We start from the raw sequence: 72,089 nt of genomic DNA on the forward strand, positions 1-72,089 counted from the left end.
AATTTGGAAAACTCAGCAGTGGCCACAGGATTGGAAAAGGTCAGTTTTCATTTCAATCCCAAAGAAAGGCAATGTCAAAGAATGCTCAAACTACCGCATAATTGCATTCATCTCACATGCTAGTAAAGTAATGCTCAAAATTCTCCAAGCCAGACTTCAGCAATACGTGGACCATGAACTTCCAGACGCTCAAGCTGGTTTCAGAAAAGACAGAGGAACCAGAGATCAAACTGCCAACATCTGCTGGATCATTAAAAAAGCAAGAGAGTTCCAGAAAAACATCTATTTCTGCTTTATTGACTATGCCAAAGCCTTTGACTGTGTGGATCACAATAAACTGTGGAAAATTCTGAAAGAGATGGGAACCAGACCACCTGACCTGCCTCTGGAGAAACCTATATGCAGGTCAGGAAGCAATGGTTAGAACTGGACATGGAACAACAGACTGGTTCCAAATAGGAAAAGGAGTCTGTCAAGGCTGTATATTGTCACCCTGCTTATTTAACTTCTATGCAGAGTACATCATGAGAAACACTGGACTGGAAGAAGCACAAGCTGGAATCAAGATTGCCAGGGGAAATATCAATCACCTCAGATATGCAGATGAGACCACCCTTATAGCAGAAAGTGAAGAGGAAATAAAAAGCCTCTTAATGAAAGTGAAAGAGGAGAGTGAAAAAGTTGGCTTAAGCTCAGCATTCAGAAAACTAAGATCATGGCATCTGGTCCCATCACTTCATGGGAAATAGATGGGGAAACAGTGGAAACAATGTCAGATTTTATTTTTTTGGGCTCCAAAATCACTGCAGATAGTGATTGCAGCTGTTAAATTAAAAGACGCTTACTCCTTGGAAGAAAAGTTCTGACCAACCTAGACAGCATTTTAAAAGCAGAGACATTACTTTGCCAACAAAGGTCCGTCTAGTCAAGGCCTTGGTTTTTCCAGTGGTCATGTATGGATGTGAGAGTTGGACTGTGAAGACAGCTGAGAGCCGAAGAATTGATGCTTTTGAACTGTGGTGTTGGAGAAGACTCTTGAGAGTCCTTTGGACTGCAAGGAGATCCAACCAGTTCATTCTAAAGGAGATCAGCCCTGGGATTTCATTGGAAAAAATGATGCTAAAGCTGAGGCTCCAGTACTTTGGCCACCTCATGCGAAGAGTTGACTCATTGGAGAAGACTTTGATGCTGGGCGGGATTGGGGGCAGGAGGAGAAGGGGATGACCCAGGATGAGATGGCTGGATGGCATCACTGACTCGATGGACGTGAGTCTGAGTGCACTCTGGGAGTTGGTGATGGACGGGGAGGCCTGGCATGCTGCGATTCATGGGGTCGCAAAGAGTCGGATATGACTGAGCAACTGAAGTGAACTGAACTGATAAAAGAAAAATAAAACTAAAATGTCAGACAAAGAATATAAAACTAGATTTTTGCCGATGTTTAAAAATAGGACAAATACGTTAATATTTTTAAACTTTGTAATATATCCAGTAAAAATATCCAGTAAAATATTTCTAGAGTAAGCACTATGAAATTAGCTACAAATTTGAGAATGTTAAAAAATAAGAATAAAATCTCAATGTAAAGGGAGACAAAATGGGGAAATATGGAAAAAAGTAGAAAAATAAATAAAAATTAGGTGGTAGAAATCAGAATCTTATTAGTGATTGTGGTTTTATTTAAGAGGACTTAGCACACAATTTACAATACAAAAATTTTAATGTCTGCTATTCTTGATATCAAAATTAATGTTAGTAGAAGAAAAAAGAATTACATATTATTTCTACTTATATGTTAAAGCCCTAACAAATTATCAGCAAAAATAAATCAGCGTCTGAAACTATATAATACATCATGGATAGTTAAATTTTTTCAGACTGTTAGGTTTAATATAAAACAAATTAAGATAAAGTTATTATATTAGCATATGATTCAAAGGGAAACATGAATGTTCTTTTCAATGGATATCAAAGAAGCATTCACTAAATTTCAGTATTCATGAGTGACAAAAATGAGGATCAGAAGGAACATTTTATAGAGAAATATTGAAATATATATAAAACAAAAATGATTATTGTAACTATTTCCTCTTCATGATTTCCTGGAAGTCCAGGACAAGAGAAAGACATAAATGGATAAACACAGAGAAGGAAAACAGAGTTTTGCCATCATTTTTCATACATCCTCTCCTGCACTTCAACAGGGAATATTGCAATGGGAATTTCTCCAAACAAGAACCCTTGAGTGGATAGCCATTCTCTTCTCCAGGGAATTTCCCCGACCCAGGGACTGAACCTGGGTCTCCTGCATTTCAGGCATATTCTTTACCATCTGAGCCACCAGGGAAGCCCCAATCAGAAATAATATAATCTTAGAGAATTCCATTACATTTCTGTGAATTACCAACAAGAGTCAGAAAATTTAAAATTAAGATGCTGTCATTAAAAATCATTTATTTATTTATGACTGTGTTAGTTCTGTGTACCGGCCTTCTCCAGTTGCTATGAGTAGGGGTTACTCTCTAGTTACAACATGCGGGCTTCTCATTGTGGTGGTTTCTCTTTGCAGAGCATGGGCTCTAGGTACGTGGGCTCTAGGCACATGGGTTTCGTTGTCCTGCAGCATGTGGGATCTTCCAGGAGCAGGGATGGAACCTGTGTCCTCTGCATTGCAGGCAGATTCTTTACCACTGAGCCAGGGAAGCCCTAAAAGGATATCATTTATAATAACAATAAAATATTTACTCTCTATACACACACTCACATATATAGATAGATAAGATGAAATCTAAGATTTTCAAGATTTAGAGGAAAAATTATAAAACAATTTAAAAGAAGATCTAAACTAAAGGGAAGATATACCATGTTTATGTGTTTAAAAATCTCAAAAGTTTAAAATTATCAAGTTTACTCAAATTTATCTACTCCTGTGAAACTTTTACTAAGGCTTTTGTACAACTTGAAAAATTGATTCTAAAATTCTAAATTGATTATAAGTTTTTATGAAGGAGGAAAAGCTAAGAAAAGCCTATCCATATCTGAGGAGGGAGAAAAACAGAAAGTGAGGGACTTATTAGGACCTATTAGTTATCAAAATTCTTACATAAAGTGCTAATAATTAAAAGTGTAGTTTTCATCTTTTTGTTGTTGTTCAGTTGCTAAGTGGTGTCTGATTCTGTGATCCCATGTGTGGCAGCATGTCCTCCACTATCTCCTGGAGTTTCCTCAAATTCATGTCCACTAAGTCAGTGATGCTATCTAACCATCTCATCTGCTGATGCCCCCTTCTCCTCCAGCCCCCAATAGTTCCCAGCATCAGGGTCTTTGCTGATGAGTTGGCACTTCATATCAGGTGGCCCAAGTATTGGAGCTTCAGCATCAGTCCTTCCAATGAATATTCAGAGTTGATAACCTCTAGGATTGACTGGTTTAATCTTCTTGCAGTCCAAGAGACTCTCAAGTCTTCTCCAATACCATAGTTTGAAAGTTTTTGTTTGAAAACAGGCAAATAAATCAACGAAATTTGAAAAGAAATTACAGAACTTAACTTACAAACATATAAATACTTGATATATAACAAAATGTGCAGTGCAAATCATTGTGTAAAGAGATTACTTAAGTAGTGATACTGTATGAAATAGCATATATATTAGAAAAAATTAAATTGGATTTGTATCTTTCTATATGCAAAAATCAATTCCAGTTAGATTAAATACTTAAATTTTTGAAGAAGAGAATATAAAAGAATATCTATGTGACCTTGGGGCAAGGGATGCTTTTAAAAATGACACAAAAACACTGTCATAAAAACAAAATTATATAACATTTATAAAACCATTTAAACATTTTGTAAAATATACTATTTGTATTTGCTAAAAAAGGAAGATTTTCATCAGCTAATGTCAAGTTTTGATAAATAAAATGACTCATACCTCTGTTGGTAGGTATTTACACTATGCAAACTATTTGGAAATCAATTTGGAATTTAGAGTTCTCTCCTAAAATCAGACTTTACAAAGAAGCAATTCATCTCATTTAGAGAAATTCTTACACATATGCATGAAGAGTCAAGTCCAAACACATTCATTAGTATGTAATGGCCAAGAGAGGAAAAAAAAAAAAAACAAACAAATAAAACAAAGCAACAACAAAAACCACCAAAGGAGAAAAACAACTCCATTGACAAGAGGTGGATAAATAAATTATAGTTTATCAGTGCAATGAGTTAATACACAGCAGTAAAAAATTGAATCAACAAGAGGTACATACATATTGGATGACAGAACTCACATAATATGATTCCATTTACACAAAATACTAACAACACACTGTTTAAGAATATATAAATAATTTGTAAAAACTATCCAGGAAGGAACAGGAATATCATACAATTCAGGATAATGATCTTTATTAGGGAATAGAGTAGAGAATGAGATCAGAGAGAAGCAAAGGAATTGTCAAGTCATTGTGTAATTGCGTACCGCATTGTGGTAATGTGTGTGTGTTTTAAGTTAGATACTGGTTATGTGAATGTTTATTTTTTAACTTACACTTTTGTTATAAATATTCAGATTGGAGCAGTTGTGTTGAAATTTACCTGAAGCTTCTGTTTGTGTTTCTTTTTACCAAAAACCTGAGCAAGGTTTTGTCATGTTAAAAAGTCATGCTAAAAAGTATTTCTCATTTAGTGTTTATTCAGGATATCAGATGAATGATGATCTGCTTTAGATTCGGCAAATTTATCTTTTAGTCATAGTTATCCATCTTTGGTATCTTAAAAAGAATGAATTTCCTTTCCCAGAGAACTGAAAGTGATTTGCTATAACCACATTGGAAATGGAATCTGAAATTGTTGGGGCCTCCAGCATGGCCTATTTGGTGGAATTTCTTCTTATTCTCATTGGTTCATCCTCACTCAACTCTGAATCACATCAGATGGTGCTAGCAGCACCATCACCAACCCTGTCCTTTATCATAGTCAATGGTGAGTCATTGACTGCAAGACCCCCAAATGAATATATTTGCAACCAGATGATATGAATTTGTGGCTTTGCCTTTCCATTTACTACCTAGCGACTTGATCAAAATTTATGTAAGGTGGAGTGGAATAGTGACAAGATGTAAAGTCAGAGATCAGCAAGAGAAGAGAACCTAATACACATTTATTAGATTCTTATACTGGGCACTGTGGTAGACAGAATAATGACTCCCCAGAGAGGTCCATGTGTTGATCCATGAAGCCTGTGAAGAGTTATCTTTCATAGCAAAGGGACTTTGCAAATGTGACTAATGATCTTGAGATGGGAAGAGTATCATGTATTATCAAGTGGGTCTAATGTAATCACAAGCTGTCCTTATAAGAGGGAGGAAGGTGTTGGTGTTAGGGGGGAAAGTGTGATGGCGGAGGGAGAAATCAGAGTGAGGCCATTGTTGAAAGGTCTCCTTGAGCCAAGAAATGAACAGCCTTTAGAAGCTGGTGAAAGTAAGAGGTGAATTTCCTCCTAGAGCCACCAGAAGGAATGCCGCCATGTTGACTCCTTCGTTTTAGCCAAATTAGAGTCATTTTTAACTTCTAATCTCCAGCTCGGTAAGGTAACAAATTTGTGATGTTTTAAGCCACTGTTTGTGATAATGTATTGTAATAAATAGGAAACACCACCTCTAATGGTCTCTGAAAATCCCTGAGGTCTTCATCATTTGCCCAACTATTGCTGTTCAGTTCAGTTCAGTCGCTCAGTCGTGTCTGACTCTTTGTGACCCCATGAATAACAGCACACCAGGCCTCCCTGTCCATCACCAACTCCTGGAGTTCACTCAAACTCATGTCCATCGAGTCGGTGATGCCATCCAGCCATCTCATCCTCTGTTGTCCCCTTCTCCTCCTGCCCTCAATCCTTCCCAGCCTCAGAGTCTTTTCCAATGAGTCAACTCTTCGCATAAGTTGGCCAACGTATTGGAGTTTCAGCTTCAGCATCAGTCCTTCCAATGAACACCCAGGACTGATCTCTTTTAGGATAGACTGGTTGGATCTCCTTGCAGTCCAAGGGACTCTCAAGAGTCTTCTCCAACACCACAGTTCAAAAGCATCAATTCTTTGGTGCTCAGCCTTCTTCACAGTCCAACTCTCACATCCATACATGACCACTGGAAAAACCATAGCCTTGACTAGATGGACCTTTGTTGGTAAAGTAATATCTCTGCTTTTCAATATGCTATCTATATTGGTCATAACTTTCCTTTCCAGGAGTAAGCATCTTTTAATTTCATGACTGCAGTCACCATCTGCAGTGATTTTGGAGCCCCCCGAAATAAAGTCTGACATTGTTTCCACTGTTTCCCCATCTATTTCCCATGAAGAAATGGGACTGATGCCATGATCTTCGTTTTCTGAATGTTGAGCTTTAAGCCAACTTTTTCACTCTCCTCTTTCACTTTCATCAAGAGACTTTTTAGTTCCTCTTCACTTTCTGCCATAAGGGTGGTGTCATCTACATATCTGAGGTGATTGATATTTCTCCCGGCAATCTTGATTCCAGCTTGTGCTTCTTCCAGTCCAGCATTTCTCATGATATACTCTGCATAGAAGTTAAATAAGCAGGGTGACAATATACAGCCTTGACAGACTCCTTTTCCTATTTGGAACCAGTCTGTTGTTCTATGTCCAGTTCTAACCATTGCTTCCTGACCTGCATATAGGTTTCTCAAGAGGCAGGTCAGGTGGTCCGGGATTCCCATCTCTTTCAGAATTTTCCACAGTTTATTGTGATCCACACAGTCAAAGGCTTTGGCATAGTCAATAAAGCAGAAATAGGTGTTTTTCTAGAACTCTCTTGCTTTTTCGATGATCCAGTGGATGTTGGCAATTTGATCTCTGGTTCCTCTGCCTTTTCTAAAACCAACTGGAACATCTGGAAGTTCACGGTTCGCATATTGCTGAAGCCTGGCTTGGAGAATTTTGAGCATTACTTCACTAGCATGTGAGATGAGTGCAATTGTGTGGTAGTTTGAGCATTCTTTGGCATTGCCTTTCTTTGGGATTGGAATGAAAACTAACCTTTTCCAGTCCTGTGGCCACTGCTGAGTTTTCCAAATTTGCTGGCATATTGAGTGCAGCACTTTCACACCATCATCTTTCAGGATTTGAAAGAGCTTAACTGGAATTTCATCACCTCCACTAGCTTTGTTCATAGTGATGCTGTTTAAGGTCCACCTGACTTCACATTCTAGGATGTGTGGCTCTAGATGAGTGATCACACCATCGTGATTATCTGGGTCGTGAAGATCTTTTTTGTACAGTTCTTCTGTGTATTCTTGCCACCTCTTAATAGCTTCTGCTTCTGTTAAGTCCATACCATTTCTGTCCTTTATCGAGCCCATCTTTGCATGAAATGTTCCCTTGATATCTCTAATTTTCTTGAAGAGATCTCTAGTCTTTCCCATTCTGTTGTTTTCCTTTATTTCTTTGCATTGATAGTTGAGGAAGGCTTTCTTATCTCTCCTTGCTATTCTCTGGAACCCTGCATTCAGATGCTTTATCTTTCCTTTTCTTCTTTTCTTTTCACTTTTCTTCTTTTCACAGATATTTGTAAGGACTCCTCAGACAACCGTTTTGCTTTTTTGCATTTCTTTTCCATGGGGATGGTTTTGATCCCTGTCTCTGGTACGATGTCACGAACCTCCGTCCATAGTTTATCAGGCACTCTGTCTATCAGATCTAGTCCCTTAAATCTATTTCTCACTTCCACTGTATAATCATAAGGGATTTGATTTAGGTCATACATGAATGGTCCAGCGGTTTTCCCCACTTTCTTTAATTTAACTATTTCTGTAGTGACCAGCAATGACTCGCTTTGAGGAGCTGTAACCAAATAGGCTTCACCCCTCCTATATCTACTGAAGGTGTCTCTGATGCCTCCTCTCTGATGCCTCCCTGACAAACATATACAACCTGGAAATGAATGACTTAGAGTTGCTCTCACCTGTGGGGGAAGGGGAAGGTTGCTGATGAGTAAATACTTTCTTCTTTTTCCTTTTGGTAATAAGCGATATTAAAGAAAATGACAAAAGGTAACCTCTTAAAAATGGCAGCAATATCCATTCATCTGCTGATGGACATCTAGGTTGTTTCCATGTCCTGACTATTATAAACAGTGTTGCGATGAACATTGGGGTACATGTGTCTCTTTCAATTCTGGTTTCCTCAGTGTGTATGCCCAGCAGTGGGATTGCTGGGTCACAAGGCAGTTCTATTTACAATTTTTTAAGGAATCTCCACACTGTTCTCCATAGTGGCTGTACTAGTTTGCATTCCCACCAACAGTGTAAGAGGGTTCACAACCTAGATGTCCATCAGCAGATGAATGGATAAGAAAGCTGTGGTACATATACACAATGGAGTATTACTCAGCCATTAAAAAGAATACATCTGAATCAGTTCTAATGAGATGGATAAAACTGGAGCCGATTATACAGAGTGAAGTAAGCCAGAAAGAAAAACACCAGTACAGTATACTAACACATATATATGGAATTTAGAAAGATGGTAATGATGACCCTGTATGCGAGACAGAAAAAGAGACACAGATGTATAGAATGGACTTTTGGACTCTGAGGGAGAGGGAGAGGATGGGATGATTTGGGAGAATGGCACTGAAACATGTATACTATCATGTAAGAAACGAATCGCCAGTCTATGTTTGAATGCAGGATACAGGATGCTTGGGGCTGGTACATGGGGATGATTCAGAGAGATTATATGGGGTGGGAGGTGGGAGAGGGGTTCATATTTCGGAACTCATGTACACCCATGGCAGATTCATGTCAATGTATGGCAAAACCAATACAGTATTTTAAAGTAAGATAAAGTAAAAATAAAAATTAAAAAAAAAAATTCAAAGTACATAAATGGAAAAAAAATGGCAGCAGTATGTAAAATATTTGTAAAAAAATAAGATAGAGTCTCATATAAAGCATAGTAATTTAAACCACACAAAAATGAGAAAAAGAGAGAGAATGTCTCTACATTTAATTTTTGGTACTGTAATTGGGCACATTATTGTTTTCAAAAGGAGAAACACATTTTACTCAAATGCTAAGAAATATCCAGTGTTGTTTAGTTGCTAAGTAATGTATGACTCTTTCCTACCCCAGAGTTTGAAGTGCACCAAGCTTCCTTCCCTGTCCTTCACTATCTTGTGGAGTTTGCTCAAACTCAGGTCCATTGAATCAGTGATGCCATCCAACCGTTAAGCATAATAGTTTCAATAAAAATGTTCTTAAATTAAAAAAAAGTTCTAAGATTCATTTCATAAGACTCCAGGGAAAGAAGGTTAGGCACCAGTCATCTGCATTAGTGACCAACTCGATAATATTCTTGCACTGGTTTTCTCTTCTTCCCTGTATTCCTCCCTGAACATTTACCCATGCTCTAGTAGATCAATTCCAGAATAAACTATATGTATGCCTCAGATTTTGATCTCAGGGTTCCCAGATTAAGACAAAGCTATACACTATGTGGATTGCTCTGCCTGCATTTTCTCATTTAATTAAAATTATCCATCCAGTACAACATATACTGCTATCCCCATGGTTTTATTAACTCAGATTAATAATTCACAGAAGGCTATTCAATTAAAATAACAATGGATAGAACTTGGATTCATCTGGTAGCAAAACCTGCATGTTTTCTGTTCTATTACTCAAATTCTCAAATGTTATTGGGAGAGATCAAATGAGATCATAAGCATAAGAATCTTGATGTAGTTAGTTCTCAAAAAAGGGCTTCAATCTGCAGAATTCATTTCCTGTCTTCAGGAAAGAAAAATATTCCACACCCCGTTTCACCCTCAAAGAAACATGGAAAAATTCAGCTGACACTCCAAATGTTAAGTTTTGTGCTGCTTAGACTATTTAGTTCCTACAAAAAAGAAACTGAAGAATTTATATCAGTCTGTAGGGGGAGAATAGAAATCAGTCCATCACATTATGCCCCAAACGCAGAAAAGCAGCCAAATCTGATTGCCCTGCACATTTAAGTGCAGTGAAATTCTGGGAATTGGGATCATCTGTCACTTCAGACTTGTCATATTCTGCTGAAATAAAACATATAGTCTAATTTGCAAAGTTCTTTTGTGGAAAGAGTCTTAAAAATGTATGTAACCTCTGTCCCAGTAATTCCATTAGGAATTTATCCAACCTGAAATCTAAAATGTGGAAAAAGATCTACATTTTGGATTCTTATGGCTGCATTCTTTAAAACTATGAAAATTGGAAGCAACCAAAGTCTGCAAAACAGACTGATGGTTAAGCAGTATACTACATCCATGCTATGAGATGTAGTAATTCAATATTCAGAGTATATTTACATGGGAAATTATTCATGGTATAGTATTTGGATAAACAGGGAATGAATTATATTGTGTTTTTAAAATGACTATCTGCATATTTTTATGAGCCTGAAGGATAAGACAGTAAAATTTTAATCATTTTTCTTGAATTGTTGGGGCTATGGGTAATCTTAATTTTCTTAACACTTTTTGGTCTTCTCTCTTTTTATAAAGACCTCTAACTTGTAACAACAAAATCCCCAAGTTGTTAAAAGTATTGTTCTCTTTTATGAAGAACAAAATTATGATTCAGCAACATTACTTCGAGAACCCTAAAAAAAAGTTATTAAACTGTTTGATATAGATAGTCTGCCTATTTTAAAGAGAATGGAAGGGAAGAGAGGTAATATAATCAGATCTTTGTTGTTTAGTTACTAAGTTGTGCTGACTCTTTTGCAAGCCAATGGACCATAGCCTGTCAACCTCCTCTGTCCATGGGATTTCCTAGGCAAGAATATCAGAGTGGGTTGCCATTTCCTTCTCCAGTGGATTTTCCCCACCAGGAATTGGACCCATGTCTCCCACATTGGTAGGCAGATTCTTTACCACTGAGCTACCAGGGAAGCCCCATAATCATGTCTAGTGCTGGGCATAATCAAGAAGATATAGGACATGTCCTTTATCAGGTTTCTTTTTTTTTTTTTTTTTGCTTTTATTTTTTGTTCTTGAATTCCTTGAACCCCGTCCACCTTGTGGCTACAGGAAAATTTCCATTAGGCAAGTCTAACCATTATATTTTCCTGAAAAAGCCATTTGATGGCAATTGTCATCAGGATAAAGTCATTGATTGTTTTAGTTAATTCTCTCTCAGTTGAAAATATCAGACAATTTCAGTAAGTGTAGTAAAAAAAGAATAATTGACTGCCTTATATTCCTGAGAATAAAACTGGGAAGCTAATAGAACTGAAGAAAAATCTATAGGAGATAAGTTGTCAGGTAATGGAGTTGGGACTTCAATGCAACGTTACTTTATATAAATTTTGTATTCCTACTTAGAAAGCGTCACTACGAACAAAGCTAGTGGAGGTGATGGAATTCCAGTTGAGCTGTTTCAAATCCTGAAAGATGATGGCGTGAAAGTGCTGCACTCAATATGCCAGCAAATTTGGAAAACTCAGCAGTGGCCACAGGACTGGAAAAGGTCAGTTTTCATTCCAATCCCAAAGAAAGGCAATGCCAAAGAATGCTCAAACTACCACACAATTGCACTCATCTCACATGCTAGTAAAGTAATGCTCAAAATTCTCCAAGCCAGGCTTCAGCAATACGTGAACTGTGAACTCCCTGATGTTCAAGCTGGTTTTAGAAAAGGCAGAGGAACCAGAGATCAAATTGGCAACATCCACTGGATCATGGAAAAGGCAAGAGAGTTCCAGAAAAACATCTATTTCTGCTTTATTGACTATGCCAAAGCCTTTGACTGTGTGGATCACAATAAACTGTGGAAAATTCTGAAAGAGATGGGAATCCCAGACCACCTGACCTGCCTCTTGAGAAATCTGTATGCAGGTCAGGAAGCAACAGTTAGAACTGGACATGGAACAACATACTGGTTCCAAATAGGAAAAGGAGTACACCAAGGTTGTATATTGTCACCCTGCTTATTTAACTTATACGCAGAGTACAGCATGAGAAACGCTGGACTGGAAGAAACACAAGCTGGAATCAAGATTGCCAGGAGAAATATCAATAACCTCAGATATGCTGATGACACCACCCTTATGGCAGAAAGTGAAGAGAAGCTAAAAAGCCTCTTGATGAAAGTGAAAGAGGAGAGTGAAAAAGTTGGCTTAAAGCTCAACATTCAGAAAACTAAGATCATGGCATCTGGTCCCATCATTTCATGGGATATAGATGGGAAAACAGTGGAAACAGTGTCAGACTATTTATTTGGGCTCCAAAATCACTGCAGATGGTGACTGCAGCCATGAAATTCAAAGACACTTACTCCTTGGAAGGAAAGTTATGACCACCCTAGACAGTATATTCAAAAGCAGAGACATTAGTTTGGCGACTAAGGTCCGTCTAGTCAAGGCTATGGTTTTTCCAGTGGTCATGTATGGATGTGAGAGTTGGACTGTGAAGAAGACTGAGCACCGAAGAATTGATGCTTTTGAACTGTGGTGTTGGAGCAGACTCTTGAGAGTCCCTTGGACTGCAAGAAGATCCAACCAGTCCATTCTGAAGGAGATCAACCCTGGGATTTCTTTGGAAAAAATGATGCTAAAGCTGAAGCTCCAGTACTTTGGCCACCTCATGCGAAGAGTTGACTCATTGGAAAAGACTTTGATGCTGGGAGGGATTGGGGGCAGGAGGAGAAGGGGATGACCGAGGATGAGATGGCTGGATGGCATCACGGACTCAATGGACGTGAGTCTGAGTGCACTCCAGGAGTTGGTGATGGACAGGGAGGCCTGGCATGCTGCGAATCATGGGGTCGCAAAGAGTTGCACACAACTGGGTGACTGAACTGAACTGAACTGTCTCATATTTGTGTGTGTGTGTGTGTGTGTGTGTGTGTGTGTGTGTGTGTGTGTGTGTAGGCTTTATTTTCTTACTCAGGTATTCTCCATGTGGTAGGGAACATGATTGCTTTAGCCCCAGTTTAGCAACTTTAACAGAAATGGCTTCTTTATATTAACATCTATACCTTGTAGGAGGATTTCATTGTACCTATTCACATTGGATGTCCACACTTAGGACAATCCCTGTGTCCAAAGGACTAGAGTATTGTGGCCAAACTTGGGTCACATAGTTTCTTCCAACCAGTGGCAAGAGTGGAAGCCACATGCAAAGAGAAGTGAAAGTGCTGGGAGATGCAAGGTAGAAATTCAGTTCAGTTCAGTTTAGTCACTCAGTCGTGTCTGATTCTTTGCGACCCCGTGAATTGCAGCTCGCCAGGCCTCCCTGTCCATCACCAACTCCCAGAGTTCACTCAGATTCACGTCCATCGAGTCCGTGATGCCATCCAGCCATCTCATCCTCTGTCGTCCCCTTCTCCTCCTGCCCCCAATCCCTCCCAGGATCAGGGTCTTTTCCAGTGAGTCAACTCTTTGCATGAGGTGGGCTATAAAAAAGTCCTTAATGAATAAACCTTTTGTCTACTTTTCAGTTCTTATCCGCTGTCACACTTTTTGTGCCATTTAAAACTACAGGCATTCTAAAATATTTCATGCTTGTTTACAATCTGTGCTTTTGTAAAAGATGTCTTCAATCTGGAAACGCCATGAATTATCCATGTTTCTCAACTATAAAATATTTGTTCTTTTAGTTTCATTTCCTCTAAGAAAATTTTCTTGACTCCTAGTAGATATTAATTTATTTTGAATATACTTCTACTATAGGTGCATTCTGCTTTCCTACTTACACTGGAAGCCCCTTGATAGTGTGGGGAGAGGAGGTTTGTAATATCATTTTCTGTTTATAGCCCCAACACCAAGCAAGGCTCTTAGTATATTGATATAAAGAGCATTTAAAAATGTGTTGAGAAATCACTAGTTTTCTGAAAGGATCCATGATAGAGAAATGAATGAATTTAATAAACTAAATGTATTCATATGTACAATAAATTATTGGATCACATTACATATAAAAATCAACTTCAGGATGATTGAAAACTTAAATTTTAAAAGCAAAGTTAAAATTTACTGGAAATACAGACCATGATACCTTTCTGACCATGGGGAAAGTAAAGATTGAGATTTTTAAAAAGAAAATCCATAAAAGACTGATAAATTTGACTATGAGATTTAAGAAGTGTTCATCCGAAGATATCTCATAGTATTTAATATCCTAGAAGGAGGACCTAAGATTGAGACTTGTTTGAATAGCATATTGAGGACACACTGTCAGGAGTCACCTTTACAGAAATGAGAAAAATATAGGGAGAAGAAGGGGCTGAGAAACGATGTGATTTCAGTTAGAGTTTAGCTTCAGCCTAATTTCATAGGAAGCTCTGGAACATGAATTGTTCCACAGAGTATGTCTTGTCTTGAGGTAAGGGGACCAGCCTCTCATATCTGTATATTAGTCAGTTATTGGCTATAAGCTGACTTCCAGGATTTGTGTAAGAAAGACCCATTGGCCACGTATAATTCCTTTGAGAAAGATGCAGTTGTAAACTGCTAGCAGTTAACACTCATTCATGAGCAGCAAGTACTAGGAAAGTCAAAAGGCAACATACAAACTAGGTGAAGATACTTAACTTGGACCTGACATAGGATTTGGATGCATAGACCTGACAGGATTTTTATTGCAAATAAAGAAGTTCTATCAAAAAACTTCTTTGTGATACAAATTCTATGGACAGAATTCCATGGACAAAGGAGTCTGGCAGGCTCCAAAGGGTCACAGAGAGTTGGACACAATTGAAGCGACTTAGCATGCATGCACACACCAAAAGAAATACATATGGTCAATGTATAAAGACAGTCTCAGCCTCATTAGCAAGTGAGGAAATGCAAACTGACACCATGAGATATCATTTTACGGTTACCTGACAATTACTGCAGAAAAGGTAGATCATCAGGATTTCATACCTTGTTGGTGGGTTTGTAAATTTTTATTATTTTATAAAAGCAACTTGGCATTTTCCTGTAAAATTAAATATTTACATAACTTACAACCCAGGAATTCTCTCAGGTATATTCTCGAAAGAATGTTGAAAATTTCATGACAGCATTATTCATAGTAGAAAAAACAAAAAAACTGAACATGACCCAAATTTCTATGACTAGAATGATAGTTTAATTACAGTGTATTCATAAAATGAAATATTATTCAATACTCAAAATAAGGAATTGCAACTATGTGAAACAGTGGACAAATATAGTAATGTTAAATAAAGAAAACAAAATTTTTAAAAACTACATAAATGAGATAATTTTAATATAAAGTTCAAAAATAAAAAGTGAAAAAAGCTATAAAGACAATATTCAAATTACAAATGCTTTAGGGTTGGACAGTAAATCAAGAGTTGGTGAGGTAGGGAAGGAAAAGTCTGTAGATGTAGATAGTTAATGAGAATGTTTTAGTTGTAGGAATGAGTGATGAATTTATAAGTATTAGTCATATTAAAAAATGAACATATGCGTACAAGCAAAAAAATCAGGGACATGCATGAACTGGTGATAACTGTGATAAACCTAGGGATATGATTAATCTAATTTTGTACATCTTCAGTTCAGTTCAGTTGCTCAGTCATGTCTGACTCTTTGTGACCCCATGAATCACAGCAAGCCAGGCCTCCCTGTCCATCACCATCTCCCGGAGTTCACTCAAACTCACATCCATCGAGTCGGGTGATGCCATCCAGCCATCTCATCCTCGGTCGTCCCCTTCTCCTCCTGCCCCCAATCCCTCCCAGCATCAGAGTCTTTTCCAATGAGTCAACTCTTGCATGAGGTGGCCAAAGTACTGGAGTTTCAGCTTTAGCATCATTCCTTCCAAAGAACACCCAGGGCTGATATATTAGGTATATTTAAATAAAAGGAAAACTCCAAGGAATACATTATAAGCATGTGGCTCTAAAACAGGTCTTCCTAGGTTGTGCTTGTCGTAAAGAAATTGCCTGCCAATGCAGGAGATGCAAGAGATGTGGGTTTGATCCTTGGGTCCAGAAGATCCCCTGGAGTATGAAATGGTGACCCACTGCAGTATTCCTGCTTGGAAAAATTGCATAGACAGAGGAGCCTGGCAGGCTACAGTCCATCAGGTTGCAAAGATTCAGACGTGACTGAGAGAATGAGCAAGCACGCAGTGCTCTAAAAATTCTACTTAATTGAAGACAGCATATTAGAATTGAAATCACAAAAAAGGGAGTTGATTTTTTGTTTGTTTGTTTCAAGTTTATTTCGCACAGAGTACTGGATAAGACTTCTCTTGAGTCTGTCTTCTCTGCTTCCTTATCTGAAAAATGGGATTAAAGATAGCTGTCCTTACAGTCTTGTGTGGTTATCTTGAGATTCCGGAGAGACCTTTTATGTGATCTGTGTAAGTTATAGACAGACACAGACATATATAGATGTGTATATATATGTATGGTTGAAGTGTATGATTGAAAAAGCAATTATTACAAAACAAAAAGTATTTATGAAAGTGTGCTAGGCATGGAGCTAGGTATAGTCCAGCTATAGAGATGCACATGTAGCTGGTAACCATAATGAAAATTAATACATGTTTGAACAGGGATATGATCAAGGTGTTGTTGAGTCTTAGAAGCAGGAACAAAAGAGTAAATCAGAGATGACTTCACTGAAGATAAAATTGTGTTGCATCTTGAAGGATGAATAATTTATCAAAAAAGAAGACATTCCAGGTAACTTGAGTAGCACATGACTGATAAGTTTAGAATATGTAGGATTTTTAAAGTTACAGGAGGAGAAGAAGGCTGTAATCAAAGTGAAATTCATCTATTGAAAAAGTAGGGACCCAAGCTTAAATGAGAGTAAAGAAATTTATTATATATCACATGACTTTTTAAAAAAAGAACTCACTGCATCTAATTTATCCTAAGCCAAATATTTCCCCAAATATTCATGAAGTCCTTTCTTAGAGAATAAGTGAAGTACTGAAATATTGTGGCCACTTGATGCAAAGAGCTGACTCATTTGAAAAAACACTGATGCTGGGAAAGATTGAGGGTAGGAAAGAAGGGGACTACAGAGGATGAGATGATTGGATGGCATCACCGACTCAATGGACATGGGTTTGGGTGGACTGCAGGAGTTTGTGATGGATAGGGAGGCCTGGCATGCTGCAGTTCATGGGGTTGCAATGAGTCAGACACAACTGAGCAACTGAACTGAACTGAACTGAACTGAATGTGCTTTATGACTCTAAGGAGTTATGAAATCCATTCATAATTAACTTTTTTAAAGACAAAACTATTTTATGAATCATATGTTTACCATTTGCCTTCTCACTGTGGGATCATTTCCTTAATATAGAGGGGAATAAACTTTAGAGCTGTATCAGTTCAGTTCAGTCATGTTCAACTCTTTGTGACCCCATGAATCGCAGCATGCCAGGCCTCCCTGTCCTTCACCAACTCCTGGAGTTCACTCAAACTCACGTTCATCGAGTCGGTGATGCCATCCAGCCATCTCATCCTCTGTCATCCCCTTCTCCGCCTGCCCCCAATCCCTCCCAGCAACAGAGTCTTTTCCAATGAGTCAATTCTTTGCATGAGGTGGCCAAAGTACTGGAGTTTCAGCTTTAGCATCATTCCTTCCAAGAAACACCCATGACTGATCTTCAGAATGGACTGGTTGGATCTTCTTGCAGTCCAAGGGACTCTCAAGAGTCTTCTCCAACACCACAGTTCAAAAGCATCAATTCTTTGGCGCTCAGCTTTCTTCACAGTCCAACTCTCACATCCACACATGACCACTGGAAAAACCATAGCCTTGACTAGATGGACCTGTGTTGGCAAAGTAATGTCTCTGCTTTTGAATATGCTATCTAGGTTGGTCATAACTTTCCTTCCAAGGAGTAAGCGTCTTTTAATTTCATGGCAGCAATCATGATCTGCAGTGATTTTGGAGTCCAAAAAAATAAAGTCTGACACTGTTTCCACTGTTTCCTCATCTAATTCCCATGAAGTGATGGGACCAGATGCCATGATCTTCGTTTTCTGAATGTTGAACTTTATGCCAACCTTTTCACTCTCCTCTTTCACTTTCATCAAGAGGCTTCTTAGTTCTTCACTTTCTGCCATAGTAGTGGTGTCATCTGCATATCTGAAGTTATTGATATTTCTCCTGGCAATCTTGATTCCAGCTTGTGTTTCTTCCAGTCCAGCATTTCTCATGATGTACTCTGCATATAAGTTAAATAAGCAGGGTTATTATCAATTCCAGCTAATTCATTAAAACTTACCTTCAATTTTTAAGAAATATCCTAAGATTTTTTTCTTACTCCAAATTCCTGATCAAACTTAATCTTTAAGCTAGCCCTAGGTCTCATATTTATTACATTATTTGAGGGAAACCACGGAGGCCACATCATTTGGAGACCTTTCACTCATGCGCTTCAAATGTCCCCAAACCAACAGCAACCAAAAGGTTATCTTGCTTCTTACTATTGTATAAATAGAGCCTTTCAATGTCTCATTTTTTGTAATAGTGTTGCAATGGAGGACTATTTTCTTGTATAATAGAGTCCTACATTTTGGGTGCTTAATTACTTTAAAAGATGAAGTGTCTGTCCATTGTGTATTCATGTCAATGTATGGCAAAACCAATGCAGTATTGTAAGGTAAAATAAAGTAAAAAAAAAAAAAAAAGTTGAGCGACAGCATTCAAAGCGGTAGTCATCGACTTTTTATTTTTCCATTTTTCTCTATTTGCTAGAGATTGCTATTTCTTCTAGATTCAGATGGCTTCACCTTGGCAGAGAAAGTAAAGACTTCTGGAAAAGTGCAATACATCCTAAGACTATCAGGGTATTTTAGCAAATCTAGGGCTTCATTTGGTATACTGAAAGACCAATGAGACTTAGATGATAGATTGATAAATAGATTGATATTTTTCCTCCTAAATTTTGCCATTACCTGCGATTTCTTTCTTGTTCATAATTATCTTACTTTGAATGGATTTTGTGGGTTATATCATCTATTCTCGTAATTACCCACTGTAAGCTAATTACTTTCAAATTTTTACCTTGCCGCAATCTTTCCTCTTAGCTCCAAATCCACATATCCAAATTTTTATATCAATTTGAAAGTCCCCAAACCTTACCACTTTCCGAATAAAATTCATCTTTCCTGTCCTTCTCCCAGCTTGCTCTTAAACCTGTATTTTAATGTTTACTTAACCACCTCCAAACAAGGAAGCTGGTCCTCCTTGACCCTCTCCTGCCATGGACAAATTTTCAAGTCTTAGAGATGGTTGGCCACGAAGATTTAAAAATTACATTCTTTTGTATTTACTCCCCATTATGACTGCCTTAGTTCTAACCTTTATAATTCCATGTCCTCATTACTGTTGTGCCATATCAAATAATTTCCTGCTTCTATTCTTCCCCTCTTCAGGTTTATGTTTCACAGAGCTGCAGAGCTGCAGGAATGTACTATCTAAAGGGAAAGCATAAATATGTATCTCAGCTATTTAAAACTTTTCAGTAGTTCCATATTGCTTTCAGGAAAAATAAACCATACAGTTTAGGATAGCATACAGAGGGTATCATAGTCTATCTAGCTGATTATCTCCTCAGGCCTACATCTTGTTACATCTTCATTTTCTGAGATCTAGGCACACTAGATTATTGGCAATTCTCTGAACCTGCTGGACTCTATTATCTCAGTCACTGTGAGTATTCCTTTTGCTTGAAATATCTTTCCTCCTTGAGCCATTCATGATATCCCACCCCTTTCTTTAAGAGGTAGCTCAAGCTTCATCTCAGGCTTCCCTGGTGGCTCAGATGATAAAGAATCTGCCTGCAATGCAGGAGATGCAGATATGATTCCTGAGTTGGGAAGATCCCCTGGAGAAGGGAACGGCTACCCACTTCAGTATTCTTGCCTAGAGAATTCCATGGAGAGAGGAGCCTGGTGAGCCACAATCCATGGGGTCACACGAAGTCAGACATGACTGAGCAACTAACAAGCTTCATCTCATTTTAAATGCCTTCACTTACTCCTGGAATTAACCATTTCCTCCTTGTCTGTATCCAGTGTTTTTGTACTCTACTATAGATAGCATTCATCATACAAATGACTGGTCACTTATTTATGTGCCTCATTTAACTACGGGCATTTTAAGAACCTGTATAAGAAGCCTTGTCTTCTTATATCTCCCGTTCTTAGCACCCCCATTGATACCTGACCCAGAATAGGAATCTAGTGAATATCAGTTCCATAGTTATAATAATTTCTTGAAGAAACAAAAAGATAGCCATAAAAACTGTAATTTTCTCTCTTCCTGTCCTCATTTCAATTCAAAGGTTGAATTCTTCCAAGGATAATTGTGAAAACGCCCACATTCTTTATGAAAAACTCTACCTTTCACTGACAGAGGTACTGTCTGGCTGTATGACCACAAGACATTGATACAAGAGGGCAATAGTCCAACATCAATACTGGTTGAAAGGCTCAGGTATTTACCTCTGAATTCACCACTTGCCTAAGGTCACAACACTAGGAATAGATGGAGCTGAGATTCAAATCCAGTCCAGCCTGAGCTGGCCCAAGCACACACAGCTCTTTCATCCAATTCATCTTGACTTAAATGTTGGGCCTGCACTTCCCCCCACCCCCCGCACTTAACAATCATTGCATCTCTATTACTAATCTCCTTTGATCAAACACAAGCATATGCATCTTGGTCAAAACAAGTAATAATTTACAGCCTAAACTACTTAATAAAGAAATCTTTCAAAGAAGCAACAAAATATGCAGAAAAAAAATAACTTTGCTAAAACATACATTAAATTTGCATTGCCAAATAGCACATTTATCCATTTAGTCTAAAACATATGCATTCAGGTTATTTCACTATTTTTTCTAAGAAGGGGGATGGGGGTGGGGTTGGCAGACAGTACTTATGTTACATTTGCATAACTAAGTACAAATATCCAGATGATTCTTCCCACAACAAAAGAATGATATACTTCAAATTTAATTAAAATATCTACCACTTGTAAAATAGAAAAGCTCGATTACTTTTTTAAAAACATCCATTTGTTGAGGGTTATTTTAAAAAATTGGAGTGTGTGTGTTTAGTCGTTGAATCATGTCTGGCCCCTTGGACTGTAGCCCACCAAGGTCCTCTGTGCTTGGGATTTCCCAGGCATGAATACTGGAGTGGGTTGTCACTTCCTTCCCCAGGGGATCTTTGCAACCCAGGAATAGAACTTGCATCTACTGTGTCTCCTGCATTGCAGACAGATCCTTTGCCTAATGAACCATCAGGGAATAATTGCTTTAAACCACTATGTCAGTTTCAGCTGTTCAGCAAAGTGAATCAGCCATATCTGTACATATCAGTTCAGCCAGTTCAGTTGCTCAGTCATGTCTAAATCTTTGTGACCCCATGAATTGCATGCCAAGCTTCCCTCTCCATCACCACCTCCCAGAGCTTTCTCAAACTCATGTCCATTGAGTAGGTGGTGCCATCCAACCATCTTATCCTTTGTCATTCCCTTCTCCTCCTGCCTTCAATCTTTCGCAGCATTCGGGTCTTTTCCAATGAGTCAGTTCTCCACAACAGGTGGCCAAAGTATTGGAGCTTCAGCTTTATCAGCAGTCCTTCCAATGAATATTCAGGACGGATATCCTTTAGGATTGATTGGTTTGATCTCCTTGCAGTCCAAGGGACTTACAGGGGTTTTCTACAACACCACAGTTCAAGAGCATTAGTTCCTCTCCATGAATTGATTGTATGGATGTGAGAGTCGGACCATAAAGATAGCTGAGCACTAAAGTATTGGTCTACACATATAGCCCCTCTCTTTTGAATCTCTTTTCCATTTAGGTCACCACAGAGCACCAGGTAGAGTCCCCTGTGCTATATATAGTAGGTTCTCATTAGTTACCTATTTTATACATTAAGTGAAAGTTGCTCAGTCATGTCCGACTTTTTGTGACTCCATGGACTATATAGTCCTTGGAATTCTCCAGGCCAGAATGCTGGAGTGGGTGGCCTTTCCTTTCTCCAGGGGATCTTCCTAACCCAGAAATCAAACTGGAGTCTCCTGCATTGCAGGTGGATTCTTTACCAGCTGAATTACCAGGAAAACCATTTTACACATAGTAGTGTACATATGTCAATCTTAATTTCTCAATTCATCCCACCTTCCCTTTCTTGCTTGGTACCCATACATTTGTTCTCTATATCTGTGTCTCTATTTCTGCTTTAGAAATCAGTTCATCGTTAAGATTTTGCTGCTGCTCCTGCTGCTAAGTCTCTTCAGTCATGTCTGACTCTGTGCGACCCCATAGACGGAAGCCCACCAGGCTCTCCTGTCCCTGGGATTCTCCAGGCAAGAACACTGGAGTGGGTTGCCATTTCCTGCTCCAATGCATGAAAGTGAAAAGTGAAAGTAAAGCTGTTCAGTCATGTCCAACTCTTAGTGACCCCTTGGACTGCAGCCTACCAGGCTCCTCCGTCCATGGGATTTTCCAGGCAAGAGTACTGGAGTGGGTTGCCATTGCCTTCTCCCAGATTTCACATATTTATGTAAACGGATGATATCTTTCTCTTTCTGACTTCTTTCATTCTGTATGACAATCTCTGAGTTCAGTTCAGTCACTCAGTCATGTCTGACTCTTTGTGATCCCATGGACTGCAGCATACCAGGCCTCCCTGTCCATCACCAACTCCCAGAGTTTACTCAAACTTATGTCCACTGAGTCAGTGATGCCATCCAACCATCTCATCCTCTGTTGTTCCCTTCTCCTGCCTTCAATCTTTCCCAGCATCCAGGTCTTTTCAAATGAGTCAATTCTTCGCATCAGGTGGCAGTCTCTAGGTGCATGCATGTCTCTGGAAATGACACTATTTCATTCCTTTTTATGGCTGAGTAATATTCCATTGCATGTATGTGTGTGTGGTTTTGATGATGGCCATTCTGACTGAACTAGGGTGATATCTCCTTGTAGTTTTGATTTTCTCTTCTCTAATAATTAGCAATGTTGAGCACCTCTTCATGTGCTTTTTGACCATCTGTATGTCTTTGGAGAAATGTCTATTTAGATCTTCTGCTCATGTTTTGATTGGGTTTGTTTGTTTCTTTGATATTGAGTTGCGTAAGTTGTTTGTATATTTTGGAGATTAATCCTTTGTCAGTCACTTTGGAAATATTTTCTCCCATTCTGAGGGTGATTTTTTTCATCTTGTTTATGGTTTCCTTTGCAGTGCAAAAGCTTTTAATTTGAATTAGATACAATTTGTTTATTTTTGTTTTTATTTTCATTACTCTAGGAAGTCCCTGGAGAAGGAAATGGCAACCCACTCCAGTATCCTTGCCTGGAAAATCCCATGGGCAGAGGAACCTAGTGGGCTGCAATCCATGGGGTCACAAAGAGTCAGCCACAACTTAGTGGCTGAACAACAATTTTAGAAGTAGATCAAAAAAGATCTTGTTGCAATTTAGGTCAAAGAGTATTCTGTTTGTGTTTTCCTCTAAGAGTTTTATAGTGTCTGGCCTTATATTTAAGTCTTTGATCCATTTTGAGCTTATTCTTGTGTATGGTGTTAGGAAGTGTTCCAATTTCATTCATTTACATGTAGCTGTTCAGTTTTTCCAGCACCACTTATTGAAGAGATTGTCTTTTCTCTATTGTTTATTATTTCCTCCTTTGTCATAGTTTAGGTGACCATGGGTACATGGATTTTCCTCTGGGCTCTCTACCCTGTTCCATTGATCTACACTTCTATTTTTGTGCCAGTTCTATACTGTCTTGATTACTGTAGCTTTGTAGTATAGTCTGAAGTCAGGGAACCTGATTCCTCCAGCTGCATTTTTCTTTCTCAGTGTTGAAGTTTTCAACAACAACAAATAAAACTCAATCAAAGTAATTTAGAACAAACGAATTTATGAAAGATAACAATAATAGTCATAATAACAACAATAAAGTCTTAATAGCAATAGTAACAATATCAATAGAACTATTTGCCAAGTTTATTTTTAAGTACATTCATATATGTTAATTAATTTGCTCCTCACAATTATTCCTTGTGGTAGATACAATTATCTCCATCTTACAGATAACGTTTTAAATAAGACATTATTTAAGGTAATTCCTGAGATTCAGAGATTGTTACTTGAATTCTAGATGGAGCTAGAATTCAGTTTCTGGAGATCTGGTTTCATAATTTATGCTTTTAACCACTACAATATAATGCCTAAATGAATGATAAATACAGATGCCACATTATAAAACACATGTATATGTGTATGCATGTACTCAATTCTCAGATCATAATTAACATAAATATGTATATTACAGAGATGATGTATGCATCTATGTATATACATATATTTATATACATACACCATATATATGGACACACTCTCACATGTGTTATACAGATATACATAAAGAAATGGAGACATACATATTTATATATACACACAAACATGAAAATATACATTATGTGATACATATAAAATATAACTTCAGCAATAGTTTTAGTAACTTTTCCTACAAAAATATAATTGGACCTCCTAAATCTAACAATATGAAAAGGAGAAAAAAGTTTCCCTCGCAATTATATTTAGCAAATGTTTTCCAAGAAATATTGTTTAATCACTTCAGGGAAACAGAACTTTCTAAGGCTGCAGCCAAGTTAAACTTTTGAAAACTGTTTTTGTAATGTTTACTCAGTGAGATCATATTTTCATTGCCCTGATGAAATACAGGTGCAAAATCTAAATACACCAGCCCCCATAGTGCAGTTTCCTGCCGAGTTCCTTTCTTATGTGGCTGAAATCCTTCCACCTCTTTTCCTTCTACCTCTGTCCTTCATCCCAAAATTTACTGTACTCAAGTGATTCTAATAATATCCTCTGAAAGGAAAAACAGAAAGAAAATACTACTTACTGAATGCCTGATATGTGTCAGTAACTTTAACAAACATTATTTTATTTCACAGACTCAATGACCTTATGTGGTGTGCATGACTTTTACAGAAGGAGAAACAAGGGTCCAGAGAAGTTAAGCAACATACACAAGAAAACAAGGCTACTGATTGGTAGAACCAGAAACTTGTGGTGTTCCTTCGAAGTTATAGCAAAAAGAAAGAATTGTAGAATACCATTGTTAGAAGGTAATTTATTCCATTGTAATTGTCTGTTTACTGTATACTCCTGGAGGAAGATGAATAATTGTTTTATATTTGAATCTCCAGCCATGTGCACCATGCTGTCACAGATGTTAGCATGTGTGCTTAGTATGTACTAGATGCCTGCATGTGTGCTTAGTCGCTTAGCCCTGTCCAACTTTTTTCTACCACATGAAATGTAGTCTGCGAGGCTCCTCTGTCCATGGGATTCTTCAGGCAAGAATACTGGAGCAGGTTGCCATATAATCCTCCAGGGGCTCTTCCCAACCCAGGGATTGAACCAGCATCTCCTGCATTAGCAGGCAGATTCTTTACCACTGCATCACCTGGGAAGCCCATGTACTGTATAGCTGTTTATATTTTAAAACTGATTTTATTCTCAGTCATGTCTGACTCTTTGTGATATATATATCTCCAGGGGCTAACATGTGTCAAACATTTTGCTATCTTGGTCATGCATTTTCTCTCCTTTAATAGGCTCTAGCACAGCCTTCTAACATTGCATTTGAGGAAACTGAGTACAGAAGGTAAAGTAGTTTATCCAATCATTTGGGATTAGTTCTCTTTGCATGCCACAGGAAACAATTCTTAATGAATAATTTGTCAGATTGGTTTAGATGATTTGAACTTAGATTTGAACCAAGCAGAAGAAAAAACTATCGATTCTTTTCCCATCTAAATTGCCAGTGCCATTTCACAGACCAGATGGAAATAATGTTTACTCCTAATAGCTTTAGGAGGTTAAGGCATCATTTTTGTTTCTATAAGCAGGGTGGCAGCACCCTCAGCCTGGAACCCATGCCTCTATGCTAAGGGCCAGAGCTGCCAACCGTGAACCGAAAGGGTAACAGCCTCTGCTGGGGATTCAGACCCACATATCCCTCCGTGAAGAAAATCTTTTTTGCTCCTTAATTCAATCACATACCCAACTGGCAATCTTGCATATCAAAATGGGAATCCTGGGAGGCTGTTGGAATATGCAGATCAACAGAAGCTAATTAGCATTAACTTGCAGCCATCCTGAACTGATTGGCAGCACAGCTGTAGGGACCCAACAAAACATGCTGAGTGCATGTTTGTCAGGCCACCTGGCACTTGGTGGAATCCAAAGTAGTGCAAACCATCATGCCATAATAACTCGGTGACCTTAGTTTGGGAGAAGAACGGAATGGACATATTTGGATCATGCAGTGATTAGTACTGCCTTCACCTGACACGCATTCAACAATAGACTTCATGGTGGTACCTTCCTCCTTTGACACACTGATGTCTTAATTGAGATTGACAGCTTCTTCCTGAGGCTACTAGTTCTCCATGAAGTTTGCATTCTTACTCAGGATCACTACAGGCACTGAGACTAGTATGATTTCATTTCCAGCCTCCAGAAGCCTGGCTCTTATTTCTTAAATCAAGGGTAGATTTTAGGAATAAAAACAAAAAACATTAGGGGAGGTACGGGGAGTGTGGGAGCCAGAGATCTGGTTGGGTGACTTTATGCTTGTTACCTAACATCTTAAATCTCAGATTTCTCATCTGAGTTGGGGCACCTCCTGGAACTATTGTGAATGTTGAATGAGGTAAAGTGTGAAAAGCTCTAACACAAAGTAGGGGCTCAATATGTGGCAGCCACTGTTCTTTTTATAATATAGTAATTAACACACACACACACCAGAGAACAAAGGAGCTGACCATTTGGATTCAGTTTTTATGACATGCCGAAGGAAATCATAATAATATTTATGAATCAAAGCACTATCACTTCCATTTGAGAAATTTGCAAAGTAGATAATAAAATTTCATTTTATTTTTCCCAAGTCTCCACTTTATATGTATAAGGAAAATGAACTTTAATAATGAGGACAATCGCTAACATTTATTGAAAAATATCTATATTATATGCATCTTCTCTAATCCCCATAAACCCAGGAGATGAGAACTACTAACAGCTCAAATTTAAGATGAAAATACTGAGGTCTGGGGACTTGCCCAAGGTCAACTTTGAATCTGGTACATTTTGTCTTTCCGCAGATTTTAGATGATCCAGATAATAGTTTTATTTTGCACTTGGGTGGTGCTCAATCCTTATTAGGAAATTGAGCTCCCTATTCAGAACGTCTGCAAGGAGAAATTGAATACTCCCTTCGCTGTAGAGAAGATGTATGCAGCTAATGCAAGGTTAGGGGGATTGTTAGGTTTCAGCTTGGTAGTTTCTAAGTTCCATTCCAAATCTGAGAGACTCTAATCAGCATATTTATTTTTATCATAATTGAGTGAAAAGTTCTCTAAAGTTTCTTTCATTTCTAGTAGATAAGACAGGTGAAGTAATAACAGCTTCAGTTTTAACACAGTTTTAATAGTGGTGAACCTTAGAGATCAGGATTGAGGGGTCTGAACTCTGGAATAATTACTCTTTTGGGGATCTGAAGTTCCATTGATCTATGTCACACAGATGTTCTGAGATATTGCAGGCTTTGCTTCTGTTGGATTTCAGTTGTTTCGAAAGTTCCATTGATTCCTGCCAATGATCTATTAGTGAGTCTTTTGCAGTTGCCTGCTAGAGTAAGTTCACTGTGCCAGGAATCCCCTTAGTCACTTCCCCTGCATCCCTCACTACCACTGCTGGTAACCCCTGCTACCTTTACACACTGCTTCTGGAATATTTTAAAAGAATATTGCACTTGGCATGGATACGACACCAAGTCTGAGATGGCCAAATAGGTTTCAGATAGGATCTTGGCTCTGATCTATTAGTAATAGCAGTTAGAACACTGGATGATGATGGCTTTGAGCCCCATTCTTGCCCACCAGGAAAGGATGATGTGATGAGTGAAAATGAGGTCAGTGAGCAATGAACAAGTAAATGTCATTTCTCCTCTAAGTTCTTCTTAACTATTGACTGTTTTGTTTTTTGTTTTTTTTTTTTTACAGTAGATTTATACTGGAGAGCAGCAGGCAGGGAGAACATGAGAACAATCTACATCAGAAAGGAAAAAAAGAGAGTCATGAAGATAAATGGAATAAATTGAGCTGGGATGTCTCTTATAGGCATTAACAAATAAGGAAGCAAAAAACAAGCAACTAACACTCAAAAGCATCTGAGAACAATACTGATGATCTGCCTTTACTGGAGGGTAAACTGTAATCCTTGTCTGGGAGCTGAGGGAAAGGAGTTTCCATCACAGTAAGCATGTAGGGAAAAGGGGAGGGCTGTGGCTCAAATGCCACAGACTAGCTGATCTTACCAACGTTTAGTAGATGTTCTCCCATGGACTGCAGCCTACCAGGCTCCTCTGTCCATTGGATTCTCTAGGCAAGAATACTGGAGCGGGTTGCCATTCCCTTCTCCAGACTAAGTACTAGCTGATCTTACGAATATTTAGTATATGTTCTAGCACATACTATCACAGTCAATCATTTGACCTAACAAAGAAACTACAGACTCAGGATTTGACCAGACAAGAGAACTAGCACGCGATGGTGACAAGTAGAGCCCAGTCCTCATATAGATGTTTATGTTTATGCTCTTTTTCCTACACAATTCTATCTCTTCGCCTAGAATGCAAAGATGTTCAGTTAAAGAAGCATCATGGAAGACTTCAATGTGATACTGAGGGTTCTAATTCTCTCTGCTATCTGTGACACTGGGCAAGTCACTTGTCCTAACAAGATTAAAAGCTGCATTTTGTTGAGTCAGGGCATGCAGTAAGCATGTGGCATAATTGCTTATTTAATTCTTACACTGCTCTATGAGGAAGATGTGACTAACTATTTTTACAGGGGAGGTTAAATCACTTTTCCAGGTGAATATCTGGGGTACAAATCCACGTCTCCAGGCCCCAGCTCTTAACAAATCTATCATGGGAAGGTCAATTATAAAATTATTGTTTCCAGAGTAAATGAGTACTTTGGTGAAATTACTACTATGAGAAGTGAATTGAAAGGGGCGAAGTAAGGATTTGAGACTCTGATGAGAGGGTATTGTGTTGGAAAGAGAATGGACAGTAGTTGGTAAGCTGTGTAATGTATCTAAAGTGCCCATATATAATATACAATCACCATCTCTGGGTTCTATCCTCATCTTCCCCTCTACCCTATACCCACGGACTCTTTTAGTAAATATTCAAACTTTTTAATTGTACAATTGCTTTATAATATTGTATTTATTTCTGCCATATCCCCATCCCACCCCCTAGGTCCTCACAGAGGGCCAGGCTGGGCTCCTTGTGTTATATACCAACTTTGCACTAACTATGTATTTTTCACATTATAGTGTACATATGTCAGAGCTACTTTCTCAATTAGTCCCGCTCTCACCTCCCCCTGCTGTGTCCACAATTTCATTCTTTACTAGGTTCATCAGTATCATTTTCCATATATATGTGATAGATTCCATATATATGTGATAGATTCAATATATATGTGTTAATATATAATACTTTTTTTTTTTTCTTTCTGACTTACTTCACTCTGTATAAGAGGCTCTAGGTTTATCTACCTCACTACAACTGACTCAAATTCATTTATTTTTATGGCTGAATAATATTCCATTGCATATACGGACCACATCTTTTTTCATTCATCTGTTGATGAACATCTAGGTGGCTTCCAGGTCCTGACTATTGCAAATATTGCTACGATGAACACGGGGGTGCATGTGTCTTTTAAAATTGTGATTTTCTCAGTGTATACCCAGTGGTGGGATTGCTGGGTCATATGGTAGATTTATTTCTAGATTTTAAGAAATCTCCATACTGTTCTCTATGATGGCTATATCAGTTTACATTCCCACCAACAGTGTGTGAGGGTTCCCTTTTCTCCACATCCTCTTCGTCATTTATTGTTTGTAGATTTTTTTGATGATGGCTATTCTGACTGGGTTGAGGTGATATCTCTTTGTAGTCTTGACTTGCATTTCTCTAATAATGAGTGATGTACCCAAGGAATTTTGTTCAACACTGCAGGGAAATATCAACTTGTACACTCCGTCTTACTTCTTTGATGAAGCCTTCCTATCTTGTCAGCTAAGGCTGCTATAACAAAATACCAAACTAGGTAGTTTATCCACAGTTAACTTTCTGACCTTATAAGGATACTAATTCCATTCATGTGGACTATGACTCTCAGGATTTAATTTCATACTGAAAGCCCCATTTCCAAATACTATCCCATTCAGATTAGGGTTTTAGCATATGAAACATTAGGTCCATAGTCTCTGTAGGGCCTTTGGATCAACTAGATTCTGCCCATTGCCTAAGTGTGTGTATGGGGAAATACCAAGAGGAAGAATTTCAGATTAAAGTAACCAGGGTTACTGGTTTAACAGGAAGCCACCATGGGGTCCACTGAAAGGAGCCTGAGAAAATCTAAACATAAACTGAAAAAGCAAGAAATCCTGAAACATTTTATACAGAAAAAACAGCACTCAGGAGGGACATGGAGAAATCTCAAGTCTCATTAGGTGTCAATATGATTTTTGTAGGCCAAATCTTAAGTTTTTGGAATGGTTTACCAGTGGAGAAGAAAAGGAAAAAGCAAACAACAACAACAACAAAAAAAACAAACCAAAAACCCAAAACACAAATCCAGCCTGGTAATGGAGAGGTGAAGGATGAAAGATGGGAAGCTAACCACAGGGCCTTCACTGTGACACCGGCTCTGCACCCATTCTCTCTGGGGTTAACCAGACCTTCTCTGGAGCTATGAACTGAATTGTGTCCTCCCAATATTCAAAGTGATAGTTACTGGAGATACAATCTTTAGGAAATAATTAAGATTAAATGAAGGTGGGATCCTTCTCTGATAGGACTATGTCTTCGTAAGAAGCGGAAGAGATCTCTCTCCACCATATGAAGGTACAGAAGGAAGGCAGCCATTTGCAAGCCAAGAAGATAGGTTCCAACCATGTTGACAATGTGATCTCAAGCTTTTAGCTTCCAGAATTGTGAGAAAAGTTTCTGTTCTTTAAGCCACGTAGTCTGTGGAATTTTGTTATAACAACTTGAGGTAGAATACCTGGAATATTATGTAATCATTTCAGTTCACTTCAGTCGCTCAGTCGTGTCCGACTCTTTGCGATCCCATGAATCGCAGCACGCCAGGCCTCCCTGTTCATCACCAACTCCCAGAGTTCACTCAAACTCATGTCCATCGAGTCGGTGATGCCAACCAGCCATCTCATTCTCTATCGTCCCCTTCTCCTCCTGCCTCCAATCCCTCCCAGCATCAGAGTCTTTTCCAATGAGTCAACTCTTCGCATTAGGTGGCCAAAGTATTGGAGTTTCAGCCTCAGCATCAGTACTTTCAAGGAACACCCAGGACTGATTTCCTTTAGAATGGACTGGTTGGATCTCCTTGCAGTCCAAGGTACTCTCAAGAGTCTTCTCCAATATCACAGGTCAAAAGCATCAATTCTTCGGCGCTCAGCTTTCTTCACAGTCCAACTGTCACATCCATATATGACTACTGGAAAAACTATAGCCTTGACTAGGTGGACCTTTGTTGACAAAGTAATGTCTCTGCTTTTCAATATGCTATCTAGGTTGGTGATAACTTTCCTTCCAAGGAGTAAGTGTCTTTTAATCTCATGGCTGCAATCACCATCTGCGGTGATTTTGGAGTCCCCTCAAATAAGTCTGACACTGTTTCCACTCTTTCCTCATCTGTTTCCCATGAAGTGATGGGACCAGATGCCATGATCCTCGTTTTCTGAATGTTGAGCTTTAAGCCAACTTCTTCACTCTCCTCTTCCACTTTCATCAAGAGGCTTTTTAGTTCGTCTTCACTTTCTGCCATAAGGATGGTGTCATCTGCATATCTGAGGTTATTGATATTTCTCCCGGCAATCTTGATTCCAGCTTGTGCTTCTGCCAGTCCAGCGTTTCTCATGATATACTCTGCCTAAAAGTTAAATAAGCAGGGTGACAATATACAGACTTGACATACTCCCTTTCCTATTTGGAACCAGTCTGTTGTTCCATGTCCAGTTCTAACCGTTGCTTCCTGACCTGCATATAGGTTTCTCAAGAGGCAGGTCAGGTGGTCTGGGTTATTAATCTCTTTCAGAATTTTCCACAGTTTATTGTGATCCACACAGTCAAAGGCTTTGGCATAGTCAATAAAGCAGAAATAGGTGTTTTTCTGGAACTCTTGCTTTTTCGATGATCCAGTGGATGTTGGCAATTTGATCTCTGGTTCCTCTGCCTTTTCTAAAACCACCTTGAACATCAGGGAGTTCATGGTTCATGTACTGCTGAAGCCTGGCTTGGAGAATTTTGAGCATCACTCTACTAGCATGTGAGATGAGTGCAATTGTGCTGTAGTTTGAGTATTCTTTGGCATTGCCTTTCTTTGGGATTGGAATGAAAACTGACCTTTTCCAGTCCTGTGGCCACTGCTGAGTTTTCCAAATTTGCTGGCATATTGAGTGCAGCAGTTTCACTCCATCATCTTTCAGGATTTGAAATGGCTCAACTGGAATTCCATCACCTCCACTAGCTTTGTTCATAGTGATGCTTTCTAAGGCCCACTTGACTTCACATTCCAGGATGTCTGGCTCTAGGTGAGTGATCACACCATCGTGATTATCTGGGTCATGAAGATCTTTTTTGTACAGTTCTTCTGTGTATTCTTGCTACCTCTTCTTAATAGCTTCTGCTTCTGTTAAGTCCATACTGTTTCTGTCCTTTTTCGAGCCCATCTTTGCATGAAATATTCTCTTGGTATCTCTGACTTTCTTGAAGAGCTCTCTAGTCTTTCCCATTCTGTTGTTTTCCTCTATTTCTTTGCATTGATCGCTGAGGAAGGCTTTCTTTAGTATTCTGTGGGGCTGCTTATTAGGATGCAGCCCAGCCTACTGGGTCTGTGAGAATACTATGTAGCACAGGGCATGCTGGGAGAACAAAGCTCCAGGGTGATGGACTCAGAGAAACCATGGCTCAGTGCTAAATTTCAGAAAAATTAATAACCATCAGTTATTGAGCACCAAGTGCCAAGTGACTGACCTATTTAGATCTGCCATTTAGATCTCATCAGAACCCTGATATATAATTTAATTACCTACATGGCAGGGAAGATGTAACCAAAGTTCCAAGGAGAGGCATAACCCCTCGAGTTCCTGTATCTAGAAACTAAATTTCTGGCTGAAACATTGGATTCTATTACAAACAGTTCTCTTTGCTTACTGTCCTCAGGTTTAAGGGTAAAGATCATTGAGCCTGTGTCATAAACGAAAGTTAATAAGATGTGGTCCCTACTCGAGGAATTTTTAATCATGTGTTTGTATGTTGGGGGCAGTCTTGAGTTAAAAGTGCTAAGGATAAGTGGTCAACCATGCAGAGGATAAGAAGTATCTTTACTTCTTGTCGTGATGTCCATGACAGGACCCTGCACTTCTGCAGGTCACCTCTTAGAGACTACCCGAGTCACAGACAGGAAGACCTTCCCAGTTTGTCAGAAATTCAAGACTCCCAAGTCTGGTTTTGATTTTCTAAAGTTCTGATTTCCAGCTCTGATTTCTCCTAAAATATACCTCATTTTGATCCCCATTATCAACGCCTTCTTAATACTTGCCTATCATGCTTTCTCCCCAGCTTGTCTGTTATGAATAATTTTGCTACGAACTGCTCTTCATGTACAAGGTTGGGTGGACATATGTTTTCATTTCTCTCGCATAGATGCCAAGCAAAGGAATCACTGGGTCATATGTAAATCTATGTTTAACACTTAAAGAGACTGCCAAACCATTTTCTAAAGTGGCTGTATCTTTTAACATTCTAATTTCCAATTTTTCTGTATTCACATTAACATTTGTTTTTGCTTTCTGATTGTAGCCATTCTAGTGAGCATGGAACGATATCTCATTATAGTTTTAATTTGTATTTCCGTAATGCCAAATTATATTATGCATTTTTTTCATGATCTGGTTGCATAATCACATGTCTTCTTAGTCAAAATGCCTGTTTAACTTTCTTTGTGCATTTTTAAACTGGCTTACTCATTGTCTTCTTATTGAAGTATAAGAGCTCTTTTATTCTGGGTACCAGTCTCTCATTAGATGTATGATTTACAAATATTTTCTCCTAATTTGTGACTTGTCTTTTACTTTCTTGATGTTTCCTGAAGTGAAAATGTTTTAAATTTTGGTAAAGTCCAGTTTATTATTTTTACCTTGGATCCCTTGGGTTTTTGTTGTTATTGTTGTTGTTCCTAAAGAGGAAGGATTTGGGTCTCATACTTATTTCCAATAAAAATTTTAGAAAATTTAAAATAAAACATTTTGGAGACCTTGGGCTACTGAAAATTTTACTTTAGTAGGCTTCAGTGAGCACATTCAAATAAGTTCTAACATACAGAACCTCAAGCTTCATCTGCAGATTGTAATTATACTACATCCATGTCCTTCTTTATTGGCATATTTAAAAAATCATTTTTTGGGGGGATTATTTCAGAACTTCTAAACCATCACCCCACATGGTCCCTTCATTACCCTCTCTTTTGGTACTCTCATGGGCTCATAAGAATATTTCATATATCTCCTTGTCAATTGCCCTGCAATTGGACAGATATAACTGCTTTGATTACAGTTTGATCCCGTTGTCAAAACCCCAAAGCTGGACTTGTTTTGCTGACTGCCAAGGCTCTGTTTTGTGTTTTATGATTGAATGTAGAGGGTGAAACAGTTTTGTCTCTGATACTGCTGAGTTCTTATTTTTTTTATGAAGAGGAATTTAAGATTTTGGGAGTGAAACCATGATTATGACATTTTGTTTTATTGACTTGTTTATTCTATTGGTAAATCAAGAGTATGTTTTATGGGATTTAAAAGCTAAACACATACCCAAATTGAACATCAGGTTGCTGCAGCCGCAGTGATAAATTTTAAAGTTCTTTCCTCTGCTGAGAACATTTTGAGGTTGTCCCAGGAGATATTTTAGGATTCCACAGACCCAGATAGTATGTGAGCCAGGCCATGGGGGCACATCTTATTTGAACATTAAATCCTGAGCACCTAACATAATACCAAGCACATGTTGGTGCTTAAATAGAAAATCATTTTTTCCCCATATCTATCCTTTTATTTTCCTTCTGTTTGCTTTTTTACTTCTCAGCTCAGAACTCTAAGTATCTCTGAGCTTTTCAGGTTTACATGGGAAAATGACAACTATTGCTAGATTTTATTAATGATCAAATGGTCTCCTTCTCACAGGATGGTTTGAGAGTTCCTAGGATACTGAAAAGACTTAAAGTTCCTTTCTGGTAATGATGCTGCAACCACATGATCAGGAGCTAAATATTCTTTTGTTGACTCCTTATTTTAGAGGTGCCTCTAAGGTTGAATGACAGAGAGCTAAGCTGACTGGACATTTAAAATGTACTCAAATGTAAGTATTACAAGATGTCCTCTTGTTTAATCATTCAATAAATAAATAAGGAACAACTATCATGTGCCACTCCCTGTGATGGAAACTAGAGATAAAAAGATGAAGATAGCCTCTGTCCTCAAGAAGCTTCAATGCAATTGGGCAGGGGAAACACAACAGACTCTGACACATTGTGCTGAAGGCTATGTTACAGGAATGAATAATGTGCTCTGGGAAGTAGAGGAGGGAGTGAAAAACGTTGCCTGGTGGTTGGGGAAGTGTGCTTGTTTTGTTGGTGTGCATACTCTTTCATCACTGGAAGCCCTGAGGACAATTTTTACACATACCCATTTGGCAAGATAATATTTGTAAAATATTTTACTGTCCTCAGCCCATAAGTGAAATGATTCATATGGCATAGCAGGACATGAAGCATCGGTCTAACACTGGATTAATACTTTCAAAGTATTTATAGGCATCACTGTAAATAACCTAGATTCTAATTACTTTGTGACAATGGATGCAAAATGAAACTTGCTGGACAAACAACTGTTTCATCTGACCAAGGATATCTTCTGCCTAATTTGCTAGTAAGAAAAGCCTTTCTTTTCTTCCTTCCCTTATGTCTCCCCTCTCCCTCACTTCTAGTTTTTTTTTTTTTTTTTTTTTTGAGCACTTGCCATGTGTTTCTGAGCATACAAAGATGGCTAAAACAGTCTAGCAGGGGAGACAAAGAAATAAACAAATCAACTTTATGCGCTAGGACACATTCTGTAATAGAAGAGTGTACAATATGCTGGAGATGCTTCAAGACACAGTAATTCTATCTGCCTCAGGGGGATCCAGCAAGACTTCCCAGAGGAGGTGATATTTGAACAGGGGCATGACAAACACATTGTCTGTTTTGTATATAAGGTCTTAACTTATGACCCAATTAGTGTCTGGACAACTGTAGTGACCTTTGCAATTATGAACTCTGTCTTTGTAAAAATAATCCACAAGTTATGAACTAAAATTTGATTCTGGAAATAATATATTTAAATATAAGAACTATTTCATTAATGTTCTTTTGAAGCATTTGTTTAATGAAAGCTGAATTGGCTGAGCTTGTTGAAAATAAATTTGATGAATCAGGGATTAACATTCTTTGAGCTTGATGTTCTTTGAAGTATAGAGAGCACTAAATGTTTTTGAAATGTAATTCTAATACAAGGGTAGTTTCCACAGCAATAACATAAGGTCATGCAATCTGCTCAGGTCTGCCTCCAAGGGGTGCTGTTCCGAAAGAAAGGCTGCAATACAAATTTTCTCCTGTGAGTTGGGCAGTATGACAGTCTTGATAATTCCTAAGATGCTCTCATGTCTGTCTCTTGTATATGTGTGTATATACATATACACATGTACATCCGGATACATGCATTATGTATATCTACATACACTAACATATATGTGTGTATATACATTTAAAAATTTTTATAGATATTGTTGTTGCTAAGTTGTTAAGTCATGTCTGACTCTTTTTATGACCCCATGAACTATAGCCCTTGAGGCTCCTCTGTCCATGGGATTTCCCAGGTAAGAATACTGGAATGGGTTGCCACTTCCTTCTCCTGAGGATCTTTCTGACCCAGGGATCAAACCTGTGTGTCCTGCATTGGCAGGAGGATTTTTTTTACTACTGAGCCACCAGGAAAGCCTTTTTATAAATATATTTAAATATATAAATGTATACACAAATTATGGAGAAGGAAATGGCAACTCACTCCAGTATTCTCGCCTGGGAAATCCCATGGACAGAGGAGCCTGTTAGGCTGCAGTCCATGGGATTACAAAGAGTTGGACGTGGTAGAGAGACTGAACAAATACAACAACATACATGTAGTAAGTGTATATAACTTATTTGGTTATCAAAACTGCACACACTCATGTAATAAACCTGTAGATGATAAGTAGGATACCAAAACATTACCATAAAGTTCTTCTTATGCAATTTCTACTTTTTTCTCCTATGAAGTTAACAACTATCTTGATTTTGAATAGCATTAATTAATTTGCATGTGAGTGTGTGTATATATAAGCTTTAATTAGCTCAATATCTTTGTACTTTCAATGCTTTAAAGTTTGATATATGCATCTTTATTTTCCTTCAAGCTATGTTTTATCTTTATACCATTCCATTGCAGTATCAAAACTTTACAACAGTATACTTTCATTTTTTCCTTCCATGTTTTATTCTGCTATGGCTAGAATTTTCATGTGCACACGTGTTTTAGATTTCCAAATACATGACTATTACTTTTATTTAAATAATTATCTTTTATATTTATTCAATTATTTTATTACTAATTAACAATTATCTTTTGAACAAAACTAAAAAATGAGAAAACTATCTTTGGGATTTATCTTATATTTACCATTTGTAGCTGTCTTTATTTCTTTGTATAGATTCAAATTTTCATCTTACATGAGTTTTCTTCAGCTTGAAGACTATTTTAATATTTTTGTGTGTGTAGTTATGCTGGTGATGAATCCTTTCAGCTTTTGATTTTCTGAAATCACACAGGCCTACTTTGTTTTATTCTGCTTTGCTTTATTGTGCTTCCCAGATGTTGTTCTTTATTAATTGAAAGATTGTGACAACCCTGTGTTGAGGAAGTCTATCACTACTAGTTTTTCACAGTATATGCTTATGTTATTTCTCTGTGTCGCATTCTGTTAGTTCTCACAATATTTCAAGATTTTCATTACTGTTGTAGTGGTCTATGATTACTGATCTTTGAGGTTACTATACAACTTGCTAAAAGCTAAGATGATGGTTAGAAATTTTTACGAACAAAGTATTTTTAAATTACGATATGTACTTTGTTTTTCTAACTTTCAAAACATTTTATTGACATATAGTTGACTTACAATATTAATTCCAGATGTACAACATAATGATTAATATTTTTATGTTATACTCCATTTAAAGCTATAGTATATTCTTGTTGTATGTTCACTTTATACCTAGTAGTTTGTGTCTCTCGTTTTTTTCTTTTTTTTTTGAAAATTTATTTATTTTTATTGAAGTATAATTGCTTTACATAATTTTGCTATTCTCTGTCAAACCTCAACATGAATTAGCCATAGGTATACCTATATGCCCTTGCTTTTGAAATGCCCTCCCATCACCTTCCCTATCCAACCCCTCTTGGTTGATACAGAGTCCCTGATTGAGTTTCTTGAGCCATACAGCAAATTCCCTTTGGCTATCTATTTTAAATACGGTAATGTTGGAGAAGGTGATGGCATCCCACTCCAGCACTCTTGCCTGGAAAATCCCATGGATGGAGAAGCCTGGTGGGCTGCAGTCCATGGGGTTGCTAGGAGTTGGACACAACTGAGTGACTTCATTTTCACTTCTCACTTTCATGCACTGGATAAGGAAATGGCAACCCACTCCAGTGTTCTTGCCTGAAGAATCCCAGGGATGGGGGAGCCTCGTGGGCTGCCGTCTATGGGGTCGCACAGAGTCGGACATGACTGAAGTGACTTAGCAGCAGCAGCAGCATGTTTTCATGTTACTCTTTCTGTACATCTCACCCTCTCCACCCCTATCCCCATGTCCATAAGTGTATTCTCTATGTCTGTTTCTTCACTGCTGCCCTGTAAATAAATTCTTCAGTACCATTTTTCTAGATTCTATATATATGTGTTAGAAAACAATATTTATCTTTCTCTTTCTGACTCACTCCACACTGTAAAATAGGTTCTAGGTTCATCCACCTCATAGAACTGACTCAAATGCATTCCTTTTAATGGCTGACTAATATTCCATTGTGTATACATGCCACAACTTCTTTATCCATTCATCTGTCCACAGACATTTAGGTTGCTTCCATGATTTAGCTATTGTAAATAGTGCTGCAATGAGCAATGGGATACATGTCTCTTTCAGTTTTTGTTTCCTCAGGGTATATGCCTAGGATTGGGATTCCTGGGTCATATGGTGGTTTTATTCCTACTATTTTAAGGAATCTCCATACCATCTTCCATAGTGGCTGTATCAATTTATATTCCCGCCAGCAGTGCAAGAGTGTTCCCTTTTCACCACATCCTCTCCAGCATTTATTGTCTCTAGACTTTTTGATGAGGGCCATTCTGACCAGTGTGACATGATATCTCATTGTAGTTTTGATTTACATTTCTCTAATAATGAGAAATATTGAGCATCTTTTCATGCATTTGTTAGCCATCTGTATGTCTTCTTTAGAGAAATATCTGTTTGCATATTTTCCCCACTTTTGATTGGGTTGTTTGTTTTTCTGGTATTGAGTTATATGAGCTGCTTGTATATTTTGGAAATTAATCCTTTGCTAGTTGTTTCATTGAAGTATGACCTAAATCAAATCCCTTATGATTATACAGTGCAACTGAGAAATAAATTTAAGGGACTAGGTCTGATAGACAGAGTGCCTGATGAACTATGGACGGAGGTTCATGACATCATATAGGACACAGGGATCAAGACCATCTTCACAAAAAATAAATGCAAAAAAGAAAAATGGCTGTCTGAGGAGCCTTAAAAATAGATGTGAAAAGAAGAGAAGCCAAAAGCAAAGGAGAAAAGGAAAGATATCCCATTTGAATGCAGAATAGCCAAGAATTATCTCCCCTGCCAGGGGAGATAAGAAAGACTTGCTCAGTGATCAATGCAAAGAAATAGAGGAAAACAACAGAATGGGAAACACTAGAGATCTCAAGAAAATTAGAGATATCAAGGGAAAATTTCATGCAAAGATGGGCTCAATAAAGGACAGAAATGGTATGGACCTAACAGAAGCAGAAGACATTAAGAAGAGGTGGCGAGAATACACAGAACTGTACAAAAAAGATCTTCACAACCCAGATAATCACAATGGTGTGATCACTCACCTAGAGCCACACATCCTGGAATGTGAAGTCAGGTAGGCCTTAGGAAGCATCACTATAAACAAAGCTAGTGGAGGTGATGGAATTCCAGTTGAGCTATTTCAAATCCTGAAAGATGATGCTATGAAAGTGCTGCACTCAATATGCCAGCAAATTTGGAAAACTCAGCAGTGGCCACAGGACTGGAAAAGGTCCATTTTCATTCCAATCCCAAAGAAAGGCAATGGCAAAGAATGCTCAAACTACCACACAATTGCACTCATCTCACATTCTAATAAAGTAATGCTCAAAATTCTCCAAGCCAGGCTTCAGCAGTACGTGAACCGTGAACTTCCAGATGTTCAAGCTGGTTTCAGAAAAGGCAGCGGAAGCAGAGATCAAATTGCCAACATCTGCTGGACCATGGAAAAAGCCAGAGAGTTCCAGAAAAACATCAATATCTGCTTTATTGACTATGCCAAAGCCTTTGACTGTGTGGATCACAATCAACTGTGGAAAATTCTGAAAGAGATGGGAATCCCAGACCACCTAACCTGCCTCTTGAGAAATCTGTATTCAGGTCAGGAAGCAACATTTAGAACTGGACATGGAACAACAGACTGGTTCCAAATAGGAAAAAGAGTACGTCAAGGCTGTATATTGTCACCCTGCTTATTTAACTTCTAAGCAGAGTACATCATGAGAAATGCTGGGCTGAAAGAAGCAAAAGCTGGAGTCAAGATTGCTGGGAGAAATATCAATAACCTCAGATGTGCAGATGACACCACCCTTATGGCAGAAAGTAAAGAGGAACTAAAAAGCCTCCTGATGAAAGTGGAAGAGGAGAGTGAAAAAGTTAACTTAAAGCTCAACATTCAGAAAACGAAGATCATGGCATCTGTTCACGTCAGTTCATGGGAAATAGATGGGGAAACAGTGGAAACCATGTCAGAGTTCATTTTTCTGGGCTCCAAAATCACTGCAGATGGTGATTGCAGCCATGAAATTAAAAGATGCTTACTCCTTGGAAGAAAAGTTATCACCAACCTAGATAGCATATTCAAAAACAGAGACATTACTTTGCCAACAAAGGTCCATCTAGTCAAGGCTATGGTTTTTCCAATAGTCATGTATGGATGTGAGAATTGGACTGTGAAGAAAGCTGAGCACTGAAGTATTGATGCTTTTGAACTGTGGTGTTGGAGAAGACTCTTGAGCATCCCTTGGACTGCAAGGAGACCCAACCAGTCCATTCTGAAGGAGATCAGCCCTGGGTGTTCTTTAGAAGGAATGATGCTAAAGTGGAAACTCCAATACTTTGGCCACCTCATGTGAAGAGTTGACTCATTGGAAAAGACTCTGATGCTGGGAGGGATAGTGGGCAGGAGGAGAAGGGGATGACAGAGGATGAGATGGCTGGATGGCATCACCAACTCAATGGATGTGAGTTTGAGTGAACTCCAGGAGATGGTGATGGACAGGGAGGCCTGGCGTGCTGCGATTCATGGGGTCGCATGACTGAGTGACTGAACTGAACCAAACTGATGGTGTTAGGAAGTGTTTCTTATCTCATTCTTTCACATGTAGCTGTCCAGTTTTCCCAGCACCATTTATTGAAGAGGCTGTCTTTGCCCCATTGTATATTCTTGCCTCCCTTGTCAAAAATAAGTTTCCCATAGGTGCATGGGTTTATTTCTGGGCTTTCTATCTTGTTCCATTGGTCTATATGTCTGTTTTTGGGCCAGTACCATATGGTGGCGGGTGCTCTAAGCGCAGGTGGCGGTGGTGTGGCCGGCGCACTAAGCGTGGCCGAGAGCTACCCCACATCCGAGGTCAGGGGCAGTGGCCTAGAGTGCCAGGCTGCAATGGCGCAGAAATGGCCAAGAGGAGCTACTCCGCTTCTCAGGTCAGGGGAGGCATCCGAGGTCAGGGGCGGAGACTGGGAAGAGCAACCCCGTGCCCAAGGCTAGGGACAATGGCCTGGAGGAGCAACCCCACGTCCAAGGAGTGGTGGCTGTGTGGGCACAGGAAGGCCTAGAGGAGCCATCCCACATTGAAGGTCATGAAGGGTGGCGGGAGGAGATACCCCTCATCCAAGTTAAGGAGCAGTGGCCGTGCTTTGCTGGAGCAGCCGTGAAGAGATACCCACGCCCAAGGTAAGAGAAACCCAAGTAAGATGGTAAGTGTTGCAAGAGGGCATCATAGGGCAGACACACTGAAACCATACTCATGGAAAACTAGTCAATCTAATCACACTAGGACACAGCTTTGTCTAACTCAATGAAACTAAGCCATGCCGATGGGGCAACCCAAGACGTGCGGGTCATGGTGGAGAGGTCTGACAGAATGTGGCCCACTGGAGAAGGGAATGGCAAACCACTTCAGTATTCTTGCCTTGAGAACCCCATGAATAGTATGAAAAGGCAAAATGATAGGATACTGAAAGAGGAACTCCCCAGGTCAGTAGGTACCTGATATGCTACTGGAGATCAGTGGAGAAATAACTCAAGATAGAATGAAGGGAAGCAGCCAAAGTAAAAACAACACCCAGTTGTGGATGTGACTGGTGATAGAAGCAAGGTCCAATGCTGTAAAGAGCAATATAGCATAGGAACCTGGAATGTCAGGTCCATGAATCAAGGCAAATTGGAAGTGGTCAAACAAGAGATGGCAAGAGTGAATGTCGACATTCTAGGAATCAGCGAACTAAAATGGACTGGAATGGGTGAATTTAACTCAGATGACCATTACATCTACTACTGCGTGCAGGAATCCCAGAGAAGAAATGGAATAGCCATCATGGTCAACAAAAGAGTCTGAAATGCAGTACTTGGATGCAATCTCAAAAATGACAGAATGATTTCTGTTCGTCTCCAAGGCAAACCATTCAATATCACAGTAATCCAAGTCTATGCCCCAACCAGTAATGCTGAAGAAGCTGAAGTTGAATGGTTCTATGAAGACCTACAAGACCTTTTAGAATGAACACCCAAAAAAGATGTCCTTTTCATTATAGGAGACTGGAATGCAAAAGTAGGAAGTCAAGAAACACCTGGAGTAACAGGCATATTTGGCCTTGGAATGCAGAATGAAGCAGGGCAAAGACTAATAGAGTTTTGCCAAGAAAATGCACTGGTCATACCAAACACCCTCTTCCAACAACACAAGAGAAGACTCTAAACATGGACATCACCAGATGGTCAACACCAAAATCAGATTGATTATATTCTTTGCAGCCAAAGATGGAGAGGCTCTATACAGTCAACAAAAACAAGACCAGGAGCTGACTGTGGCTCAGATCATGAACTCCTTATTACCAAATTCAGACTCATATGGAACAAAGTAGGGAAAACCACTAGACCATTCAGATATGACCTAAATCAAATCCCTTATGATTATACAGTGGTTGTGAGAAATAGATTTAAGGGCCTAGATCTGATAGACAGAGTGCCTGATGAACTATGGAATGAGGTTCGTGACACTGTACATGAGACAGGGATCAAGACCGTCCCCATGAAAAAGAAATGCAAAAAAGCAAAATGGCTGTCTGGGGAGGCCTTACAAATAGCTGTGAAAAGAAGAGAAGTGAAAAGCAAAGGAGAAAAGGAAAGATATAAGCATCTGAATGCAGAGTTCCAAAGAATAGCAAGAAGAGATAAGAAAGCCTTCTTCAGCGATCAATGCAAGGAAATAGAGGAAAAGAACAGAATGTGAAAGACTAGAGATCTCTTCAAGAAAATTAGAGATACCAAGAGAATATTTCATGCAAAGATGGGCTCGAAAAAGGACAGAAATGGTATAGACCTAACAGAAGCAGAAGTTATTAAGAAGAGGTGGCAAGAATACACAAAAGAACTGTACAAAAAGGATCTTCACGACCTGGATAATCACAATGGTGTGATCACTCATCTAGAGCCACACATCCTGGAATGTGAAGTCAAGTGGGCCTTAGAAAGCATCACTATGAACAAAGCTAGTGGAGGTGATGGAATTCCAGTTGAGCTATTTCAAATCCTGAAAGATGATGCTATGAAAGTGCTGCACTCAAAATGCCAGCAAATTTGGAAAACTCAGCAGTGGCCACAGGACTGAAAAAATGTCCGTTTTCATTCCAATCCCAAAGAAAGGCAATGGCAAAGAATGCTCAGACTACCACACAATTGCACTTATCTCACATGCTAATAAAGTAATCTCAAAATTTTCCAAGCCAGGCTTCAGCAGTACATGAACAGTGAACTTTGTGATGTTCAAGCTGGTTTCAGAAAAGGCAGAGGAACCAGAGAGCAAATTGTCAACACCCGCTGGATCATGGAAAAAGCAAGAGAGTTCCAGAAAAACATCAATATCTGCTTTATTGACTATGCCAAAGCCTTTGACTATGTGGATCACAATCAACTGTGGAAAATTCTGAAAGAGATGGGAATCCCAGACCACCTAACCTGCCTCTTGAGAAATCTGTATTCAGGTCAGGAAGCAACATTTAGAACTGGACATGGAACAACAGACTGGTTCCAAATAGGAAAAAGAGTATGTCAAGGCTGTATATTTTCACCCTGCTTATTTAACTTATATGCAGAGTACATCATGGGAAACACTGGACTGGAAGAAGCAAAAGCTGGAGTCAAGATTGCTGGGAGAAATATCAATAACCTCAGATATGCAGATGACACCACCCTTATGGCAGAAAGTGAAGAGGAACTAAAAAGCCTCGATGAAAGTGAAAGAGCAGAGTGAAAAAGTTGGCTTAAAGCTCAACATTCAGAAAACGAAAATCATGGCATCCGGTCCCATCACTCCATGGGAAATAGATGGAGAAACAGTGGAAACAGTGTCAGACTTTATTTTTTTGGGCTCCAAAATCACTGCAGATGGTGATTACAGCCATGAAATCAAAAGACGCTTACTCCTTGGAAGAAAAGTTATGACCAACCTAGATAGCATATTCAAAAGCAGGGACATTACTTTGCCGACTAAGGTCCGTCTAGTCAAGGCTATGGTTTTTCCAGTAGTCGTGTATGGATCTGAGAGTTGGACTGTGAAGAAGGCTGAGCACCGAAGAATTGATGCTTTTGACCTGTGGTGTTGGAGAAGACTCTTGAGAGTCCCTTGGACTGCAAGGAGATCCAATCAGTCCATTCTGAAGGAGATCAACCCTGGGATTTCTTTGGAAGGAATGATGCTAAAGCTGAAGCTCCAGTACTTTGGCCACCTCATGCGAAGGGTTGACTCATTGGAAAAGACTCTGATGCTGGGAGGGATAGCGAGCAGGAGGAGAAGGGGACGACTGAGGATGAGATGGCTGGATGGCCTCAGTGACTCAATGGACGTGAGTCTGAGTGAACTCCTGGAGTTGGTGATGGACAGGGAGGCCTGGCGTGCTTTGATTAGTGGGGTCGCAAAGAGTCAGACACGACTGAGTGACTGAACTGAACTGACCATACTCTCTTGATGACTGTAGCTTGGTAGTATAACCTGAAGTTATGAAGGTTGATTCCTCCAGCTCCGTTCTTCTTTCTCAAGACTGCTTTGGCTATCTGGGGTCTTTTGTGTTTTCCATATGAATTGTGAAATTTTTTGTTTTAATTCTGTGAAAAATATTTGGTAATTTGATAGGGACTGCATTAAATCTGTACATTTCATTTGGTGGCATAGTCGTTTTCACAAAATTGATTCCTCCTACCAAGGAACATGGAATATCTCTCCATCCGTTTATGTAATCTTTGATTTCTTTCATTAATGTCTTATAATCTTCTGTGTACAGCTCATTTGTCTCCTTAGGTAAGTTTATTCCTAGATATTTAATTCTTTTCATTGCAGTGGTGAATGGAATTGATTTCTTAATTGCTCTGATTCTTCATTGGTAGTATAGAGAAATGCAAGTGACTTCTGTGTATTGATTTTTTTGTCCTTCAACTTTGCTAAATTCATTGATTAGCTCTAGTACTTTTCTGATACTATGTTTAGGGTTTTCTATGTACAGTATCATGTCATTTGTAAACACTGAGAGCTTTCCTTCTTTTTTGATCTGGATTCCTTTTATTTCTTTTTCTTCTCTGATTGTTGTAGCTAGGACTTCCAGAACTATGTTGAATAATAGTGGTGAAAGCAGACACCCTTGTCTCATTCCTGATCTTAGTGGGTATACTTTCAGTTTTTCACCATTACGGATAATGTTTGCTATAGGTTTATCATATATGGCCCTTACTATGTTGAGGTAGGTTCCTTCTATGCCCATTTTTCGAAGAGTTTTAATCATACCATACTGATTGATTTCTGTATACTGAAGAATCCTTGCATCCCTGGAATAAACCCAACTTGATCATGATGTATAAGCTTTTTGATGTGTTGCTGAATTCTGTTTGCTAAAATTTTGTTGAGAATTTTTGCATCTATGTTCATCAGTGATATTGGCCTGTAGTGTTCTTTTTGTGTGTTTTTCTTTGTCTGGTTTTGGTATCAGGGTGATGGGGGCCTCGTAGAATGCATTTGGAAGTGTTCCTTCATCTGCAATTTTTTGAAAGAGTTTTAGAAGGATATGCATTAGCTCTTCTCTAAATGTTTGATAGAATTCTCCCGTGAAGCCATCTGGTCCTGGGCTTTTGTTTATTGGGAGAATTTTGATCACAGCTTCAATTTCAGTGCTTGTAATTGGCTGTTCATAATTTCTGTTTCTTCCTGGCTCAGTCTTGGAAGATGGAACTTTTCTAAGAATCTGTCCATTTCTTCCAGGTTACCCATTTTATTGCCATACAGTTGTTCATAAGAGTCTTTTATAATCCTTTGTACTTCTGCATTGTCTGCCGTAACCTCTCCTTTTTCGTTTCTAATTTTGTTGATTTGATTCTTCACTCTTTTTTCTTGATAAGTCTGGCTAAATGTTTGTCAATTTTGTTTATCTTCTCAAAGAACCAGCTTTTAGTTTTATTAATCTTTACTATTATTTCTTTCATTTTTTTTTTCATTTCTTTTTGCTCAGATCTTTATGATTTATTTCCTTCTACTAATCTTGGGGCTTTTTTCTTCTTCTTTTTCCAGTTGCTTTAGGTGTAAAGTTAGGTTGTCTATTCAATGTTTTTCCTGTTTCTTGAGGTAGGATTGTATTGCTATAAACTTCCCTCTTAGAACCGCTTTTGCTGCATCCCATAGGTTTTGAGTTGTTGTGTTTTCATTGTCATTTGTTTCTAGAAATTTTTTGAATTTTCTTATGATATATTCAATAACCCATTGGTTATTTAGAAGCGTGTTGTTTAATCTCCATGTGTTTGTGTTTCTTACAGCTTTTTTCTTGTAATTGATATCTAGTCTCATAGCATTGTGGTTTGAGAAGATGCTTAATACAATTTCAATTTTCTTAAATTTATTGAGGTTTTATTTGTGATGCAAGATGTGATCTATCCTGGAGAATGTTCCATGTGCACTTGAGAAGAAGATGTATTCTGCATTTAAATGGAATGTCCTAAGATATCAATGAGATCCATCTCATCTAATGTATCATTTAATACTTGTGTTTCCTTCTTAATTTTCTGTTGTGATGATCTGTTCATTGGTGTGAGTGGGTTGTTAAAGTCTCCTACTATTATTTGGTTACTGTCAATTTCTCCTTTTATGTTAATTAATGTTTGTCTTACATATTGAGGTGCTCCTATGTTGGGTGCATCAGTCAGTTCAGTTCAGTCGCTCAGTCCTGTCTAACTCTTTGTGACCCCATGAATCGCAGCACGCCAGGCCTCTCTGTCCATCACCATTTCCCGGAGTTCACTCACACTCACGTCCATTGAGTCGGTGATGCCATCCAGCCAGCTCATCCTCTGTTGTCCCCTTTTCCTCCTGCCCCCAGTCCTTCCCAGCATCAGGGTCTTTTCCAATAGGTCAACTCTTCGCATGGGGGAGGGCAAAGTACTGGAGTTTCAGGTTTAGTATCATTCCTTCCAAAGAACACCAAGGGCTGATCTCCTCTAGAATGGCCTGGTTGGAGCTTCCTGCAGTCCAAGGGACTCTCAAGAGTCTTCTCCAACACCACAGTTCAAAAGCATCAATTCTTCAGTGCTCAGCCTTCTTCATAGCCCAACTCTCGCATCCATACATGACCACTGGAAAAACCATAGCCTTTAATTGTTATGTTTTCCTCTTGGATTGATCCCTTGATCATTATGTAGTGTCCTGCCTTATCTCTTGTAATCTCTATTTTAAGGTCTGTTTTGTCTGATATGAGGATTGCTACTCCAGCTTTCTTTTGCTTCCCATTCGCATGGAATATATTTTTCCATTTTCTCACTTTCAATCTGTATGAAGTCTGAAGTGGTCTTCTTGTAGATAGCATATATATGGGTCTTGTTTTTGTATCCATTCAGCCAGTCTGTGTCTTTTGGTTGGAGCATTTAATCCATTTCTATTTAAAATAATTATTGGTATATATGTTCCTATTGCCATTTTCTAATTGTTTGGGGTTGATGTAGATTTTTTTTTTTCTGTTGTATTTCTTGACTATTTAAGCCCATTTCACATTTGTTGTAAAGCTGGTTTGGTGGTACTGAATTCTCTTAACTTTTGCTTGTCTGAAAAGCTTTTTATTTCTCCATCAATTTTGAAAGTGATCCTTGCCAGGTACAGTAGTCTCAGTGGTAGATTTTTCCCTTTTAGTACTTTAAATATATCCTGCCATTTGTTCTGGCCTGCAGAGTTTCTGCTGAAAGAACAGCTGTTAAGCATATGGGGTTTCCCTTGTATGTTACTTGCTGCTTCTTCCTTGCTGCTTTTAATATTTTTCTTTGTGTTTAGTCTTTGTTAGTTTGATTAATATGTGTGTTGGCAATACCTAGTAGTTTGTGTCTCTTAATCCCATACCTGTATTTTGCACATTCCAACTTCACTCTTCTCACTTTTCCCTATCTGTATTTTTCTGTTATATATATTTGTTGCTTTAATTTTATAGATTCCATATATAAGTGGTAACATAATTGTTATTTTATGCCTGACATGTCACAGAACATAATACTTTCCAGGTCCAGAATTTCATTCATTTTTCAGGGCTGAGTAATTTTCCTGTGTGTGAGTGTGTGTATATCATACCTTCTTTATCTATTCATCTGTGGATAGACACTTAGGCTGCTTCCAATGAAATTAGGGTGTATGAATCTTTTCAAATTAGTATTTTTAGTTTTGTTTGTTTGCTTATTTGTTTTTGGATATATAACTAGTAGTGGAATTTCTGGCCCATACAGTTGTTCTGCTTTTTCTTTTTTCTCTCTTTGAGGAAACACTATACTGTTTTTCATAATGGCTGCACCAGTTTACGATTCCACAGTGCATGAGGGTGCCCTTTTCTCCACATCATCACCAGCATTTGTTATTCTTAGACTTTTTGATGACAGCCATTCTGTCAGGTGTGAAGTGATAGCTCATGGTTTTGATCTGCGTTTCTGATTAGTAATCTTGAGCATATTTTTTATGTGCTTGTTGGCCATCTGTATATCTCTGGAAAAATGTCTAAATCTTCCACATATATTTCAATTGGGTTGTTTGGTGTCTTGATATTGAGTTTTGTGAGATATTTATATATTTTGAATATTAACCCATTATTGGTCATATTGTTGGCAACTATTGTCTCTCATTCTGTAGACTGGAATTTCATTTTTGTCAGTGATTTCTGTTGCTGTGCTAAATTTTTTAAGTTTAATTAGGACCTATTTGTTTATGTTAGTTTATATTTTCCTTGCCTGAAAAGACAGATAAAAAAGATTGCTACAATTTATGTCAAAGAGTGTTCTGACTATGTTCTCTTCTAGGAACTTTGTGATTTCAGTTTACATTTAGGCATTTAATACACTTTGAGTTTGTTTGTATATGATGTGAAGAAAGGATGTGCTCTCATTCGCTTACATGTAGTTGTACAGTTTTCCAAGTCGGAATTATTGAAGAGACTGTTTTTTCTCCATTAAGTATTCTTGCCTCCTTTGTCATAGATAAATTGATTGTAAGTGCCTAGGTTTATTTCTGGGCTCTCTGTTCTCTTCCATTGATCAATATGTCTGTTTTTGTGTCAGTACTATAGCTTTGTAATATAGGCTGAGGGAGGGATTGTGATACCAACAGTTTTATTCTTTGTTTCTCAAGATTGCCCTGGCAATTCTGGGTCTTTTGTGGTTCCATGTAAATTTTAAAATTATTTGTTCTTTATCTTCTTCTTTATTATAAAGTTTTAGATTTCCACCATTGAGCATGATGTTTGCTATGGGTTTGTCATAAACGACCTTCATTATGTTGAGATTTGTTCCCTCTCTACACAATTTGAGAGGTTTTAATTATGAATGGATGTTTAATTTTGTCAAATGTTTTTATGGTATCTATTGCAATGATCATGTGCTTTTATCCTTTGTTTTGTTAATATAGTGTATCACACCATTTTGTGAATACTGAACCACTTTTGTTCCCTGGTGTAAACGTTTAATAATCCCTGGAATAAATCCTACTTGCTCATGGTGTATCATACCTTTTGGGTATATTGTTGGATTGGTTTGCTAATATTTTGGTAAGGATCTTTTTGCATCTATTTCCATCAGAAGTATTGGACTGAAATTTTCCATTTTTTGTAGTGTCTTTGTCTGGTATCAGGGTAATGGTTGCTTTGTAGATAACTTTGAGAGTGTTCCCTACTCTTCAATTTTCTGCACTAGTTTAAGAAAGATATTAGCTTTTCTGTATTGTTTGGAAGAATTCCCTTATGAAGCCATCTGTATCTGATTTTTTTTTTTTTTTTGGCTGGGAGTTTTTTATTTTTAATTGCAAATTCAATTTCACTAGTAATGGTATATTTTGTTCAGATTGTCTATTTCTTCCTGATTTTAGAAAGTTGAATGTTGCAAGAAATTTGTCCATTTCTTCTAGGTTGTCCAATTTGTTGACGTATTGCTTTTTGTAATGTTTTCCTGATTTTTTTGTATCTCTGTGGTATTGATGGTTATTTCCCCTCTTTCATTTCTATTTGGGCTTTCAGGGCCACTCTTTTCTTATTGATGAGACTAGCTACAGATTTTAAAATTTGTTTATCATTTCAAAATCCAGCTCTTTATTTCCTTGATCTTTTCTATTGTTTTTTCTTTGGTCTCTATTTTATTTCCTCCATTCTTTATTATTTCTTTCCTTAAGTTGACTTTGGGCATTGTCTTTCTTTTAATAATTCATTTATGTGAAAGGTTAGGTTGTTTAATTAGACAATTTCCTGTTTCTTGAGATAAATCTGTATCACTATAAATTTTCCTTTTAGAATTGCTTTTTTTGGGAAGTTGAGCTTCCATTTTCATTTGTCTCAAGTATTTTATCATAATCCTGTTTGAAATTTTCATTGACCAACTGTTTTTTTAGTACCATTTCATTTAGTCTTCAAATGTTTGTACTTTTCCCATTTTCTTCCTGTAACTGATTTCTAATTTCATACTATCGTTCAGGAGAATGCTTGACATTATTTCTATCCTCTTAAATTTGTTGAAACTTTTGTACCCTAGCATGTGATTTGTACTGGAGAATTTTCTGTAAGCACTTGAAAAGAATGCCTATTCTGCTGTTTTTGGATGGAATGTCCTATAGATATAAAGTCCAACTGGTGTATGGTGACATTTAAGACCACTGCTACCTTACTGATTTTCCATCTGGATGATCTGTCCACTGATGTAAATGATGGGTTAAAATTCTCTACAATTACTGTCTATTTCTCCCTATATGTCGGTTTATATTTCTTTTACATATTTAGGTGCTTCTGTATTGAGTACATATATACATATATATATATATATTAACAAGTGTAATATCCTTTTTTGTGTGGATTACTTTATATTTTGTCTTTTCACTTTTTTAAAGCTATTTATTGAGTATAATTGATAATGTTGTGTTTCAGGTAAACAGCAAAGTGAATCAATTATACGTATACAAATGAATACACTTTTTAAAGATTCTATCCCCATATAGGCTATTACACGTTATTGAGTAGAATTCCTTCTTATGCAGGTTCTTTTTACTTATCTTTTTAATATAAACTAGTGTTAATCCCAATCTCCTAATTTATCCATTCCCTCAACTTATCCCTGATAACCATAATTTTTCTACATCAGTATCTCTACTTCTGTTTTGTAAACAAGTTCATTTGTGCTCTTTTCTTTTTAGATTCTACATATAACTGATATCACATGATATTTCTCTTTCTGTTTCTGACTTACTTCACACAGTAAGAATTGTCCATTCATGTTTCTATAAATGATATCATTTTGTTCACTTTTTTAGGGCTGAATTATATATATATACATACATCATCTTCTTTGTCCAGTCCTCTGTTGATGGACATTTAGGTTGCTTCCATGTCCTGGCTATTGAGAGTCCCTTGGACTGCAAGGAGATCAAATCAGTCAATCCTAAAGGAAATCAGTCCTGAATATTCATTGGAAGGACTGATGCTGAGGCTGAAGCTCCAATACTTTGGCCACCTGATGTGAAGAACTGACTCATTGGAAAAGACCCTGATGCTGGGAAAGATTGAAGGCAGGAGGAGAAGAGGATAACAGAGGATGAGATGGTTGGATGGCATCACTGATTCAATGGACATGAGTTTGAGCAAGCTCTGGGATTTGGTGATGGATAGGGAGGCCTGGCGTGCTGCAGTCCATGGGATTGTAAAAAGTCAGACACAACTGAGTGACTGAACTGAACATTGGGGTGCATGTATCTTTTTGAATTTTTGTTTCCTCTGGGTATATGCCCAGGAGTGGGGTTGCTCGTTCATATGGTAGTTTTATATTTAGTTTTTTAAGGAACCTCCATGCTGTTCTTCATAGTAGCTGAAAATTTACATTCCTATCACCAGTGTAGGAAGGTTCCCTTTTCTCCACACACTCTCCAGAATTTATTATGTATAGATTTCTTCAATGATGGCCATTCTGACTGATGTGAGGTGATGCCTCATTGTAGAATGTCACTCTTGGCAATATTATTCAACATAGTTTTGGAAGTCCTAGCCATGGCAATCAGAGAAGAAAAAGAAACAAAAGGAATCCAAATTGGAAAACAAGAAATGAAACCATTACTGTTTGCACTTAATATGATACTATACACAGGAAATCTTAAAGATGTTACCAGAAAACTACTAGAGATCATCAATGAATTTGGTAAGGTTACAGGATAAAAAATTAATTCATAGAAATCTCTTGCATTCCTACACACTAACAATGAGAGATCAGACAGAGATGTTAATGAAACAATCCCATTTAGCATTGGAACAATAAGAATAAAATGCCTAGGAATAAATCTGCCTAAAGAGGCAAAAGATCTGTACACAGAAAATTATAAGATACTAATGAAAGAAATCAAAGTTGACCAAAAAGATGGAAAAATATACCATGTTTTTAGATTGGAAGAATCAATATTGTGGAAATGACTACCACCCAAAGTAATCTACAGATTCAATGCAATCCCGATCAAATTACCCATGGCATTTTTCACAGAATTAGAACAATTTAAAATAAAAATGTATGGAAACATAAAATACCCTGAAAAGCTAAAGCAAACTGGAGGAATCCTGCTCCATGACTTCAGACTATGCTTGTAGTTTGATTTTTCTTTTCCAGTATGCTTGTATTTCATTCTTTATAGTTTTTCAATCTCTATTCTTGGTTTTTGTTTTGTGGTTAGTTATGGGTTCATATAAATTGACCTATAAGTTGACTTACAACTATATTCATTCATTTTAAGCAGGTGGTTTTTAAACTTCAAACACATTCTATAGGATCTACTTGTTTTTACTCCTTACCCTCACATTTTGTCTTTTAAAAATTATTATTATTTTTAAATTTTTTACTTGGAGAATAATTACTTTACAATATTATGTTGGTTTCTGCCAAACATCAGTTTGAGTCAGCCATAGATATACATATGTCCCAAGCCTCTTGTACCTCACTTCCACCTCCCACCCCTCTAGGTTGTCACAGAGTACCTGATTTGAGTTCACTGCATCATACAACAAACTTCCACTGCTTATCTATTTTACATATGGTAATTTGTGTTTCCATGCTACTCTCTCAATTTGTCCCACCCTCTCCTTTCCCCACTGTGACCACAAGTCTGTTCTCTGCATCTCCATTGCTGCCCTGAAAATAGACTCATCAGTATCATATTTCTATTCCATATATATGTATTAACATATATTTGGTTTTCTCTTTCTGACTTTTTTCACTCTGTATAACAGGACTGACTCAAATGTGTTCCTTTTATGGCTGAGTAATATTCTATTGTATACATGTACCACAACTTTCTTATCCATTCATCTGTCAATGAATATTTAGGTTGCTTCCATGTCCTAGCTTCTGTGAATAGTGCTGCAACAAACATTGGAGTACATGCATCTCTTTCAATCATGGTTTTTCTACATGCCCAGTAGTGGGACTGTTTATATGGTAATTCTATTCCTAGATTATTAAGGAATCTCTATATTGTTCTCCATAGTGGCTTTATCAATTAACATTTCCACCAAGAGTACAAGTGGGTTCCTTTTCTCCCCACCTTCTCTGGCATTTATTGTTCGTATTTTTTATGACTGCCATTCTAACTGGTGTGAGGTGATACCTCATTGTAGTTTTGATTTGCATTTCTCATAATAATGGTGATGCTGAGCATCTTTACATGTGTTGGTTAGCCATCTGTATGTCTTCTTTGAAGAAGCATCTGTTTAGGTCTTCTGCGCAGTTTTGGATTGGGCTGTTTGCTTTCCTGATGCTGAGCTGTGTGAGCTGCTTATATATTCTGGAAATTAATACTTTGTCAGTTGTTTCACTTGCAATTTTCTCCCATTGTGAGGGTTGTCTTTTAATCTTGCTTATAGTTTCCTTTGCTGTGGAAAGGCTCTTAAGTTTAAGTCCCATTTGTTTATTTTTGTTTTTATTTCCATTACTCATGTGTGTGTGTTAGTCACTCAATTGTGTCTGTCTCTTTGCAAGCTCATTGATGGTAGCCTGCCAGGCTCCTCTGTCCGTGGAAGTCTCCAGGCAAGAACACTGGATTACTTCAGTGGTTGCCATTCTCTTCTCCAGGGGATCTTTCCTACCCAGGGATCAAACTCAGGTCTCCTGCATTGCAGGCAGATTCTTTACTGTTTGAGCTACCAGGAGGTGGGTCAAAGAGGATCTTGCTGTGATGCATGTCAAAAAGTGTATTGCCTATGTTTTCCTCTAAGAGACTTACTATAGTTTCTGGCCTTACATTTAAGTCTTTAATCTATTTAGAGTTTACTTTTGTGTATGGTATTAGAAAGTGTTCTAGTTTCATTCTTTTACATGTAGCTGTCCAGTTTTCCCATCACTACTTATTGAAAAGTTGTCTTTTCTCCATTGTATATTCTTTTGACCCATAGTAAGTTAACCTACAACTATATTCATTCATTTTAAGCAGATGATTTTTTAAGTTCAAATGCATTCTACAGGATCTATGTTTTTTACTCCTTCCACACTTTTGACTTTTAAAAATTATTATTTTCTAACTTTTAAAAAGTTTATTGATTTTTATTATTTTTGGCTGTGCTGGGTTTTTGTTACGGTGCTTGGGGTTTCTCTAGTTGTGGTGAGGAGGAGCTACTCTCTAATTGCAGTGCACAAACTTCTCATTGCAGTGGCTTCTCTTGCTGTGGAACACGGACTCAAGGGAACACAGGCTTCAGCTGTTGTGGCATGTGGGCTCAACAGTTGTGGTTTTTAGGCTCTTGAGCATGGACTCAGTTGTTGTGGCACATGGACTTAGTTGCCCCATGTCATGTGGAATCTTCCCTGACTAGGAATGAAACCTATGTCCCCTGTATTGGCAGGTTGATTCTTAACGCGTGGACCATCAGGGGAGTCCAGGACAGTTTGTCTTTTGATGTCATATATTACATCTTCATGCTTATCCTTTTAATGATTGTTAGTTATTGTTGACTTTATGATTTTGTCATTTAATTTCCATACTAGTTTATTTAAGTGGTTGATCCACAAGCTTAATTTATATTTGCTTTTACTAGTGGGAATTTTCTTTTCCAACAGTATATCCTTCTTGTTATAGCTTTTTGTTGTCTACTAGGGAAGACCCTTTAATATTTCTTCTAGGGTTTGTTTAGTATTGATGAGTTTTTTTTTTTTAAGGTTTTGCTTATATGAGAAGTCTTTATCTGTCTTTCAGTTCTAACTGACAGTCTTGCTGGTAAAGTATCCTAGGTTGCAGGTGTTTTTCTTTCAGCAGTTTAAGAATATTATGCTACTCTCTTCTGGCTTGTAAATTTTGTGCAGAAGAATCAGCTGATAGCCCTAAGTGAGTTCCCTTGTATCTGACTTTTTCTCTTGCTGCCTTTAGAATATTCTTTACCTTTCACATTTGACATTTTAATTAAATGTCTTATTGTGGGCCTGTTTTGGTTCATCTTATTTAGGATCCCCTGTGCTTCCTGTACCTGAATATCTGTTTTCTTCTTCAGGCTTGAGAACTTTTAAGCCATAATTTCATTAAATATATTTTTGACACACTCCTCTCTCTCTTTTCATTCTGAGACCCAATCATGTGAATGTTGATACATGTGATGTCATCCTAATGACCCACTAAATGTTTAATTTTTTCAATTGCTTTCCTTTTTGCTCTTCTGATTGGGTGTTTTCCATTGTTTAACTTCGAGAATACTTAAGCATTCTTCTGGATCACCTAGTCCAACACTCATTCCTTCTAGTGTGTTTCTCATTTTAGTTATTCTTCACTTTATACTGGTCCATTTTTATACTTTCTAGTTCCTTGTTAATATTCTCATTGTGCTCACCTATTTTTCTCCTTAATTCAGTTAGCATTCTTTTGCTAATGTGTTAAGTTCTTAATCTCATAAGTTGTTTATTTCTGTTTTATAAATTGTTTTTGGGAGACTTTATCTTGCTGTTTCAATTGAGATAAATGCCTCTGTCTTCCCATTTTGCTTATCTTTCTCTGTCTCTATGAAATTAGGTCAAACACCTATGGGAGTTCTGAAAAGGGAGGTGGAGGTTCTCATGCAGGAGCATCGCTATACATTCTATGTGTACCCAGTGGCTTTGGTGGACAGCAGAATTTGACATAAACACAAGTCACATCTTTCCTCAGGATGTGCAGAAATTGACACATTGGTAGGAGATGAGGCTGAAGATGGAGAGGCTTGGGCTGGAGCCAAATGTAAGACAGCGCTTCCCTATGCTCAATTGTCATCACTACCTTATCAGGGAAAATGCCAGTTTTCAAGTAGCTGGAGTAGAACTCCTAAGAGTTAAGTCTGAGCTAATTCACTTTCCTTTAAGTGTGTGCTATGGCTCCATCCAGAGCTGTTACCCTAACCCCAGAGGAAAGCAGCACTGGAGTAAGAAAGGCTGGCATGCTCACCCAGCAAGTGTTGGGGCATAGATGGGCCGCTGTCAGTGATCCAGACTACTGCTGATATACCACCTACCACCTGTTTAATTACCAGTAATGATGCTCCTACCCTTCTCAGACACCACTTCAGGTTTGAGCCATCTTAGCATCTCACAGCTGAGATCTTTTCCTCCTCCATGACAGCCCTCACTGTAGTGTGAATCTGTGACATGATGCACGACGGACTGGAATATTCATTTCTCTCAGGCTGAGGAAAGAGCCGGGGGTTCTGCAGGAAACTAGATAGCCACTTATGTATTCTCAATTGACTCTCTTTGCCCTATTTCAGGAGCCAGTAAGCATTTGTGTGTCCCTCATGAATGGAATCCTGGCTTACCATAGTCCTTCTGTTAGTCCCACTGGCCTTCTAACCAGCCAGGGAGGCTTCTTTTTCCATTGTTGAACCCCCCGGGCTGGGGCATCCAGTATGAGGCTTTAATTGTTGACTCCCCAGGGACAATCTCTCCACTCATGTAATCTCCCTTTTCCTCTCAAGTCCTCTCCCAGGGACATACGTCCCAACTTGATTACTTCTTTCCCTTCCTACCCAGTTCTCTGTGGCTCTTTGTATAGCCTTGGTTGTACAGGACTCTGTCAGTCTCCAGCTAGTTTTCAGTGAGAATTATAAATGTATTTTTGACATGTTCATGGTGGGGGGATTGAGCTTCATGTCATCCTACTCTGTGGTCTTGATCTGATTCTGTGCATTGTTTTTTAAACATAATTCTATTGCACACTTAATAGTGTAAAAATAACTTCTATATGTACAGGAAAACAAAAAAAGTTTCTATGACTCACTTTATTGAGATACTCACTTTATCAAGACGATCTGTAACTGAACCCACACATCTCCTAGGTATGTCTATATTTACTTTGAAGGATAATTTTCCTGGCTATAGAATGCTAAGTTAATAGTTTAAAAAATTTCATTATGGCAGTTTATTGTTCCATGGCCTGTGGCTTCCATTCTTTTTAATGCAAAGTCAGTATTAATTTTTATCTCTGTTCTTCTTTATGCAATGTTTTTTCCCTCAAGCTTATTTTAAGGTTTTCTTCTTACTGATATGGAACAATTTGATTATTATATGCCTGTTATGGTTTTCTTTGCATTTATTCCTCTTAGGGTTTGTTTAACTTCTTGGAGTTGTAGTTTTATGTGTCATTAAATTTGGAAATATTTTGGCCATTATCCCTTAATTTTTTTCTGCCTCCTCTACCCTAAACACCAAATATATGTGTGTTAAGCCAGTTTATCTTGTCCCAGAGGTTACAGCTGCTTTGGTAATTTCTTTTAACTTTGTGTGTCTGTGCCTGTGAATGTGTGCCTCATCTTGGATAGTTTCTATTTTCCTGGCTTCAAATTTTCTCTTTTTTTTTTTTTTTTCTGCAATGTCTGATTTGATGTCAAAACCATCCAATGTTTTCTTCATTTTCACTTCAGAATTTTCATTTACTCTTTGTTTTATAATGTTACTTTCTTCTTTATGTTAATGGCACCTTTTAAGCCTTTGAATCTGTTTGTAAAAACTGTTTTAGAGCCTAAAGAGATGCTATCATCTTTATCATTTCTCTGTCTCTTTCTATAAACTAACTTTTTTCTTACCTAAGAGTTTCATTTCTTTGTATCCTGGCATATCAAAAAATTTGGTTTGGATATCTGACACCATGATTTTTCTATTTTTGAGTGTTTGGATTTTGTTGTCTTCTTTGAAAGAATATCCCGATTTGTTCCCACATACAGGAATTTTCCTTGCAGATTATCTTTATCTCTTTGAAGCTTGTTTTTAAACTTGCTTAATGTAGGTTTTGAGATGCCTTTACTTATCTTTCCTCTTAACATGTGAACTTTAACAGTCCCTACTGAGTGCCCCATATGATCTTTTTGTGCATAGATTTCTATTATCATGTACTCTGCCTCATAAATATCAACTGCTTATGCCTTCTTGAAATCCAATCTCTGTGTCCTCAGTTTAGATATATTGCCTTGCTTTGCTTGGGTTCCTTGCCTCTAAACAAGAGTCTGAAAAGTACTTAGAGGTAAAAATACAAGATAAACAAAGGTCAACATTCTTTCAGCAAGCACAGTCTATGCTATTAATTGCCCAACATCCAAAAACAGTTGTTTCATCTTTTTTCCAGTTTTATTTCTTGTGGTTTTGATGGCAGAGTTGGCACAGTACCAGTTATACAATCAACTTTTTTCTTTTTTTGTAACTAAACCTTAAATGCTGATATAGATTGTCAGAAAATATATAGTCCATACTATAATATACCCTCTAAGGGTTGGCTACCTTTTCTTTTTTTGTTTCAAATATAACACTGTCACTTGAGTTTGGCATCACAGACTTGATTGAATCAGTAACTGCTGAAAAAGACACCCTGCAGGAGGCATTAAAGATGGTGGCAAAGTATAATCCTGAACTCACTTCCTCCCATAGTCATAGAAAGTATACATCTATATATGGAACGATTTGCTCTGGAAAGAACCTGAGAAGTAACTGAATAGCTACTCCATGGTGAAGGATCAGTTCAGTCTCTCAGTCGTGTCCAACTCTTTGCGACCCCATGAATCACAGCACCTAAAGAAACTAGAAAAAAACTGTAACAAAAGGAGCCCAAAGTTAGTATCAATAGAAGGAAAGAATGAATATCATAGCAGAAACAAATAAAATAGATATTAAAAATAAAATAGAAAAAAAATCAATGAAATAAGAGCTGGTCCTTTGAAAAGATAAACAAAATTGGCAAACTTTTATCTAGACTCACTAAGAGGGCTCAAAATCAGAAACATATGAAGTTACAGCTGATGCCAAAGAAATAAAAAGGATCAAAGAAACTATCATGAACAACATGTACCAACAAACTGGATAAACTAGAAGAAATGAATAAATTCCTAGAAACATAAAAATCTTCCGAGACTAAACCAGAAAGAAATAGAAAACCTGAGTGAACTGATTGCTAGTAAGGATACTGAAAAACAAAACAAAACAAAACAAAACAAAAACAAAAACAACAAAAGTCAAAGACTAGACAGCTTTACAGATGAATTGTACCAAATACTCAAAGAAGATTTAATACCAAACCTTCTCAGACTTTCAAAAAACTGAAGAGGTGTGATCACTCTCAAACTCATTTTATAAGGCCAGTATTACCCTGATACCAAAAACTAGATAAAGACATTGCAAATTAAGAACATTATAGGCCTAATGAAATTAGACGCACAAATTCTTAAGAAAATATTAACAACCGAATTCAACAATACATTAAAAGGGTCATACACCATGATCAAGTGGGGTTTATTCCAGGGTGCAAGGATAGTTCAATACCTATAAATTCGCCAGCATGATTGTCACATTAACAAAATAAAGGACATAGGTCATTCGATTATCTCAATAGATTCAGAAGCAAAATTCAACTTCCATTTATGATAAAAACTCTCAACAAAGAGGGTACAGAGTGAATGTACTCCAACATAATAAAGACATGTAGTTAGAGAGCAAAAAACCAAATACCCTAATTAAAAAATGGACATGTCAGAATGTCCATTATCGAAGGACAAGAAATTACAATAGTTGGTGAAAATGTGCAAAAAAAAACAACCTTCTGCAATCTTGGTGTAAATGTAAATTGGTATACAGCACACCACTATGAGAAACAGTATGCTGCTGCTGCTAAGTCGCTTTAGTTGTGTCCAACTCTGTGCGACCCTATAGACGGCAGCCCACCAGGCTCCCCCGTACCTGGGATTCTCCAGGCAAGAACACTGCAGTGGGTTGCCATTTCCTTCTCCAATGATAGAGGCTCCTCAAAAAATTAAAAATAGAACTACCTTATGATCCAGCAGTTTCATTGCTCGCTATTTATCTGGAGAAAATGAAACTGTTTATCTATAAAGATACATGCAACACCATGTTCACTGTAGCATTATTTATAATAGCCAAGATATACAGTATATATACATATAAATAAATAAATATATATATATACACACACACACATACACAAAGGAATACTACTCACCCATAAAAAGAATGAAATCTTACCATTTGGGACAACAGAACGGACCTTGAGGGTATAATGTCAAGTGAAATAAATCACTCGAAGAAAGACAAATATTGTATGATTTCACTTACAAGTGTAATATAAAACGCAAAACAAAAAAATGAACACACTAAAATTCATATAGAGAACAAGTTAATGGGTGCCAGGGGGATGGGGTTTGAGGAATGGACCAATGGGTGAAGAAGATCAAGAGGTAAAAAGTTTCAGTTAAAAAAAGGGGGGATGTAATGTACAGCATGGTGATAATAATCAGTAGCATTGTATTATAAGCTGGAAAGTTGCTAAGTAATTATTGAAAGTTCTCATCAAAAGAAAGGTGCTAGCAACTGTGTATGGTGAAAAATGGCAACTAAACTTATTGTGATCATTTCACAACGTATAAATTTGTCAAGTCATTATATCTTACATCAAAACAAATATAGCATTCTATGTCAATTATACTTCAATTGGGAAAAAAAATTTGTTTAAAACTTCATTTCTCTTACAGGTTTAAAGCTTCTTATTTTTGCTTAAAATACATATAGTTTAATTTATCTTACCAACCACTAGGAATTTGGGATTTGACATGTAGTACAAAATCAGAATATGTACATTTTGCTTACTGATATGCAACAATTTGAGGGAATCTGAAACGTTTTGCCAAAATTCAGCTTAAAGTTTACCTTAAAATTATTATTTATTTTCTACTATTATTTGCTATTTTTTCTATTATTTTACATAATTGCAATCATACATTAAGCACCTTTGGGGGATGGCTTCTTTGACTCAGTATTATATTTGTGTGATTCATCCATATTTTTGCATGTAGTAGAAGCTTGTTCATTCATTAAAATTTTATAGTATTCAATTATGTAAATATACCACAATTCTTTTTTCTTTATATGCCACTCTAGATGAGCGGCCTATAGCCTTTAACTAGTTATCAGAAAAGGAAAGAAAACATTTAGTTTTACTGAATTAGGTGTAAAGTGAACATATACTGAGCTAGGTGTAAAGAGATTTCTTCACAGTATAGCCAATAGTCATGCATAATTGCTAACTACTGGGCATTGTCCTAAAGTACCTTACACAAGTTAACTCACTTAATAATGCTCTCTTATAATGATGATATTTTCATTATCCCAATTTCCAGATTGAGATACTGAGGCAAGATTAAATTCCTGGGCCAAGCACACACATAAAAAATTGCATGATCTGGGATTTTAGTGGAGCAGTTTGACTTTAGAGGACATGATATTTATTTTGCCATATTGCCACTGTATAAACAAGTCATTTGGAGAAGGCAATGGCACCCCACTCCAGTACTCTTGCTTGGAAAATCCCATGGATGGAGGAACCTGGTGGGCTGCAGTCCATGGGGTCGCTAAAAGTCGGACAGGACTGAGCGACGTCACTTTCACTTTTCACTTTCATGCATTGGAGAAGGAAATGGCAACCCACTCCAGTGTTCTTGCCTGGAGAATCCCAGGGACTGGGGAGCCTGGTGGGCTGCCGTCTATGGGGTCGCACAGAGTTGGACATGACTGAAGCGACTTAGCAGCAGTAGCAGCAGCAAACAAGTCATTTAATCATTATTCAATATTTGATGCTATTTCAATATTATAGCTTAATAAATACAAATATAGAGAGCTAGCTTATCCAGTATCACTATAATACCGAATTCATATTTTTATATATTCTATTTCCAAGTCTTTATTCTTTCACTTTTTATTTTAAATGTAATTCATAAGGAATTTCAAAGATAGAACAGAGATGCACCCTTTGCCTAGTCTCCTCAATGGTAATTTTTTAACCAGTCAGTTTAGTTTAGTTCAGTCTCTCAGTCTTGTCCAACTGAGAGAATCCCCATGAATCGCAGCACGCCAGGCCTCCCTGTCCATTGCCAAATCCCGGAGTTACCCAAACTCATGTCCATCGAGTCGGTGATGCCATCCAGCCATCTCATCCTCTGTCGTCCCCTCCTCCTCCTGCCCCAAATCCTTCCCAGCATCAGGGTCTTTTCCAATGAGTCAACTTTTTGCATGAGATGGCCAAAGTACTGGAGTTTCAGGTTCAGCATCAGCCTTTCCAATGAACACCCAGGACTGATCTCCTTTAGGACGGACTGGTTGGGTCTCCTTGCAGTCCAAGGGACTCTCAAGAGTCTTCTCCAACACCACAGTGCAAACTATCAATTTTTTGGCACTCAGCTTTCTTCACAGTCCAACTCTCACAATCATACGTGGCCACTGGAAAAACCATAGCCTTGACTAGATGGACCTTCATTGGCAAAGTAACGTCTCTGCTTTTTAAGATTCTATCTAGGTTGGTCAAAACTTCCCTTCCAAGGAGTAAGCGTCTTTTATTTTCATGGCTACAGTCACCATCTGCAGTGGTTTGGGAGCCCCAAAATACAAAGTCTGACAGTGTTTCCACTGTTTCCCCATCTATTTCCCATGAACTGATGGGAGCAGATGCCATGATCTTAGTTTTCTGAAAGTTGAGCTTTAAACCAACTTTTTCACTCTCCTCTTTCATTTTCATCAAGAGTCTCTCTAGTTCTTCACTTTCTGCCATAAGGGTGGTGTCATCTGCATATCTGAGCTTATTGATATTTCTCCCAGCAATCTTGATTCCAGCTTGTGCTTCTTCTAGCCCAGCGTTTCTCATGATGTACTCTGCATAGAAGTTAAATAAGCAGGGTGACAATATACACCCTTGACATATTCCTTTTCCTATTTGGAACCAGCCTGTTGTTCCATGTCCAGTTCTAACTGTTGTTTCCTGACCTGTAAACAGGTTTCTCAAGAGTCAGTTCAGGTGGTCTGGTATGCCCATCTCTTTCAGAATTTTCCATAGTGTATTGTGATCCACACAGTCAAAGGCTTTGGTATGGTCAATAAAGCAGAAAGAGATGTTTTTCTGGAACTCTCTTGCTTTTTCGATGATCCAGCATATATTGGCAATTGATCTCTGGTTCCTCTGCCTTTTCTAAAACCAGCTTGAACAACTGGAAGTTCATGGTTCACGTATTGCTGAAGCCTGGCTTGGAGAATTTTGAGCATTACTTTACTAACGTGTGAGATGAGTGCAGTTGTGCGGTAGTTTGAACATTCTTTGGCATTGCCCTTCTTTGGAATTAGAATGAAAACTGACTTTTTCCAGTCCTGTGGCCACTGCTGAGTTTTCCAAATTTGCTGGCATATTGAGTGCAGCACTTTCACAGCATCATCTTTCAGGATTTGAAATAGCTCAACTGGAATTCCATCACCTCCACTAGCTTTGTTCGTCGTGATGCTTTCTAAGGCCCACTTGACTTCACATTCCAGGATGTCTGGCTGTAGATGAGTGATCACACCATTGTGATTATCTGGATTGTGAAGATCTTTTTTGTACAGTTCTTCTGTGTATTCTTGCCACCTCTTGTTAATATCTTCTGCTTCTGTTAGGTCCATACCATTTCTGTCCTTTATCAAGCCCCATCTTTGCATGAAATGTTCCCTTGGTATGTCTCATTTTCTTGAAGAGGTCTCTAGTCTTTCCCATTCTGTTGTTTTCCTCTATTTCTTTGCATTGATCGCTGAAGTGAAATGAAGTGAAGTGAAGTTGCTCAGTCATGTCCGACTCTTTGCGACCCCATGGACTGTAGCCTACAAGGCTTCTCTGTCCATGGCATTTTCCAGGCAAGAGTACTGGAGTGGTTTGCCATTTCCTTCTCCAGGGAATCTTCCCCACCCAGGGATCGAACCCAAGTCTCCTACATTGCAGGCAGACGCTTTACCGTCTGAGCCACCAGGGAAGCACTGATCACTGAGGAAGGCTTTATTATCTCTCCTTGCTATTTTATGGAACTTTGCATTCAGATTGGAATATCTTTCCTTTTATCATTTGCTTTTGCTTCTTTTTTTCACAGCTATTTGTAAGCCCTCCTCAGACAGCCATTTTGCTTTTTTGAATTTCTTTTCTATGGGGATGGTCTTGATCCCTGTCTCTGTACAATGTCACAAACCTCTGTCCATAGTTATCAGGTACTCTATCTATCAAATCGAATCCCTTAAGTCTATTTCTCACTTCCACTGTATAATCATAAGAGCTTTTATTTAGGCCATACCTGAGTGGTCTAGTGGTTTTCCCTACTTTTCAATTTCAGTCTGAATTTGGCAATAAGGAGTTCGTGATCTGAGCCACAGTCAGCACCCGATCTTGTTTTTGCTGAGTTTATAGAGCTTCTTCATCTTTGGCTGCAAAGAATATAATCAATCTGATTTCAGTGTTGACCATCTGGTGATGTCCATGTGTAGAGTCTTTTATTGTGTGTTGTTGGAAGAGGGTGTTTGCTATGACCAGTGCGTTCTCTTGGCAAAACTCTAATAGCCTTTGCCCTACTTCATTCTGTAGTCTACGGCCAAATTTGCCTGTTACTCCAGGTGTTTCTTGACTTCCTACTTTTGCATTCCAGTCTCCTATAATGAAAAGGACATCTTTTTTGGGTGTTCATTCTAAAAGATCTTGTAGGTCTTCATAGAACCATTCAACTTCAGCTTCTTCAGCGTTACTGGTTGGGGCATAGGTTGGATTACCGTGATATTGAATGGTTTGGCTTGGAGATGAACAGAGATCATTCTGTTGTTTTTGAGATTGCACCCAAGTACTGCATTTCAGACTCTTTTGTTGACTATGATGGCTATTTCATTTCTTCTAAAGGATTCCTGCCCACAGTAGTAGATATAATGGTCATCTGAGTTAAATTCACCCATTCCAGTCCACTTTAGTTTGCTGATTCCTAGAATGTTGATGTTCACTCTTGCCATCTCCTATTTGACCACTTCCAATTTGCCTTGAATCATGGACCTAACATTCCAGGTTCTTATGCAATATTGCTCTTTACAGAATTGGACCTTGCTTCTATCACCAGTCATATACGCAACTGGGTGTAGTTTTTGCTTTGGCTCCATCCCTTCATTCTTTCTGGAGTTATTTCTCCACTGACCTCCAGTAGCATATTGAGCACTGACCTATGTGGGTTGTTCCTCTTTGAGTATCCTATCATTTTGCCTTTTCCTACTGTTCATGGGGTTCTCAAGGCAAGAATACTGAAGTGGTTTGCCATTCCCTTCTCCAGTGGACCACATTCTGTCAGACCTCTCCACCATGACTTGTCTGTCTTGGATGGCCCCACAGGGCATGGCTTAGTTTCCCTGAGTTAGAAAACGCTGTGGTCCATGTGATCAGATTGGCTAGTTTTCTGTGATTGTGGTTTCATTGTATTGCCCTCTGATGCCCTCTCACAACACTGACCGTCCTACTTGGGTTTCTCTTACCTTGGACGTGGGCTAATTCTTCAGGGCTGCTCCAGCAAAGCGCAGCTGCTGCTCCTTACCTTGGACAAGGGGTATCTCCTTATGGCCGCCCCTCCTGACCTTGAACGTGGAGTAGCTCCCCTCGGCCCTCCTGCGCCTGCACACACCGCTCCTTGGACATGGGGTAGTTCCTCTCTGCCCGTGCCTGACCTCGGGTGTGGGGTAGCTCCTCCCAGCTGCACTCCTGCATTGTCCGTCACAGCTGCCGTGCTTAAAACCAGAAAATTGATGATGGTGTTGTCCATAAACCAATCCTGATTTTACAATGGATTCCTAATAGTCCAAACTTTCTGACACACATGAGTGAGGCAATTGGTTTATTTTCCATAGATGAGGGGAAAATTAGTTTAAAAGAACTAGAAGAGTCCTATGATTCTATAAATGAAAACCTCAGACTTTAAAAAAAAATGTCCAGGCAGGGGTAAGATATATCTTAATGATGGAAATTGCTAGCAAAATAGTTCTAATACAATTATATACTAAACCTCATTTCCATAGAAGAAAATGAGTAAAACTGTGAATCTGTAAGAATACAGACTTAATTCAACTTCAATGCCTGAAAGCGATATCTGTGTGAGAAATTATAGACTGAGATACCAGTTCCTGAAACACATTGCAAGAGTATTGCTTGTCCAGGCTTCCTCAGGAAATTGATGACTAGCCTCTCTCTAAATATTTTCCATTCACTCTGACAGAAATTTTGCTCTGCAGCATTACAACTCTAAAAATATTTTCATGAAATTTACTGGAAACTTAGATTCATTGCTCAGAAATGAGTGCGAAACCACTTAGCCTATAAGGCAAGAGAGACCTGTATTTGCTCTCGTTGAGCCATAAAGCAATCTTACCTCAGGTACTCCAATAACTACAGCTGCTTGAGAATGAGAACTGTGATGTGTTCACAAAAATAAATCTTTGTAGCTTTTCCCAAGGTGGGAGACTAAGACCAGTCCCTCATTCCTTTTAAATTTGAAAACCAAATTCTTGCCTCTATTTAATCCAGAGCCTATGTTGTTCTGGCCCAGTCCATCCATTTATTTATTTTTATATTTATAGACCACCTTTCCTACATAGCAACATCTTTGTCAGAGTGGCTCCTAGAGGAACAATTGATCACAGGGAGGTTGCAGAGCCCACAGGGTAAGCGTGACATCAAACATTCTTCTATATTAAAAACAGAAATGACTTCCCAGGATCTTTACTGCAGAGGTACTTGCTTCACTTTTGGGGGTATGGTTAACATAAGAAATTTCTAAAGTTTTGGAAGAGGTGAAATCCTTTAGGTTCTCTATTTCAATGTATCTACAGCCCTAAGCAATAATGCTTTCACTACCAATTTGTTACAATCTGATAACAAATTAAAGTAGGTGAAGTTTCTTATTTGCCAGTTTAAAATAGGAGAAAAAATAGAAATGTCTCTAGTTCCTCGGAGTTGAGCTTTGGCAGATGTGCAGACATTTTGATTTGTAGATATATTTCGCAGTCTTTCTGAGTTGTGTGGTACCGCCTTTCCTCATGCATGCTCAATCATATCTGACTCTTTGCCACCCTGTTGTAGCCCAGCAGGCTCCTCTGTCCATGGAGTTCTCTAGGCAAGAATACTGGAGTTGGTTGCCATTTCCTACTCCAGGGGATCTTCCCGACCCAGGGATTGAACCTGCTCCTTTCCTCAGCACACTTTAAACAATGCCTCAGGCAAAGTTTAACACTGAAAACACATTGCAGATTATTTTTGTGTTTGGGAGTGCAGGTTCTCTGACCCATGTGGTGACAGATGGTATTTGCACAGAGCTGCAGGTGTTCCCATTTCCCCACTCCTGCCTTAACAACACATTACCATGTTTCTTCATCGTGGATAAACATAGAAGTGCTTTGAAATATTGCCTGAAGAGGTTGAAAGAACAGGTGAAGACATATAATTAATGAAGGAGCATTAAGCCAAGAGTCAGGAAACTTCACTTTTAGCCTAAGTCTATCACAACATGCTGTGTGACTTTGGATAATTCATTTGCTACCTCTGGCCCTTAGTTTCCTTGTCTATACAATAAAGCAGAAACCCTAGATGATTTCTTTGGTCATTTCCCCATCCAGCCTTTTAAGAAACTCAAATCAGATTCTTGGAAATCCTGGTAAAATTTGTGTCACTAAATTTTAATATTTTATTTATAAATGAAGTGTACTTCATTTCAGTCAAAACATTCAAAAATACTTTTTGCATATATGTATACCTTTTTTTTTATATGTGTATGTATATGTATCAGAGAAGGCAATGGCACCCCACTCCAGTACTCTTGCCTGGAAAATCCCATGGATGGAGGAGCCTGGTAGGCTGCAGTCCACGGGGTCGCTAAGAGGTGGACACGGCTGAGTGACTTCACTTTCACTTTTCACTTTCATGCATTGGAGAAGGAAATGGCAACTCACTCCAGTATTCTTGCCTGGAGAACCCCAGGGACGGGGGAGCCTGGTGGGCTGCTGTCTATGGCATCACACACAGAGTCGGACACTACTTAAGCGACTTAGCAGCAGCAGCAACAGCATGTATCTATATATATATAGTATATCTACTACATGCCAGGTGCCATGCTGGGTGACTCAGCATATGAATAAAAAGAGGACCCTCAGTGAAAGAGAGCTTATACTCTAGGGAGATAGAAATTAAATGAAAAAGGAAATACAAGGTTACATAATTACAACTATGATAAAAGTTATGCAAGAAAAAGCACAGGTTTCTTTTGTTATTGAAAGCTTATTATACAATTTCGCTATCTAGACCAAGTGCATGCTTTGTTGGATTTGGTTTAAAATTTTCTTATATATTTATTTCCAAAGAGTATATTATTTTTCACATGTTTGTTTTAGGAAGAGTCAGAACACAAGGTTGCAATTTATGAAGTTTTTCATAGCATCATTTATATCCTGAAACAGTACATGCGAGAATAAATTTTGTCATAATAGTTGTTCTTGTTTTAGCTAATTCATGTCCTAGTTATGTCACTAAGTCACATCCAACTCTTTTTTGACCCTGCTAGGCTCCTCTGTCAGTGGGATTTCCCAGGCAAGAATACTGGAGTGGGTTGCCTTTTGCTTCTCCAGGGGATCTTCCCAACCCGCATTGAACCAGGGTCCTGGAACAGCAGGTGGTTCCTTTACCATTGAACCACCAGAGAATCCCACATCATAATTAGAGCCACCTAAAATTATGCTGGGTCTCTTTAGGGCAAAACATGGAATATCAACACAGTTTTCTGGCTTGTCTTGGTGACTTTAGTTCCAGACTAGCTTTTTAAAGATGTTAGTAGAGTGAAAATATTGGATGATAGAGATAACAGTTTTTACCAGAGCAAAGGGCAGATGTGCTTAGAGTCTCAGAAGACAGGTATGATTACTGCCCAGTATAGCTCAGTTGGTAAAGAATTTGCCTGCAGTGCAGGAGACCTGGGTTTGATCCCTGGGTGGGGAAGATCCCCTGGAGAAGGAAATGGCAACCCACTCCAATATCCTTGCCTGGAAAATCTCATGGACAGAGGAACCTGGTGGATTGCAGTCCATCGGGTCGCAAAGAATCGGGCACGACTGAGCGACTAACACACACACACACATAATAAAGGTAACAGTCCTTCACACCCTGAAGAAAGGGGAGGCACATTTAATACTCATTTAAAAGATCTGAGTATCCTAGGCTCAGGACTCCTCTTCTGTGACAAAATCCACTATGTTAATACAAATGTGCAGATAATATTTAGCCCTCCTCTTGTCACACTGTGGGAACTGGAGCTTGGGGAACAATGCAAAAATTGCCAATATTCTGATTGGTTTCTGATATCACTAAGAATCATGAACTGTCCTTTGTCTTATGTCTTCTAATAAGATCCATGAGTTTGTTGCAGGTTAACTTGGTAGTTTGCAATAAGTTAAAATTTGAGACCCTTTAAAGCTTTTTATAATAGCTAACAGAGAGGTAGGAACAAGAGGTTTTTTGTTTTTTGTTTTTTGTTTTGGCCACACTGCACAGATCTTAGTTCCTTGACCAGAGATGGAAACTCTGCCCCCTGCAATGGAAGTACAGAGTCCTAACCACTGGACCATCAGGGAATTGCCAGAACAAGTGTTCGTGTTTGCTGTTTGTTGAGGATGGCAAATTCTAAAGCACAAACAAGGTATATTATTTGAGTCTTGCCTGAAACAAATAACTGTGACTTGGAAGAGTTTATGTTTCTTGTTTTAAAGAGAATTTTTTTTGCAGAAAGGATTGCCTGTCTATTTCATAATAACAACAATAATAATTAACATGCCTTGTCTGTTTATTTCATAATAGTAATAATTAACATGCATATCCTTGGTTGATTAGGTATTACTTCCCTAGTACATACATCGCTTTTTTTAATCCTCAGAAAAACCAGTGAGGTAGGACACAGCAAGGCTCATAATTTTGACAACCATGCCTTCTATTTCTTCTTGTTCTTGCTTCAGGCTTTTTGGTCATTCCGCTCATCCACATAGTCACGCTAGTTCTCAACTTATCCATGTAGAAAGCTGTAGCCCTTGGTGGTCTTGGAGTAATCTAGGACTCAGGATGAAACTCTGTGAATTCCACCCCGCCGCCACACACACACAGCTTGTGGCATTCTGTGGAGAGACACGCCTCTTCCTGTCAGCACACAGGAAGACCAGTAACTCCTGGCCAGGATATACATTATTTAACTTTGTCCTTAATGACCTCAGGCCAAAACATAAGTCCATACCATCCTAGATAAACCAGAGTCACTCTTTCTCAGGACTCACTCATTAACCTGTGGCTACAGGAGAGTGAAGTATTGTTCTGAAGCCAAGTACATTTTGGGG

This window comes from Budorcas taxicolor, chromosome 3, assembly GCF_023091745.1.
Source record: "Budorcas taxicolor isolate Tak-1 chromosome 3, Takin1.1, whole genome shotgun sequence".
In the NCBI taxonomy this organism is placed as follows: Eukaryota; Metazoa; Chordata; class Mammalia; order Artiodactyla; family Bovidae; genus Budorcas; species Budorcas taxicolor.